This window comes from Macaca thibetana, chromosome 12 (assembly GCF_024542745.1).
Source record: "Macaca thibetana thibetana isolate TM-01 chromosome 12, ASM2454274v1, whole genome shotgun sequence".
NCBI classification, from domain to species: Eukaryota; Metazoa; Chordata; class Mammalia; order Primates; family Cercopithecidae; genus Macaca; species Macaca thibetana.
Window position 1 is genome coordinate 66,271,444 of NC_065589.1, and position 72,089 is coordinate 66,343,532.

Sequence of the window (72,089 nt, forward strand, 5' to 3'; positions counted from 1 at the left end):
TCCTGGGAGCCTCCCTGCGCTCACAGCTTTACATCCTGGGGTTTTGTATTTTGGCCTTGCTAATCACTGTGTTTATCCTAGGTTCTGAAAATTGAGGAATAAATGCAGGTTAGCTGCTGACGTTCAAGCGGAGACACCATTTTATTCATAACCTCCTTTCAGCAACCACTCATGACTTTCATGGAACAGAATGTTTGATCTTAGTCTAAAAAGGGTAAATATATTTTTTAAAGATTTCATTTATATCAAGGCAGTTGGTTTGAAAGATACATAAAAAAGGAAAAGCACACATTCTTTCCATCGAATAATCAAAAAGTACTCAGACCTTTTCAAAACAGATACACTATCATTCAAAACCTGTTACAGCAATAAACTCTAACTTGGCAAGTTCACAGATGCAGAAGGAAAGGCAAGGCAAATTGGAAGAAAATGGTTCAAAGGTCCTTAAAAGTTTTGGTGGCTTAGAATTATGTCTGCTGCAATATGGATTGAGCATTTATTTCCTCCATGTTCTTCCTAGAAAGTCTAACCTTAGTTTCAAGGTATATAGTGCTACATTTTTATTTTTGTGGGATTGAACTCCGCAGTTGATGTTGCTTTGTAACATTTTCTCTTGTTTTTATCAAATATTCATCAAGACACAAATTCCTCATCTGTTAAAAAAATCAATCAGACTTCCCACAGTGAAGAGCTCAAAACTGTAAGTATATCCTTTATTCAAAAAACCCATAAATATAAGTTAAAGGTATGATTACTTGTCTCTTTCAATAAGAAAACTCAAAGACTTAAGGTGAGTTGAGTGCCCAGAGTTAAATATATGAGAGGGCTGGTAAACCCCAGAACTCTTTTCCAGCAAAGCCACCAAAGCCTGGTACTGCCCGGGGTTCCCTGAGCAGCAAGTTGAGGTTTGGAGTCTGCTACTGCTGTATTTAGGCAGTGATCTTGGTCTCTGCAGACTTGTGAGTTCTTTGGAGGTATCCCTCAGTTCCTCCCCCCATTTCCCTCCCCCTGTCCCACCAATACAGCCACAAAGTCATGAGTCCAAGATTAATTCTAACTGTTTTGGCCATAGTAGACCCTCTATAAACCTAAGAATGACTTCTGCCTTCTCAGGGATAGTATAGGATTTACCAGGTAGCACCAGTGACTTCTAACTTTTCAGCATCTACTTTTGAAATTTATCCATGGATGGAGTTTTTAATAGGGGGTGTTGCACATTCCTTAGAATAACTCACAGGCTCCTTAGCTTCCTATTTTGGGGTTCTGTACATATTTGTTTTCAGGGGTACAAAATGAATCACATGGCTACAGCAGGGCACTCCTGAATGACTCTTGTTTATTCATTAAAGAAACTTGTACATGAATCAAGGCTTTCCTTATGGTCTCAGGCTGTTCTTCATTCCCTGAAATGGTCAGAACACCCATCAAGCATCTTGGAAGAATGCATATCTTTAAAGGCCATAAAGAAAGAACGTTTGGTTAAAATGAAAAACTGCTCTGCCACCCACTCGTCTGAGTTCTCCTTTCTTTATCTTTAATCAATATGTAAATCTGTTCACTTGATGTTTTAATACAAGTTGAGGTAAATTCAGCTTCATCATGTTTTTCCACAGAGGGGAAAAACTAACCCTGACTCTTCCTCTGGCCCTTTTCAAATATCTACATGCAGTGGTGGAATGAGCTGAGGACATGAAAGGCCCTGGGAGGCAGGCCTGTGTCTTACCCTGCTGGGCCTAGTATTCCAACCACCACACAAGACTAATTCAAGAATAACAGGCCTGGGTCCCAACCTTAATCATTTCCATTTTCATTATGGTTTACACATTAATTGTAAATGACCAGATTGATTAGGGACTCTTTAAAAAAGCCAAACAGATTGGGAGGCAGTGCAGGATAGCATTAACTGTATAGGTTTGATATTTCCATAGACCTGGACTAAACATCCAGACCTGTCATTTACTAGCTGTGTGACCTTGGGAAAGTCACTAGGCTTCTCTGGGCCTCAAATTTTCCTTAACTATAAAATAGGGATTGTAACTACCTGTATGAAAATCAGTGTGAGAATAAAATGAAACAATGTATGCAAAAGATTTTGCATAGTGCCTGTAACTACCGTTTATTGAATAAAAGACTGTAATACAAACTGCTTTGATATGTGTGGCATACTAACTGTCTTACCAATTGTCTATTACTTATGTACAAAGCACTGCGGTGAGTGCTATAGAGACCCCTCAAAATTTTGGATGCTCTCTTTTCTTAAAAGCTTTATAACCTGATTACTAATCAAGGAGACAACACAGAAATCCATAGAAAAAGTAAAATTGCAGTTGGATAAAACTTCTCTTGGAGTGCTGCCCACTCTCAGTAGTCAAGTTCACACCTGAGGCTGACAGTGCTTCAGTTATTGTTTCATGGGTCACACCTGAACCAACTAGGGCAGTCAGTGAAATAACATTCAACATTCATCCAACAAATATTGATTGACCTACTGTGTGCCAGGCACTGTGCCAGGTGATGGAGATGTCAGTCTTCCTGGAGTTTAAGAAGCACTTAGGGTCTGTTTTAAGCATTTCATATGAATTAACTCTTTTAACTTTTCAACAAAACTAAGAGGGGGCTACTAGCATCAGTCTCATTCCACAGATGAAAAAACTAATCACAGAGAGGTTACATAACTTGTCCAGGGCCACACAGTAATAGACAGCAGAATTGGATTGGAAACAAGCAAAGTGGTTCTAGGGTCTGCCCTGGTATCACCAATACCTTACTGCTTTGTAACAGCACCTTTTCTTATGAGGAGACCATTGCATGCCTCTGGGGTGGTTCCTTTACTCCTGCTTTTGAAGATGGATTCTCTAGATGAAAAGACTGAGGGTTCACTCTTTTCTTTCCTTCCGTCACTGAAGACCTGAGAAGGGACTGTAAAGTCCCCGTGGACACTAGTTAGCCCTCCATTAAGCAAGCTGTGCGTCATCAGTTATCATATTTAAACCAATCTCTTGCTGTTTTGAGTAAGAGTTAAAAACACACTTTGATGCATTAAATAGACCTACCTTAGGGGAGGTTTACTTCATAATTGAACACAATAGATTTCTAACTTGAAAGCTACTGCAGGCTTTCAAGTATTATTTAAATTGTCCTAGACACAAATTACTCATAAAATTGAACTGTCACTTCATAGCAGAATGAAAATTAATATGCTCCTCTTGATTCCTGAACTTGAGCATAAATTCCCTTATGCAAAACACTCTGGAATTTGGAGAGCTAAGATCAGAACCTTTTTCTCTGCTCCATGTCATGTCTTGTGTCTCGTGTGGTAAAAGGCAAAGAAAACAAGCTATCAGTAGTAAGCAGAACGAAGAAACAATGTTTAGTCAGGCCGTAACATCACTTTCTTTCCTAGTTCTTTAACTGTCAGAGAAATAATTTGAAAAAGACAAAAAAAGAAAAAACGGACTCATATTTGCAAACAGAAAATACCAGAAAAGGAGATAAATGGCTGCCCAAACGGCCTCAGGACATAATTGTTTTTAAGGGAGGGCTGCAGTCCTCCATAAGCTCTTTTCAGAATCTAGACCATCACAGACACATAGGAGACTATTAGACTAGGCGCTAAATTTTGTCCATGGTTAGCAAACGACATACAAAAAACTAAACTGCTCCCTTGAAGTTGAAATCAAAGAGTGTCATGAGCAGCCTTATGTATTTCTGAATGGGAGAGAACACACATATGTGCTGGAGGCAATCCAGAGAGAGGCGCACTTCCCAGAGGCTGTTTTAAACAGTGACAGATTACAAAATCCTAATGTGATATGTTGGAACATGAAATACACACACACACACACACACACGCACACTTGCTTGTGAAAAATCCTGCTGAAATCTTTAAAAAGCCGAAGTTTAGAAGAACACGTGCTATGGATGCACCAACAGTAATTTCAAAATCACTCTGCTTGAGTCCACTCCTCACCTCTTTTATCACTTTGACACACTCTTTAGGAAATAACAGAGAAAGAGAAATATGAAACTGAAGACAGAAAATTTAATTATAAAACAAAGCCACCCACCTTGCTTTCAGGGTCAGGAGATACAATAGCCTTCTTTTGCAGCAAGAATGAACTTAACACCCGTGTGTTAAATGATCACTTATCTATTTAAAAGAAAAGGAAATTTTTTTTTAAAAGAAAGCTATCTCTCAGTCCTTCTCACTGCAAGTCTTACCAAAAAATAAAATAAAAGCAGTGTACTGTGGCTCTCTGGCACAAGGCACAAGGCAGAAAGCCGAGTCCTTAAGTCACTATTCCCCTGTTTCGCAAAACAAAATAAAACCAAAAGCCAACAGCAAAAGGTGTTTGGCAGGTGGGAAAGGGTCTTAAAACACCTTGTGCCCTCCTGGGTCCCTCCCAATGCCTTCAGTGTGGGCTGTGGAAGCAACACCGCTCAACACCAATGTCACCATCGGCTGTTTAAATGCCACAAAAGTACACTTAGAAATGAGAGGAAAGTGGGGCCAGGCGCGGTGACTGACATGGATATGTACAGCCAGCCTCACTGCCACTAGAACAGCCTTAAATGCCCACACAAGGAGAATAAAAAGAAAAGCACATTTTGCAATAGAATGAATACTTTTTTTTCTTTCTTTTTTTTTTTTTTTTATTGAGACCGCGGAAAGTCACATGACCCTGCATGTAGCCTTTTAGGAAAGCAACCGAAATGGTAAAGCCAGGAGCGGGGGCTGCCTGCTTCCTCCTGCAGCCTTTCAGCCCGTCCTGTCGCGCGTCCACATTCTTCTGGGCGCATCTGTGGAGCTATTAAGTGGGATAATCCCTCTGGCCTTTGATACATTTCTGGACATGATTATTTCATTACTCGCAGTATATCAGTAGGATCATAATAAAAAGGACTTCTGACAACCTGCCAAGAGTTTTGTGGCCTTGTAAACACAAAAGTGCTCTAATAAAATTTTATTAAGTGTTAAAAAGTCATAAAAAGTGAAATAACATAAACTACAAAATTTACTGTCCTCAGCAAATGCTGAAAATATCTTCCACAGTAAAATTAAATTAGCATGTAATAGACAGAGAAGCAGTGTGGAGTGGATTTAAAAGAGGATCCAGGGAAAATGACACTGTAACCCAATCAGGGTCACGGGGATTTAATTCGGATTTTCCCCCCTAAATGTGGATAAATGTGCTGATTACAGACGAGAGCTTGGGGGTTACTGGAGTCTCACACATTGTCAATACTTCGGAAGGAATAATATATTGCAGATTGTAACCAGCACGGGGAGCCGGCGAAAGGCAGGGTGTCCACTAGAGCGCGCTGAGAGACCGGGAATCCCCGCAAGGGCGCCCGCGCCCGCGCCCGCGCCCGCGCCGCCCGCCGCCCGCTACCGCGCGCACGCCGCGCCCTCGCCCCGCTCCAAATCATATTTACAGTTAAGTTTTTTTTTTTTCCCGCTCTCGCCCGTGACATTTTCTCCAAATCGGAAGAAAATGAAGTATAAGTGGAGCTTTGCCGCAGGCAGCCCTCGGTCTCCGCTTTCAGATTCGGGGTCCGGGAGCAGAGCTCCCTGCCCGCCGCGGTGCTAAACTCGGGGTACAGTGTGTGGCCCTCAGCGAGCGCCCTGGGACTCATCGCCCCGCCGAAGGATGCCGAGGAGCCGGCAAGGCCGGCGTCCGGCTCTGCGTGGGGCGCGGGTGCGATCCAAAGGCCGCGGGCCACCGGCCTCGCCGCGGGTTCAAGTGCGTCCGGGTTTGGACGCCGCGGCTCCAGGAGTGTGCTCTCTCTCCTGCCCATCCCCTCCCCGAAGTTCAGCGTATCCGCGGCTCCGGGGACCCCTCTTCCCGGCCCTCCCAGCCGCGCTGGGCCGCCCGCCTCGGGCCCGACCCAACGCGCCTGTCTCCGGTTCCTGGCCAAGGCGCGAGGACGCGGGCGGGCACCGAGTTCCCGCTTCTCCCAGGCCACGATCCCGGCCCACGCACGAGGCTCCCGCGCCCATCGTGGAGGCTCCGCCTGGAAAAGAAGTTCGACTTCCTCTCCAAGCTGCTCCGAGGGGAATCGGAAATCGGCAGGAAATGACCAGAACTGCCAGCCTGCGCCTTTGCAGCCGGCCCTCGCTTTTCTGAAGACGAGCAGCTCCCACCAAAGTCTTGCCTCCCCCTACCCCGAAAGCCCCGCTCAGGTTTGTAAAGAGGGGTGCGAGATCTGAAAAGTATTTGTCTTCTAGGGAGAGAGATGTTGGTAAGGGGCCCAGTGAAAGACGGGTCCTTTTTAGCTCATCAACCCACCATGTCTTGCTTTGCAGCTCCAAAATGATGCCAGCGCAGCTGTCCTGAGGGTCAATATGAATGCGTTAAGTGGAATGGGAAATAAATGGACAGTGGCACATTTCGTGGCATCATTTTTATAAGGGGGATGTCCAAAGTTTTAAGCTGCATTTAAGAATTAGCCACATCTTGCCAGAAAGTTAATATTTTTTGATAAACTCGTTAATAAAGCCTAGAAGAGGTAAGTTAAAGTTAGTTACCACGTAGATCCTCCAGTCACTTGTAGAAACTTGCACAGGTTACTAAGATGAGGACGACTTGTATTTTTAATTTTCTAGACTAAGTGCAAAGGCATTGAGTTTTGAGGTGGCAAGGTTAATGTTCAAGGACAAATGGAACAGCCAAGGATCTCTTGAAAAGCATTCACTTGCTATTAATACGTAAGCCTGAAATAAATAGAATTGATTTACAGTGGGAATTATATGCCCATGTTTTAGACTTTTTTGTTATATTAGCTATATGAAAAGGGATGCTCTTTAGTGATTTAAAAAAAAAAAAAACCACCTGTTTGTTGTCATTTGCAATTTGAAATAGCCGACAGCAGTAAGGCTAGCTAAAAAAGCTAACAAGTCAACTTCAGTGTAGTTTGACATTTACTATCAAAGCTTTGAACGCTAAGAAAAACAGAATTTAAAAGAATGCATATAAATAATAAAATTTCATTGTGACTCAATGTCCCTGCTCCTGGAGAAGGGACAGATGACACTCAGTGACTGACTTGGAACCATTCCCCCTGCAGATGCATTTGTGGATACGGTGGGTCAGGGCTGCCTCTGAGTATGTACAGCAAGTGCTTATGAACTTACAGAAACAAATGTTTTACTATCTAGGATTTTCTCAATAGTTTACTCTTAAAAGTTTTGCATGTAGAAATGTAGGATAAATATTTCTTCGAAAGGAAAAGTTTTGAAAGGAAACTTTATACTTGTATTATTTTTTTCTGTGTTCACATTTCAAAGTTCATCTGTCTTTCAAAAAACATTTTCATAAATATGAAAACACTGCAACTATTATTTTTAATTCTTTTGAGCACCACGTTTGCTGTAAGTAGTTTTTAAAGTAAGATTAATATAATCCTGTTTAAGGAGTTTAATAGAGAGAACAGGATTTCCAAGCCTGTAAATGCAGTCTATATAAAATAGTGAGATCAAAGCTTTTTGTTAAGAAACTTGAGAATGTATACATTTTAAATGAAGACAGAAACACGTTTTAAAAGTATTTTTTCCACACCATTTCCCTCCCCGCCAAAAGAATTCAGAGACTATATTCCATAGTCTAAAAATGGCATAATCAGATGTAAAAATTATTACCATAATATATAGTTCTCTCAAGATGGTGGATACTTTTTAATATATTATGAAGAAAGAGTTATATTCTCAGCCTACTATAGGTTTGAGGGAATGGAAAAGACGTTTCCAAACACATTTTACTCCTGAAATCTATGAGACTATTAAGCTGTGCAGGTAATTGTATTCTAAGTGGTAAAAGTATTTTTCCAACTGCTTTTTAAACTTTGAAAATTTTATATGTATTTTAATTAGCACTTTTATTTTAAATGTTCCAAATATTTAGCTATATCAGCTATGTGATAAAAATTATTGGAATTTGTTCCCTACTACTTTCTGCATAAACAATTGAAAATATTTTATACTAATCTTTTTATATACATGGGATAAATTTGAACATCTGTCTTGTTGGTGTAAAAAACAATCCAAATTCATTTCTTTCTTGAAAACTTGGCATCGATCTTCATCTTATTTTTTTTATGCACACAATTTGGACATGCCAGTTTGTAGGCAAGTTTTAAGACAGTGCAAAGTTTTATGTGGAAGAATGTATATTAAGGTATGAAATAGCTAATAGCCAAAATTAAATCAGGAGCTGTGGCATTCACTCCTTTGGATGATGATTTTAAAGGTAGTTTTGCACTCAGGAAGGATTTTCTTATGCTCTGTATTTATGAATATCTAAATTATCCTGCCTTGCAACTTCAAAACTCAATAACCAAATACCAAATTTATGTATTTTCAATGTGACTAAGGCTAGGAATATGAGAAGCAGATTGGTTTTATGAAAGAAAGCAAGCATTTACAATTATATTTTAAAATATAATCCTAATTTCAGTTTCTGACAGAAATCTTGTGGTCAGCTCATCAGTTTTTCAGATCAGTTTCTAAATAGCATGTAAAAACTACCTTTTCCACATCAGAAGTTCATATTTAGGTTTCCTTAACTGCAAAATCACTTTAAAAGAGAGTGTTTTATGTGAAGGACCATTTCATGTGTTGGTTCCATCGATTACATATGAATGTATAAAAATCTTGTTTAAAGACCAGTAAAAGTGAGGAAATTCCAAGTCAGGCTAGCTAATTCCATTCATAATTCATCCCGAGTACCTGACTGAGGAAACTTGCAAACAGTTTATAGCTATACATACAAAATAAGTTGACTTGCTTTGTAAGCTGGAAGCAGAGTTAAGTTTGATCTCCCTGCTTGGAAAGTCGTAAATTAATAAAATTATGGAATATGGTTAAGCTTTTCTGTTTCCCAGGAATTTTCCAATATCAATGCTTTTTGGATTTTTGCATTTTGAAAATGTAAGCATGGAAAGGCAACTTTTTTGTGCTGAGATGAAGTTAACTTTCACCCATCCATTTCCTTCCCACTTACACATTTGTTCAGTAATTCTTCAAGTGCTGGGGGACAGAGGCCCTGCCTTGAGAAAATAGCATATGCCATTTCTCTGCTCCCTTCAGCCATCCCCACCCCCAGCCCTCCCTTTATTCCAAGCCAGTTGGACAAGTATTTAGTATTGACACATGTTTCAAACTGCTACATCCACAGCCCTAGGTAGTTTTGGGGATTGGCAGGAAATCCATCTAGACTTTGCCTTCTGAGCTGGGAAAAGCTACTGGAAACTCCTATGCCTTGATACTGGGGCACTTCTAGGCTGTCTTTCCAATTTTAAGCAATCCATCAGTTGTTTTCTAAGACTGCACTGTATACTGATGCCTTCTCTTAGTTTTGATGTTCAGAAGCTTTTTTAAACATGTGCATAGATTTCTTAAACATTCTGAGTAACTGTAATTTTAAACTAGACTAATTTTAAGGTTGAAAACTGTCCCAGAGAGAGTACTTACATAGTAACTTCAATCTGATGTGAACTTGAATGACTTTTAAAAAATAAGATGTTGAAAATGTGGGTTTCCGGTGGAAAAGGCTGCCATCTACTTAGAGTAGGATCCTTAGGACCAGTTAATATCCAGCAGACACGCTTCAATAAACTGGAACAAGCCTGATGTGGAATTACTGACTCCCTGTTTTCCTGAATGTAGGTCATTTTGTGTCCTTACAATTTAACGTTTAAAGGGATTTCCTGTCTTTGAAGTACAACAGTTTGTCACCTGCTTGGCTAGCTGCCTTAACAGTTGGGGCTCCTTTCCTACTTTGAAAGACTTAGTGACTCCATGTTCCCTAACTAGAGTTTCCCAGCTCACTGAATGCATGCTGCCTGCAGGTCTGGCACTCTCCTCTACAAGTTAGTGCCTGCAGATCCCCTGTACCAAGCTTCATTTCTCTAGGTCAAAGAGCCTAAAAGAAAAGCCCGGAGCCATACACTCCTCTGGTTGAAGCCATAAAGAGGTAAGCTTTCATAATGTAGAGCCATATATCAAAATTCATAGCTTTTTAGAACCAGAGTAACTAGTGCTCAGGCATTAGAGTCTCGGGCTAGAGCAAAACACAGCAACTGGTGCCAAATGTACGCTAGTGGCTGAAACCCGTTTAAGTAATAAACAAACAAATGTTCTTTTAAGAATGTGGTGTTATTTTTACTTAAGAATGCATATGACTTTATCACCCCTTATAATATGTGATATTGATCCTGCAGTTCAATATTTCCAGTGAAAATTTGCCTGTTCAAAAAGAAAACATTCACAAATGAGCAGTGTGTTAGAAGACAACTGAACTGCTTCTAGGAATGGTGGGTATGCTAATATTTACCAAATGATACAACATGTGCATGCCAAAGCTCTTTGTAAACTATAACACACCTCCAAATGAAAGCTATTTGCATATATTTCAATCAACTTGTCTGCCTTTACCACATCCACCAACTAATCCTTATGCTCCCACTGCAAAGACTCTCCTCTTTTTGGAGAAGAACACCAATTGTTTGAAACCCTGGACTTGCCAACAATCTTAAGGCATCTTCATAGTATCCTTCCTTAAGAGTGCTTTCATCTTAATATTAAGTAAACATTTAGAAGTTTATGAACTTTGGGGACTTTCTTTTCAGATAACTGAACACGTGTATATAAAATTACAATATTCTGATAAGTGTGGGGAAGAAAATAAAAATAGGTTTCAATACAGTTATGGCTTAAGATCTTGATGAAATCGAGAGCAAAGTAGAAATCAAGTGCATCAAATGAAGAAGGGTCAGACTGAATTCTGTTTGTAATTTTTTCATATGAACTGAAATGCAGTTTTTCTGACTATATGTTTTATTTTATAAATATTAATCACTTTGATTCATTTAATTTCTCTGGAAGAAACTGTAGCTTTTGTAACAGAGTCTGCTCTACTGGGTTGTGTATGGGCACCTACCAGTTTGCTTTCTAGTCAGTATCATGTGAATCGTCTACAGAAAATGCCCTTAGCAAACACCTTCAAAAAGCACCCATTCCAAGAGCACACCTCTTGTGTCTCTCACGAAGCAAGTGGTACTATGTCTAGCCAAGGAGGCAGACTCCAATTCATGCGTTTATCTCAGGTTTTTTGGTGACCTTCTTCCTAGGTCCTGCTCTTGGCAACTGTAAGCCAAGTGTACATAAGTATCCGAATGGATTCTCTAGGTACCAAGTGAAAATTCTATCTCTAGTCACATGCTCCTGCACCCTTCATGTGGGAAAAACATTCCAGTCTTTCCTTGATTACATCACAGATGATACGAGAACAGGACACAGGGGACAGGGAACTGCTGAACAGCTGGGTATCTCTGGAAACTTGGAGCACTTAAAAACACTTTGAGGCCATGCAGCTGCTCTTTTTTTTTAATTGTCTTCAGTGAAACTCCAAAACCCCAATAATATCTACCTTAAAAGCATCAGGAGTATTTTAATTGGGCAATAACCATCCATATTTTCCTTCTGATAAATTAAAAGGAATTAAGAATGAAATTTTATGATGATTATAAAGTGTATTACTGACCCAAGGGACAAGAACAATTGTGAAAAATATGTCCTACATATTTGGCATGAATATGAATTCAGACTTTAAACCATTCAACTTAAATGCTCAAGCATCTTATTAAAGCTTATAAAATAATATTCACATAATGATAACAGAGTAACTTATAATCATGATTGATATTATAGCATCAATATTGCAGCAGGCTTTGTGCCAAATACTGAAATTGACTTGGTCTTTGCCTGTTGGACTTAGAATAAAAATAAATACATTATTAAAAAGATGAAACATGGTAAAAGATTTTGTGCATTTGAGATTTTTTTTTCTTTCTCCGATTAAAATTACTAACAATGAAAAGGAAAAGTGATTTTTGAAAAATCTGGAAAACCTAATGAGTTGGAATTGTACTACTAAATGTTGGAAGAAGATCTGATCAAAATTAAACTTTAATAGCCAGCAGCCGTTTGAGGACAAGTTCACCTTACATGAATCCGGGTCATCATTTGAGGGTAACCCACCAAGCTTAGCCTAGCGGTGGCCAGGCCCTAAAATAGGAGTCGTCTTGGAGAGCAAGAACATTTCTGTATTTGAGTTAATGCTACCCACCAGCAATCAAGATCAATTAACTCTTGTAGTAAACTTTTTTAATGAATTGGAGATGACTACAGAAATTGCCAAAGACAATATGGGCAAAAATGGATGGGCTAAGTGAAGGGGCTGCCTATATCAGCATTTACTTAGGCCTGGCCCCACAAAGCCCTAGCAGTTGCCATTCAGACACTTGCATGTTAACAACATTAAGACCTTTAGAGTGTATATTTAACTGTATTTTCTTCCACATAGGTATTGGCACTTTTTAGCATGACCTACCTTTTGTATGTCATGCTAAAAAGTGTATATAACTAATAGAACACACACATTTAACTTATTATGGGCTTGGGTTTCCTGGGTTTCAGCTTCAGTGTATGTCCCCTGGCAGGTTTCTTAACTGGTCTGAGCGTAAGTTTCCTCATTTATAAAACAAAGGCAGTAAGTGGTGCCTTTCTGCAATATTAAAATTAGTATTAAATGGAATAATGTTCACAAAATATCTGGAACAGTTTGCCGTCAGTAAATGTCTATTACTATAGTTGCAAGGGAAAACAAGATTGAATCTTTGTTCTCAGTTTCTATAATATAAAATTTTAGAGATTTTTTTTTTTTTTTTTTTTTTTTTTTTTTTTTTTTTGAGACGGAGTCTCGCTCTGTCGCCCAGGCTGGAGTGCAGTGGTGCGATTTCGGCTCACTGCAAGCTCCGCCTCCCGGATTCACACCATTCTCCTGCCTCAGACTCCCAAGTAGCTGGGACTACAGGCGCCGCCACCAAGCCCGGCTAGTTTTTTGTATTTTTTAGTAGAGACGGGGTTTCACTGTGTTAGCCAGGATGGTCTTGATCTCCTGACCTCGTGATCCACCCGTCTCGGCCTCCCAAAGTGCTGGGATTACAGGGTTGAGCCACCGCGCCGGGCCTTAGAGATTGTTTAAAGAGAGGGAGCATCTAAATGAACAGTTTCAATAGCATCTTGTTCATATTCAGAAATACAGCCCTGAACTCAAACTTGAAACTTTAGTGTTAGCCAACCTCCCCTCCTCCCATCACCACCTGAAGGAAAATATCTTTGTGTAGCACAAAAGAACTTAATTCTAATTCCTTTTTTTTTTTATTTTAAGACAGGGTCTCACTGTGCCATCACCCAGGCTGGAGTGTGGTGGCACCATCATGGTTCACTACAGCCTTGAATTCCTGAGCTCAAGTGATCCTCCCACCTCAACCTCCCGAGTAGCTGGAACTGCAGGTGTGAGCCACCATGCCTGGCTGATTTATCTTTTTAAATTTTTTTATAAAGACTGGGTCTCAACTATATTGCCCAGCCTGGAAAAGAACTTCTTTCCCTCCAGGTGATACCTTTTCCAGACAAGTCAGCTTAAAAACTGACCCAAGGGCCCTGAAGTACACAATTTCCTTGGAGAAAGAAAGAAATAAGGGAAAAGGACTTGCGGACTTGCTGATTCATTTTGGGGCCTGTGGGTAACATCAGAATGGCAAAGCACTTGGGGCTTTTTTCTAATTTGTATTTTTTTAATCTTCTGAGAAGTGACTTTCATATGCCAAGATTCATTCCATGATTAGTTTTTGTGACCAAGTTATGAACTCTTTTGAATATGGGGACCTAGAATAGAAATGCTAACCTACCTGTAAGGAGAACTTTGTGATTGGCATCCCCATCATGCTGTAACTGACACAAAATAAACTTAGGGTTATTGCTGCATAGTGTGACTTTAATGCATAAGCATATTGTAACATCTGACAAACTGCTTGATCTAGATCAGCAATGTGTAACCCATTCATTGTTGTCACTCTCAACAAGGCCTTATAGTCAAACATCATCACTCTCACTAAAGAGATAGTTTACTGAAACACACTGAGATTTTGAAACTGGAGTCAAGAGGTAGCACACTGTTTTATGTTGATCCATTTAATGGTCCTTGACAGCCAATAAAAAGACACTGTAAGAATACATGAATGCAGTAATTAATAGGTCTATTGATAATATTTTCAACACCAGGTAGGGAGGGAGAGAGGGAAGAGGAGGGAAGGAGGAAAGGGAGGAAGTGAGGAAGTGAGGAAGGGAGGGAGGGGGAGAGGGAAGGAGGGAGGGGGAGAGGGAAGGAGGGAGGGGGGAGAGGGAAGAAGGGAGGGGAAGAGGGAGGAAGGGAGGAAGGGAATTCTCTGACATCTTACTCCAGAAATAGAGCTGTTTTTATATATTTTACTCCATTATTTTGGATCTCAATACTGACCATACTGAGGTTTTTGGTCATTTACACAGTTGGCCAAATTTCACTGAAGTTTGTTTTTCAGATTCTACTAGGTGTTTTCATGGGGCAGTTGCCTAATATTTTACTATATTTAAGATTTGTCCTTACCTTTTGGATGTTCTTCCTTTGTTCTTCACAAATGCTCAACTGTCTTAGAGGGTCTTCTGATTTTTTTTGGCATGGGGTCACTCAACTAAATTATAGCTAGATAATAACTCTAAAGCCTAGTTCTCCTGGCTTTTCCTGCTGAACTACTTATGTCCAGATGTTCTCATTTATAAAGTGTGAGTCTTTGAAGAGTCAGTCTAAGATTGCAAACTGCAAGGTTATATTCAGTACTCTGGACCTAAATTATTTGGTACATTTGGAAGAACCTGGTAAGTAGGGAGGAGGTGGGTGGGGTGTGGAGTCTTTGTTAGTAAGGAAAGAACATTCTGCTTGAGGTACTAAGGTATCAGATTATTCAGTAAGAGCTAAATTGTGTGGTGTGCACCTTAGTGCTTTAGGAGATCAAAGGAAAGAAATACCAATGAGGACAGAAAGAATTCTCCAGAGGAAGTAGACTGCAACTGTATTTGTGAAGGATGAGTGGGTGTGGATGGATGAAAAGAATGTTTTCGGTAAGGGGACATGGTGGGTGAAATGCTGAGGCAGGGATGGGCTCAGTGTTCCCAGAGCTATAAGCACCCCAGGAAAATTTCACTTGTACTCTATGTGCTTACTATTTTTGTCTGTCCAGAGTGAATCAGTTCTCCCAGGGACAGATTTGACAGTCTGCACACATTGAAATCTATTTCATTTTAACTTTTCTTCTTGCTTCTCTCAAATCTGGCTAAACTACTATTCTGGTCATGTCATGTTCCTGCTTCAGACCCCTCTATGGCTCCCTGTTGCTCAGTCTCCTGAAGATTTCATGCCAGACCTTTGCGCCTACCCCCCACCCCCTGCCACCTTGAGCTTTATTTAACATCTGGACCCTTCTCATTTCTTGCATCCCAGCTCCAGCCACCTGGAACTGGCACCCGCCATATTCTCTCTTGCCTCTGGCCCCTCACATAAAGCTCAGGTGTTGGTTTAAACATCACTTCCACAGGAAGACCGGACTAAGCTCCCCTGCTATTCCCTCTCACCCCTGCAGTGAGCCTATATATATATATATATCTTATTTTTTTTTTTTGTATAGACACTGCCATTTTCAAGTTCAAACTCATAATCTTGGAGACACTTCGATACTTAGATTTTCTCACAAATTATTTGCACATTTTTAATAGACTATTTTTTAGGTAATTTTACATTCACAGCAAGGTTGAGGGGAAGGTACAGAGATCTCACATATGCCCCTGCCACTCCCCCTGTTATCAATATTCCCCACTACCAACATCCCCTTCCAGAGTGGTACATTTTAAACAATTCATGAACCTGCATGAACATATCATTATCACTCAAAATCCATAGTTTACATCAGGATTCATTCATAGTCTATGGGTTTGGACAAATGTATAATGACATATATCTACCATTATTGTATCATAAAGAGTAGTTCCGCTGCTTAAAAAAAAATCCTCTATGCTCCATCTATTTATCACTCGCTCTCCCTAAGCACTGGAAACCACTGGTCTTTTTACTGTCTTCATGGTTTTGGCTTTTCCAGAATGTCATATAGTGGAATTATTATAGTATATAGCCTTTTTAGATTGGCTTCTTTCACTTAGTAAAATGCATTTAACTTTCTTCCACATCTTTTCATGGCTTGATAGCTATTTATTTTTAGTACTGAGTAAATATTTCATTGTCTGGATGTACTCAAGCTTATTTATCCATTCACATGCTGAAACTTGGTTGCTTCCAAATTTGGGAAATTGTGGATAAAGCTGCCATAAACATTTGTGTGTAGGTTTATGTGTGGACACATTTTATTTTAATTACTTAAATATCTGCCGTCCTCATGAGACATAAACTCCTTGCAATGAGAAACCATATTTGACTTGATCAGTTGTGTCCAGCAGAGAACCTGGCCCCTGTTCATTCGTTCATTCATTCATTCATTCATTCAAAAATTTATATTAAATACTCATCATGTGCCCTAATGCAACAGAGAGCCAAACAAACAAAAATTCTGTCCTCAATTCTGCTTGGGGAGATCAACACTAAAATGGGCCAAAACTAAAAAATAGAGTATGTGTATATTTATAGTGTAGCAATAAATACGTGGGAGAAATAGCAAGAAAGGAGAACAGAAAGTGCCCAGTGCAAGGAGAACTTTAGACAGAGTGGCCAGGGGAGGCCTCACTAAGAGGATGACATTTGAACAAAGACCTGGAGGAAGCAAGGACGAGTCATGCAGATAGCTGGAGAGGAGCCATCAGACTGAAGAAACAGCAAGTGCAAAGCCCCTGCCCTGCCGTCTGCCCTGGCACGTTAAGCAGGTCACTTGGGCTGGGGCAGAAAGAGCAAGAAGAGGGGAGGTAGGAATTGAAGTCAGAATCAGGGGCAGGCTCCATCCTGGCCTCACTGTTCACCTTCCAGCAGATGTGGCTCAGCAGGCCGGAACATGAGTCCGGCCCCTCCACTGTCCACTGCAGATGCCTCTAAGCAGACTGTTAGTTGCATTACACCCTTTCTTGCCAAAACCTGTCTATGCACAAAAAACAAGATAAGAGTGGCAAGGCTTTTGTTTTGTTTGTTTTTGGATTCACTCAGGATTTTAAAAACTAGACTGATAAAGGTGACAGCACTCAGTTGGAGTGAGCATCCCCCAAAGTTCTACAATGTGTCTCTAAGGACTTTGATTGTACATTAATCTTCTTTAATAGTCATTCCAAATATCGTGAGATGCATTGTTACAGGAAGACCCTTGCCATCCCAAAAACTACCCCACTTCTCTCTAAGGAGAATGGCCCAGTCCTCTCCAGAGTCCCACACAGGGTAGGTGATAGCATTGCTTTCATGTAAATAAGGTAACACAATTTTTTTTAATCTTCAGTTTAATACTTTTTTGTTTTATTTTGAATGATCAGCCATCATGGCTCCCCTTTTTTGTCTCCCAACTTGCAACGTATGAATACTTTTGGTCTCCCTGAGAGTGGGTGGAGGTGTGGAGGCAACCAGGGCTTATCTGTACACTGACTTGAGACCAATTGAATAAAAGTGCACACCTTAAAAAAAGAAAAAAAGAATCAGGGGGAAAGGACAGTGATCATCACTTAACCAGGTGGTTGGAGAAAGATTGTTGTTTGCTGCTATGTAATATGTGTGCTTCAGACTGGAAGATCCAAATAGATGGACAGACTAGGCTGTGTCCTTTTCTGCTTTAAAGACTGTTTTAAATGACAGTTTTAATGATTTAAAACAATAATAGTATCTCAACATGGAACAAAGCTCAGCTATCAAAAGTTCATTAAGTAAAAGGATATCAATACAATCAAGTCCTACCCAGGAATCTTATGCAAGATGCAGATCATATGCACATCTTCTATTATTATTATACTTTAAGTTATAGGATACATGTGCAGAATGTACAGGTTTGTCAAATAGGTGTACACGTGCCATGATGGTTTGCTGCACCCATCAACCCATCATCTACATCAGGTATTTCTCCTAATGCTATCCCTCCCCTAGCTCCCCACTCCCCAACAGGCCCCAATGTGTGATGTTCCCTTCCCTGTGTCCATGTGTTCTCATTGTTCAACTCCCACTTATGAGTGAGAACATGCGGTGTTTGGTTTTCTGTTCTTGTGTTAGTTTACTGAGAATGATGGTTTCCAGCTTTATCCATGTCCCTGCAAAGGACATGCACTCATTCTTTTTTATGGCTGCATAGTATTCCATGGTGTATATGTGCCACATTTTCTTTATCCATGGGCATTTGGATTGGTTCCAAGTCTTTGCTGTTGTGAACAGTGCTGCAGTAAACATACACATGCATGTGTCTTTATAATAGAATGATTTATAATCCTTTGGGTATATACCCAGTAATGGGATTGTTGGGTCAAATGGTATTTCTGGATCTAGATCCTTGAGGAATTGCCACACTGTCTTCCACAATGGTTGAACTAATTTACACTCCCACCAACAGTGTAAAAATGTTCCTATTTCTCCACATCCTCTCCATCATCTGTTGTATCCTGACTTTTTAATGATCACCATTCTAACTGGCATGAGATGGTGTCTCATTGTGGTTTGGATTTTCATTTCTCTAATGACTAGTGATGATGAGCTTTTTTCCATATGTTTTTTGGCCGCATAAATGTCTTCTTTTGAGGAGTGTCTGTTCATATCCTTTGCCCACTTTTTGATGGGGTTGTTTGTTTTTTCTTGTAAATTTGTTTAAGTTTTTTGTATATTCTGGATATTAGCCCTTTGTCAGATGGATAGATTGCAAAAATTTTCCCCCATTTTGTAGGTTACCTGTTCATTCTGACGATCGTTTCTTTCACTGTGCAGCAGCTCTTTAGTTTAATTAGATCCCATTTGTCAATTTTGGCTTTTGTTCCCATTGCTTTTGGTGTTTTAGTCATGAAGTCTTTCCCCATGCCTGTGTCCTGAATAGTATTGCCTAGGTTTTCTTCTAGGGTTTTTATGGTTTTAGGTCTTACATTTAAGTCTTTAATCCATCTTGAGTTAATTTTTCTATAAGGTGTAGGAAGAGGTCCAGTTTCAGTTTGCTGCATATGGCTAGCCAGTTTTCACACAATAAAATGTGATAAAGGGGATATCACCACTGATCCCACAGAAATACAAAGTACCATCAGCGAATACTATAAACACCTCTATGCGAATAAACTAGAAAATCTAAAAGAAATGGATAAATTCCTGGGCACATACACCCTCCCAAGACTAAACCAGGAAGAAGCCAAATCCCTGAATAGACCAGTAACAAGTTCTGAAATTGAGGCAGTAATTAATAGCCTGCCAACCAAAAAAGCCCAGGACCAGATGAATTCACAGCTGAATTCTACCAGAGATACAAAGAGGAGCTGGTACCATTCCTTCTGAAACTATTCCAAACAATAGAAAAGGAGGGATTCCTCCCTAACTCATTTTATGAGGCCAGCATCATCCCGATACCAAAACCTGACAGAGACAGAACAAAAAAAAAAAAAAAAAAAAAAAAGAAAAGAAAATTTCAGGCCAGTAACCCTGATGAACATTAATGCAAAAATCCTCAATAGAATACTGGCAAACCGAATACAGCACACAGCAGCACATCAAAAAGCTTATCCACTATGATCAAGTCAACTTCATCCCTGGGATGCAAGGCTGGCTCAACATAGGCAAATCAATTAACATAATCCATCACATAAACAGAACCAATGACCAAAACCACATGATTATCTCAATAGATGCAGGAAAGGCCTTCCATAAAATTCAACACCCCTTCATGCTAAAAACTCTCAATAAACTAGGTATTGATGGAATGTTTCTCAAAATAATAAGAGCTATTTATGACAAACCCATAGCCAATAGCATACTAAATGGGCAAAAGCTGGAAGCATTCCCTTTGAAAACCGGCACAAGACAAGCATGCCCTTTCTCACTACTCCTATTCAACATGGTACTGGAAGTTCTGGCCAGGGCAGTCAGGCAAGAGAAAGAAATAAAGGGTATTCAAATAGGAAGAGAGGAAGTCAGATTGTCTCTATTTGCAGAGGACATGATTGTGTATTTAGAAAACCCCATCGTCTCAGCCCAAAATCTCCTTAAACTGATAAGCAATTTCAGCAAAGTCTCAAGATACAAAATCAATGTGCAAAAATCACAAGCATTCCTATACACCAATAATAGACAGCCAAATCATGAGTGAACTCTCATTCACAATTGCTACAAAGAGAATAAAATACCTAGGAATCCAACTTACAAGGGATGTGAAGGACCTCTGCAAGGAGAACTACAAACCACTGCTCAAGGAAATAAGAGAGAAATGGAAAAACATTCCATACTTATGGATAGGAAGAATCAATGTCATGAAAATGGCCATACTGCCCAAAGTAATTTATAGATTCAATGCTATCCCCATTAATCTACCATTGACTTTCTTCACAGAATTAGGAAAAACTACTTTAAATTTCATATGGAACCAAAAAAGAGCCCATATAGCCAAGACAATCCTAAGCAAAAAGAACAAAGCTGGAGGCATCACACTACCTGACTTCAGATTATACTGCAAGGCTACAGCAACCTAAACAGCATGGAACTGGTACCAAAACAGATATATAGACCTATGGAACAGAACAGAGGCCTCAGAAATAATGCCACACATCTGCAACTATCTGATCCTTGACAAATCTGACAAAAACAAGCAATGGGGAAAGGATTCCCTGTTTAACATATGCACATCTTATGCAAAATGCAGATGTTATGCACATCTTATGGAAAATTCTTATGCACATTACCATAGTAAGCAAGAGATTCATGCACGGAAGTGAAAGAACAAGAAAGGAAGTAACTTCAGCTACCAAAGAAATTTTAGAATCCTCCTTTACCCTAAATGATTATCCAGTTATGACGACATAGAAAATTGTGGTTTTCTTACTGTTGTTTTCATCTAGTCATTCAGAGGCCTTATTCTTGTCCACTACTAGTATAACTAGCAATTAAAGTAACGATTTCTTTTTATTTTATTTTATTTTTTTGAAAGAGTCTCACTCTGTGGCCCAGGCTGGAGTACAGTGGTGCCATCTTGGCTCACTACAACCTCTGCTTCCCAGATTCAAGTGGTTCCTATCTCAGCCTCCCAAGTAGCTGGGATTGTGGGCATGCGCCACCACGCACAGCTAATTTTTGTATTCTTAGCAGAAACAGGATTTCACCATGTTGGCCAGGCTGGTCTCGAACTCCTGACCTCAAGTGATCTGCCCACCTTGGCCTTCGGAAGTGCTGGGATTACAGGTATGAGCCACCGCGCCCGGCCTAAAGTAACTGTTTCATCAGGTGATACTTAGCACCATACAAAATTCTTCCATCCACAGGGAAAGTATTAGACGCACCAGAAAGAGGATGCATGCAGAAAGAATTTCTTTCTTGAAATACCTCTTCATAGCTACAGACTCCAGAGTTCATAACTTGTGTGGGTACCACAAAGCCCTCTGTACAGGACGTCTGCTGAGGCTGTGTGGAATGTCACTCAGCACGGCTGACGGGCTCCCCCCGCCACCCTTGCTTCATCAGCACACATCACGCACACCAGCTTTCCTTCTCTCAACACTTGGCTCCCAGCCCTTCACAGAACCCGTGAACAGAGCCTTCTAAGGAAAAAGATATACAAGAATTTATGGCTAGACAAATACCACATCTATTTCCAAAACCAGTGAACTTATCATGAGAACAGCTTTCCAGTGTAGGGCTTAGTTTGAATTCCATCATAACAAAGAAAAACAAATCTTCATTATGTTTGTCCAGAATCTAAGCCGTATCAAAATTCTCTGATTATCGTAGCATATCACATGGCATAGAGAGCATAAATGCACTAGAGAAATAAATATTAACATACAAAACACAAGAGGGCAATGTGAAAAGATAGTATCTGTGAGGGAGGTGTTGATGCCTCTGTTATTAACTGCAGCTCAAAGCATTGTTCCTGAGGCACTGACTGCCTCTCAACACAGTGTTATCTCCTTGGCATATGCTTGAAGTTTTGGGTCTTCCTTGCTTTCCTCTAATCTCCACCTTCTGTTGTTGTTAGTGAGCCTCAGTTTGGACTGAAATCCTGTGTCACTTAGAGCTACATGATCAAAGCCCTGTGTAGGCATTTGGGTCAGTGCCAGCGAAGTTCAGGTTGTACTTCAAACGAGTCCTCAGAGTGCCTCACAGCCAAGGGCAAGGGTTCACTGGGTTTGATCTTGAGCTGCCCACATTTAGGGAGTCTTCAGCCCCTTCAGTTGATAAGCCCTGCTTGGCAGAGCTCTGCATTCATCAACGTGGCCCTTGGGTCGATTCGATTTCCTATGTGTCAGCACCTGACTGGATGTAACCTTATCTTTGCACGTCATACTCATGATGGATCTGAAACAGTACAGGTGAAGTTTGTCTTTGACCTGACAGCTGGATTACATCCCAGTTTCACAACCACAGAAGAAAAGTCTGAAATCTCAACTCATCATTGACATTTTATGGAGCAGCCACAATGGGTGAGATGCTAATATGATTGGACATGGCGATTCCAGTAAAACGGTGATTATTTAAAAGTGTATTTCTCTACTAAGTGTAAGTGTTAGAGGCAATAGAAATAAATAAGTGATAGATGGTTCTTGGGGGTGACATGGAGGCATCTCTCCGAAGCTTGGAAGTTAGGGCAAGTAGTTGTTCTCTAAGCATTAAGTTACTTAAATACATGCATAATTGAAGGAGACAGAATGTTTCTTTACCTTTTGCAAAATGTGATTTCAGAAGAGATAGTACAGCCCAGTGTCCTAAGGAGCATGAGTCCTACAGTGCTTCTCAAATCTGTTTGGGACAATCTTCCATAGTCACAATGCCGATTTCACTTTGTTTACATTTGCATTTCTTAAACGTGTTTTAAACCATAGAACTCTATCACACGACCTCTTGCTTTTTAAAAAAAGTCATACTCATTAGTGTACTAAGGAGCTAATTTACAAAGCATACTTACTCTGGGAATATGCCTGTCCCAAGCTAAGGAAAAAAGCTCACCTTGGATGATCTGCACTGGAACACAAAATAAGTAATCATAGAGGCAGAGTTTTGTGACTTGTGTAGAATTGTCCTAGAGAGATGGCGATGGAGGTGAAAGGGGGAATCACTCCACTCACCAGAGATCCTGTCCGTGTACACGTGTGTGTTTGTGTGTGTGTACATGTGTGTGTATGGCTTGAAGTGTCATCTCATCTGTCCTTACCATAGTCTGTATGGAACATCCTCTGATACTATTCGCTCACCCTTTGCAGATTTCTGAATAAAAATGTGATACGAGGAAGGTGTTCTATGGATAGGAGCAAGGTATTCTGGACCCCAGAAAGGGATATCCTCCACTATGGATAGTCAAAATTTTTACTTATTAGTTTCTTGTGAATTAACCAGATGCAGTACGACCATCTCTGAATACCCTGAAAAATACCTGGGTCCAAATAGTGGCTTTGCTACTCACTAGATGTATACTCTCAGGCTGGGCTCCATTTCTTCATTTGTGTTTTGGGTATACTATGAGCTTGTGGGATTTCCATAAGTATTAAACAAAATATGATTAGTGCCTTTCACATCATAAGCATTCCACAAATCTATTTCATAGTCTTGTTGTTTCTATTATGAAACCTTATTTTAAAGATCAACAGACATTAGCACAATTTATAATGTGTTAGAGTCCTTCAAACATTTTCCTCAACAGGCCATTGTTAACAAAATGTGCATTGCTGTCTTTGATTCACCATTGCTAAGGCAAAATAAGTGATGATATATGTGAAAAATGAAAGAAAAGGTCTATAGATAGGCAAGATGCCTTTTTCCTTTGACTTTCAGCTTCTGGAAGACAGGGGCCTTGTATCTCTACACCCAGAGTGCCTAGTAGTGGGCAGGTATTTCTGCTGAATAAATGGATATGCTAATTATCAACTAGATGGTTCTGAAAAAGAGAGTTGTCATTGGAGCTGCTGTGTAGATCCAATAATGGAAACCAGCTCCTGGAAGGGAACGCCAGCTTGGCAGAGCTTGCAAGTGAGAAGCAAGTCTTTAATAAGCTATTGCTGTTGATAGCTCGAGAGAAAGGGGAATTTAGACTGGGAGACGGAATGGCTTCAAGGATTCCTGATCAGGTTTTTATTCTGATGAAAACTTGCCGGAAAAGGTCCCTGCTCTCTGATATTGTGAATGCCTGTCTGCGAGAGGCGCAGGAAAGTCAGGCGAAATCGGTTAGGGTGTTCTGCTCAGTGCGGCTGAATGTGATGGATGGCTCGGTATGTTGTTTATCTACTGCAGGTTGGTATTTCACCTCTGTTTTCATTAGACTGATGGTAAGGTAATAATTCTTTCCTCTGGCTGAAAAATCTGTCTTCAGCCATTTGTTGATCTTCTTGAATGGGCACTTCAGGTGCACAGAAGTCACCCTAAAGGAGATTTTGAATGAAAACTTAAATAATGCTGGTCGGCATCCATGGAGCTCTCGGGCAGCATGGGCCTCCGCTAGACTGGCTGTGATTATTAGGTGTGCAGCATCACATTTGCCCAAGGACAGCAAGCCTACGGAATGGTACAGGGTAACCACCGCTGTAGAAAACAAAGCATGAACATCACATTTGATTTCTTTGGAAAAACTCAAGCTTATATTGTAAATTAAATTAAGGCAATGCAGTCTTCTTGAGGTGTTTCCATATAGCACTGTGTTACGATGGAAAATGCCTCAGCCTGGGCCTCGGAAGTCTCCACCACAATACTCTCTCTGGGCAAATCTCTTAATGTCTCTGAGCCTCCATTTCTTCATCTCTCAAGAGATAATAATAATGTGTGCACTGGTTTTAATAGAAAGCTCTTATCAGGATGATATAGTTTTGAGTTTTTCCCCAAGGCAAGGAGGAACAAACAGAACAATGACAGAGGCTAGTGGCCTTAGTAAGCTGTAGCTCTATAGCTCCTCCCTCTTTCCAGCCTCTCTGATGGAGGGCACAGAAAGGAAGATGGCAGAGTTGGCTCATTAAGCACTGATCAAGGAAGGACTCTCCCCACACCTGACAGAACAGATCCATCCCAGCAGTTTTCTGAGTTTGTGAGCTGATGGGCAAAGTGATAGAACTTCCATTCACAGGGCTCATCAGTTGCTCCATCCGGAAGGGGACTGCTGAAAGGTTTCATCCACCCGAGACAGAGTGGCCAGTAGAGAAGATAGAATCTTGTAACTGCTGGTTCTAACTCGTGGGACTCCCATTAAGAATGAACATCCCTTTCTTCCTATCAACCTGTGAGGACAGCCCATCCATTACTTCTATACTATGGGTTACTTGCCTAAGAAACGGTTCTCATTTAATAGAACGAGGGTGCCCATATGTCCTGATTTGTTCCTGACAGTCCCATTTATGCTTTTTGTCCCTGAATAAATATTATAGCACTGCCATTAACTCTCAAAGTGTCTGGGTTTGGTCAGTAAATTATATGACACCTCAAACGCATTAATTTTATAATAGGCACCTTCTCAATTCCCAGAAAATGCTTCATATGTATCACCAGTAACCTCTCTACCATCAGTTTAGTTTATTTGTGATATACAAATACAAATACATTTTTACTTTATAATTTTCACATAGCAATTTGTAGTCATCAATATCATTTTCACAGCATTCCTGAGTTGAGGGAGCGTAATTACAAAGAATTGTGGTTTAATAAAATGATGAAGGATTTTCTTTCAAATACATTTTGAAATGTTGCAGAGGCTGGCCAGTAAGTTTCCATTTAATTGACACTATACAAAAGTTACGTTAGTTGATTCTCATAAATGTATTTTGGGAGGCCAGGTGAGAAGATCACTTGAGAATAGGAGTTCAAGACCAACCTGGGCAACATGATGAAACACTATCTCTACAAAAAATAAAAAAAAACAAAAAATTAGCTGGTTGTGGTGGCACACGCCTGCTAGTCCCAGCTACCTGGGAGGCTGAGGTGGGACGATCAACTAAGCCCTGGAGGTCGAGGCTGCAGTGAGCCGTGAGCATTCCACTGCACTGCAGCCCAGATGACAGAGTGAGACCCTGTCTCAAAAAAAAAAAAAAAGGAAACTACTGTAATTTATAATTCTGAAATAACAATGTCAACTAAAGCAATATTATTATTATTTTTAGAGACAGAGGCTTGCTCTGTCAACCAGGCTGGAGTGCAGTGGCATGATCATAGCTCACTACAGCCTCAAACTCCTAGGCTCAAGCCATCCTTCTGCCTCAGCTTCCAGAGTAACTGGGACTACAGGCATGCATCACTATACCCAGCTATTTCTTTTAGCTTTTATTTGTTTGTTTTTTGTAGAGATGGGCTCTCGCTATGTTGCACAGGCTGGTCTTGAACTTCTGGTCTTAAGTGATCCTTTCACCTTGGCCTCCCAAATTGCTGGGATTATAGGCATAAGTCATCATGCCCAGCCAATAATTATTTTTATTTATTTGTTCTTCAGTTAAGCAGTCATTCAACAAATGATTGTTTGTGAAATGTTTCCAGGTACTGTGCTACATAAGGGAAATATAAAAATGAAAGACAGAGACTCTTACCATAGGAATTTATAGGAAATGAGTTTAAGAGACAAGTAGATTATAATGAAACCAGATTATAATACGGCTAGAGTAGCACAGAACCCACCTAACCCAGCCAGCTTCATGGCACCAGACGGCCAGGAACAGAGGGATGTGGTAATGAGGGATGGCTTCCAAGTGGCAGTGATGTGGAGCTGTCTTGAAGGACATGTAGGAGTTAGTCGAGGGAGAAATAAAAGAAAAATACTTTACAGTGTATTTTCCAATATTAGAAAATAAAATAATTAAGACAGGTTTTAAAGCCAGGAAGCATTCTCTTCTCTGAATATTCTCTTCCTATGGGATACAGTTTGGATGTTTGTTCCCTCCAAATCTCATGTTGATATTGATTCCCAGTGTTGGGGGTGACTGGACCATGGAGGTGGATCACTCATGAATGGTTTTGCGTCATCCCCTTGAGGAGAAGTGAGTTCCCACCCAGTTAGTTCGTGAGACATCTGGTTGTTTAAAAGTCTAAGACCTCCCCGTCTCCTTCTTGCTCTAGCTCTCACCATGTGACGTGCCTGCTCCCACTTCTCCTTCTACCATGATTGGAAGCTTCCTGAGGCCCTCACCGAAGCCTAGCAGATGCTGGTGCCATGCTTGTACAGCCTGCAGAAACATGAGCCAATTAAAGCCCTTTTGTTTATAAATTACCCAGCCTCAGGTATTTTTTCATAGCAATGCAAACGGCCTAATACACTGTGCATTTGGCAGGAAGCTGTTGCTGGTGGTCTGGCGGACTGAATGATTGAGTAAGCTTTCAATTTAGGAAGCTCTTGAAAGGAGACAATTCTCTAATAGCACTTTCCAGTAGAAATATGTGATTCACGAATAGAATTTTAAATGTTCTATTAGCTACATAATCACGTTACACAATTACACAAAAAAAGGTGAAATTCATTTTAATAATCTATTATGTTTCACCCAGTATTTCCAAAATATTATCATTTCAATGTGGAATCAATATAAAAGTAATGAGCTATTTTGCAATTTTGTTTTTATATGAAGTCTTCAAAATCTGGTGTGTATTTTACATGTTTATGTTTCAGTTTGTACCATCATATTGCAGTGGTCAATAGTCAGATGTGTCTAGTGGCTCTTATATTGAGGGGTCCAGTTTTATAACATCAATATTAAATCCCACCATGGTCACAAATGAAAATGAACCCAGAGTGTTCTGGCTGGATTTATTCACGATAACTAATCCCTCACTTACATAAACAGCATATGCTTCAAGAAGGAATAACAAAGATGCTATAAAGATCTGTGTCCTAGGCATTTGTCTTATATTTGACAGCCAATAGTGTTTATGACAGGCCCTGTACTTCACAAGCAAGCTATAATACAGTATTGTAAATACAAATGTTTTAACTGTGGGTATAGTAAAAGCATTTTGGGCTTCCCAGATTGGCTACAGATTCCACCATCACTGGGGCCAGTTTGTGATTATGCATCTATGATGCAACTCAGAACCATTTATTCCGTCATAAAAGATGCGGTCAAGGCAAACTCTCACACATAATGTCACCTGTGATAATTTTTTTCTGACTGAAATAGCTGCAGTGCTGTTGTATACAAGCGTATTTCTTTTAGTGAGATAAGACAAAACGATAGCATTGAGATGAGAGACTTGTAATGATTTCCCACTGGGAGCAATGATCTCTGGTTCTTAATTTCTCTACCTGTGAAATGGCAGTAATAATTTCGGCCCTGAGGTCTGAGTACCATTAGGATATGAACAAATACTTTTCATTTTTCTGATTCTCAGTTTAGCACAGGACTTACAATTGCGAAAGTATTTCTTCAATCTGCAGAAGTGTTTGTGAGAGATAGGGCCATCCAGTGAGTTCCTTTTTCTTTATTTTCTTTAATGGGTCACTCACAGTTTGTGACAAGAGCATTACTAATTGCATAGCTGGTGCCAGGGGCACTGTGGAGTCATTGAGGAAATCACTGTTAGCTATAACCCGCATAAAAGCCAATTACTCTCTAGAGAGGCAACATGCCATCCTGAGAGAATACAGGGCTGGTGCCTCAAAGTTTTTCCACAGACGAGGTACGCAGCCTGGGGCAAACTATTTTAACTGCAGCTTTCTCAACTGTGAAAAATGAGAATGGCAATCCTTACTGCTTTGGAAGAGAGTTGTGTTTATTAATTAGTTTGTATTTCAAAGTGCTTCACAACTGGAAAGTTTCACTATTGGATTAAGGTTTTCATATTATCCCCCTCCACCTTAGGATGAAAAGAAACTGTGCTCACTGAGGCTGGGAGAAACATGGAGGGGATTCAGGCAAAAAAGCTAACAAACCTGACTTCCATGGTAGTGGCTCATTTCCCCGGCTGTAAGATGGCACACATTAAAGGCAGCTTTGTAAATTAGGCATCTTAAAGGGCAACCAAACCTGCCATCTGAAGAATTGCATTCGTTTTAGACTTAATTTTTATGATTGCTTCAAGAGAAAAAGGGAAAGAAAATGAGCCAAATCACACTGTGATAGGGGATTTGAAAATGAGAAGTAGCATAAATAATATCATGTTTTCTTGCTTGAAAAATAGGAGGTTGGATCTGCTTATATCCCAGCCTTTAGACTCTCAAATCTCCTTGTTCTGTTTCTAGCTTAACTCGGTAGGTCCACCAGTATTTTCCTACCAAGTGTTCTACTGTCATTAATTGTTTAAAAAATAGAGAAGAGAGATAATTCATTTCTATTCTTCTTGTGGCTGTCCCCTAGTTTTTCATTTCTCCTTCCATACTGCAGAATGCAGCTGCCTGGCCAGGGACTGCACTTCCCAACTTCCTTTGCATCTATCTGGGTCATGTGACAAGTTCTCACCAATGGAAAATGAGCAGAAGTAGAGTTTCTAAGTGGCTGTGCCTTTTCCAGTATCTCTGGGGACTGGAAATGATTCTGAAGCCATAGGGAAAGGCCAAGGCTCAAGAGAGAAGGCTGAATCCTTTATCACCACATGGAGGAAAATCTCCCACAGAAATGGAACATCTGCTATGGATTGTTATCTGAGTGAGAGAGAAACTTCTGTTGTGTGAAGTTGCTGGTATTTTGAAGTTTATTGTTGTAGCAGCTAATGTTACCCTAACACATATACTGCCAAAGCTGACACTCTGCCCCAAAGTTTCCATTATAGTTGTCTTTTCCATGTCAGAACTTGAAATTCCTTTAGGACTTTCATGACATTCAGTATAGTTCAGGACATGTAAGGTATTTAATAAATGCATATGGAATTGAGGAAGGAAGGTATAAAGGAAGGGAGGGAAGAGGGAGGGAGGAAGGAGTGGTTGAATTAATGTGTATGCATTTAATATGACTCACTTATTTTCTTTTATGCTTTTAAAGTCAACATGTCCATTTCCACCCTCCACCCTCATTCTCACATTAAGCTATGGAGACGGGGAATATTTGTACTTTTTTCATGGTCTTCTAAAGAATGGACATACTGCCATGAGAGAAATTGCTGGTCAGCGAGAAACAATTCCTTAGAGAAAGCAACCCACATATCATCACCCAAGAGAGCTGGACCATCGCCAACATCTCCATCAGGAACTTGGAAGAGTTGTCTGTCTTCCCAACACAATAAAACTGGAGACACGAGCATGCAGATCTCCAGCCAGCACAATTACATAAAGCCAAAGCACATTATCGCTTGCAGGCTGCAGGATTTATGACCAACTATGATGGAAAATACAGAGATACTTTACTTGTCTGAATTCATCACTCACAGAAGACAATATGTATATTAATAATAGAGAAAAGTTGTCTATATTGTACTTTTTCTAATGAAAACCTTAGTAAACAGAGCAGAAACAGATGCCAGCATCTTAGAGAAAAAAGAAAAATGGAAAAGATTGCCAGTTTGCTCCTCTTCAGAAAATATGCAATTGCTGTTCTTGTTGAAAAATTCCTTTCAAATGCATTGAGGCAGCATTTCTATTTTGGCAGTTTTCTTTGTTTGAGTTGCTGCTTCTAACTTGAGTGGAACAGAGAAGAAGTAAGTTTGTATTCTCTATGGGTGTGTGCTGTTCCAAGTATGAAGCAGTGAAGCTAAAATCACTTTACTTCTAGAAACCTGTGATTTCCATTTGCCATGAGGTTGACACTTCCTCTGGCAGTGCCTTTGCCCCAAACTGTCACAGAACCATGCTCTTTAGCTAGCATAGCATTCTTCATCTTTATCATAGCTGCTTACCACTTGTTTCTGCTCTGGAATGCTCACCCTGTACGTGCAGGGTGTGTGGTGTCCTGGGCCAGTGCTGGCACATGGTGAGCACTCAAAAAAATATTGAAGAGCTCTCTTCAGGTTGTAATTTTATGTTACCAGTGTTTTTACACAATTGGTTTGCATTCTCAGTCCCCTTGTACACAATGAGAAGGTAAACCAGTGTGCTCTTTGTCTATCATTTTCAAATTTTGAATTATTTAAATACATGTTAGTGAAATCACTGTTTATCAGAACCAAAATTGCAATCTTAAAACGTCTGCAAGACAGAAAATATTGTTTAACAAAGGAAGGAAAATGTTACAAAGCCAGATTCCCCTCTTAATCAGTGCTTGGACTTGGCCCCCAAACCCTAAAAGTGAATTTGTTTCCAGAACACCTGAAACAGAGACCACATTTTTATGTTTGCCTTTTCACAGTGAAGTTTACATTAGGGAGCTATATTTTCCTTATATTTATTTTTAAGTCATTTGGGCTTTCCAATAAAATGGCATTCCCATTTTCTTCCCTCTTCCCAGATTAATGCATTTATTATGTTAATGCATGAAGGGGTCCACGTGGGGCTGGGGTTGGTGGCTGGGATGCTCTGCAGTGGTGCACTTGGAAAACAATGTGTTATTTGCATTTAAGAAAATACTTTGTTGGCTAAGTGTCTAGCCAGTAAAACAATAACAGTTCACCAAAAGACAGTTATCCCAAATACCCTTCCAAGAGTGGCAATCAGTTTTCCTAAAGAGTCAAAGAAAAGAGTGAGAATTGTGGGAAGTGGGAGACTAGAAGGACAGACTCATTTGGAAACAGGAAGTGGTTCAAGGAATTTAGGATTTGGAATATAGGAAAAGAAATGGGGAAACATACCCATGCCATCTCTTCTCTGTAGACATCTGATTTGAACCTACTTCAGGTTAGTAGGAAGTACAATCATTATCTGATGTTCTGTGACCACATGGAAAATACATTGGTAGTCACAACCAGACTAGAGTCAACATTGAGAAACCACCAGAACAACTAACTTGGGCTGGTGAGGCACAGCTACTGGTCAAAACCTGCCCAGGAGGCCCAGTACCACTCACAGTCAGGATCGGGGTCATGGTAAGGGTAGGTCAGCTAGCTTACTGCAGCCCACCTCTGATGGGGAGGTGAGGGCTTCCAGCCCTGGGCTGCTCATTCACCTCCCCTCTGGAGCAGTAAACAGAGAAGTAGCAAGAAGCTAAGCTCCTTTTGTTAGGCATTATTAATTCCTCTAAAGTGACCATTGATGTATTTTTTATTCAGTAACTTAGCATATATATGTGTGTACAATTAATAGTTATGTATAATAAAAGTGTATTAAAATTTTTAAACATAAATTGTGATCGTTGCACAATTCTGTGAGTACACTACAAACCATTAAAATGTATACTTTAAATGGGTGTGTTTTATGTTATTTATGTGATTATATCTCACTAAAGATGTTTTTAAACCATAAATGTTTTTATTCATTTTTTCCCTAAAACATCATATACTGGGTTTTGTTATTATTATTGACTTCCTTCCTGCTATGTTTTTATATTGACTTCTTCAAGTCTTGGTGATCCCAGGATATACTCCAGAACTGATAAATGTTGGCTAATGAATTATAGCTTTATTCCAGTTTTAGCACTGCCAGGCCAGGCTATATTGTCTGTGTTATGGGGTCAGTACGAAAAATTTTACTGAAAAATGAAACTGACCCAGAGAGAGGCTCTTCATGAGCTCCTCCACTTCCTCCTACTCACCTCACCTCCCAGGGTGCTCCTTGCCTTCTCTGGGTGTTGATGCTTATTGTGATCTTGTGTACTATAATTTGAAAGGTATTCTCTGATACCTTCCTCTATTACACTCTATGATTACAGAAGAGACTGGTGGACATTGTTATGAATGTAAAAATGGGTGGTTATTTTTTAACCTGTCTTCAAAGCTAATTCATAAACAATAATTCAGCCTTACAATGTTTTGTGTGAGATAACTGTAGTTATTTTATAGATAATAAAATCTTATAAGGGTTATATTTGGTTCATGAGAGTTACTCATTTCCTTTTCTGGGGATGGGTTGGTGAATCAAGTGAATAGCACAGAGAAGAGTTTCTCAAACTATCTCTTGTGGAAGGTTAGTTTTTTAAAAAAATTTTCCAAGAGGTTGGCAACTTTTGTAAATCCAATAAAAATAAACTACTGTTTTTCAAAAGAAGACATACAAATGGTCAGGGTATGAAAAAAATGTTCAACATCACTAATCATCAGGGAAATGCAAATCCAAAGCACGATGAGATTCCACCTTGCTCCAATTAGAAGGCTGTTACCGAAAAGACAAAGGAAAAGTGTCTTTTCTTAAATACTGTTGGTAGGAATGTAAATTGGTACAGCCATTATGGAAAACAGTACAGTGGTATCCCAGAAAATCAAAACAAGTACTACCATATGATCCAGGAACCCCACTAATGGGTATATATCCGAAAATAAAAATCAGTATATTAAAGAGATTTCTGCACTCCCATGCTTATTGCAGCACTACTCACACTAGCTAAGTGTCCAACAGTGGATAAATGAATAAAGAAAACGTGATATATATACACAATAGAATACTATTCCACCATAAAAAAAGAATGAAATCCTGTCATTTGCCAGAACATGCTGAACCTGGAAAACCTTATGTTAAGTGAACTAAGTCAGACACACAAAATACCACATGATCTCACTCATATGTGGAAACTTAAAAAAAAAAAAAAGTTGGGGCTGGGCACGGTGGCTCACCCCTGTAATCCCAGCACTTTGGGAGGCCAAGGCGGGTGGATCACGAGGTCAGGAGATCGAGACCATCCTGGCTAACACAGTGAAACCCTGTCTCTACTAAAAATACAAAAAATTAGCTGGGCGTGGTGGTGGGCGCCTGTAGTTCCAGCTACTTGGGAGGCTGAGGCAGGAGAATGGCGTGAACCCAGGAGACACAGCTTGCAGTGAGCCAAGATTGTGCCACTGCACTCCAGCCTGGGTGACAGAGTGAGACTCCGTCTCAAAAAAAAAAAAAAAAAATTGGTATCACAGAAGCAGAGCAGCACAGTGGTTACTAGAGACTGCAGAAGGGGATGAATGAGGGAAAAACAAGGAGAGGTTTGTCAATGGGTACAAAGTTACAATTAGGAGGAATAAAATTCTGGTGTCCTGTAGCATAGTAGGGTGACTATGGTTAACAGCAAGGTATTGTGTATTATAAAATAGCTGGAAGAGAGGTTTTTGAATGTCCTAAACACAAATAAATGATAAAAGCCTGAAGTGATGGATATGCTAACTAAGCTGATTTGATCATTATATAACAGGTACATGTATCAAAACATCACATTTTACCCCATAAATATATATAATCACAATGTGTCAATTTAAAAAAATGCTAAAGAATGCAAAATGCTTGCCTCCTTTTAATAGATTAGATTCAGTAGACATAAAATTACATTTCAACTAATATTACCAAACATAACATAAGAAAAAAAGTGAATTTTTAAAAATTGTACACATTGTTCACTGACAACATCTGGAGAGGCAAATAGAGAAAATTACTATTACATTCATAATTTTTGTAATTCTTCAATCATAACATGAAGTTATGAATGGAATAAATTCTGCATATTAAACACCTATGTACACACTTTAATGAACAATTTGTATATTAATGTGTAATTTTCGTGTGATGAATGAGCTTGCTTCTTGATGTTAACTTACCTAATCTAGGTTAGACTGATGACAGTGCTACTCACAGGGGATAATGTATATCAAAACTCTCTCTATGTTTTGATAACAAAATAGACAAACCAGTCTTACATAAATATATTCATGGCAAAGAAAACAGGATATTCATTTTTAACATTTTTTCCCAAAATGTAGCAAGTGATGCTCTATGTGCAAAATTTTTAAATTCTTTATCAGTACCTACAATTTATTCTGTAAAATTGTGGTTAAATTTAACTTAACTTTTGAACAGACAGGGACTTTTGTATTTATATACACTACAATTTATTCTGTAAAATTGTGGTTAAATTTAACTTTTGAACAGACAGGGACTTTTGTATTTATAAACACTACAATTTATTCTGTAAAATTGTGGTTAAATTTAACTTTTGAACAGACAGGGACTTTTGTATTTATATACATTTGAGTTACAGTTGACAACCAAACCTTAAAATATTACACACTTTAGCATATTCTTACTACTTACCATCTCTAGCTTACCTTATGATTTCAACACTCCCTGATCTGGTCTATATACTGTTCAACGAAGAGAGTCCACTGACCATGCATTTCAATGTTAAGGCAATGTCCAATTCCTATAAAATTTTGTGCCCAATTACTCTCAATTTCTGTATATCTCATTTCAGACTAGTAATAGTTGATGGACCACACTTTGAGTACCACAGTTATGTACATAAAGGATTCCTTTAGTTCACCAAAGCAATTGAGATCATCTGTTGTGGTGAACTCAAGCAAGAGATTGGTGGTTAGACTGAAAACAGATTTTATGAGATCCCATAGATTGATAATAACCTAAAGGAAAGGCTCAGAAAAATTGCCATTGGGTTCTTCATTTGAACATTTCCTGTTCAATCCTTTTACCAAGGACTTAGATGAGGTTATAAACTTATCAGACTTAAAAATATAGTTTATATTTATTAAGCATCTATTTTATATAATTCATATACTGAGCTAATTGTTCAAGGATTATTTCATTTAATCTTTAGAACAAAAATTGTATTATGTACATACCGTAATGCACAGTTCACAATAGGGTTATAAATCGCCAATTTATAAATGAGAGAAGTTAAGTAACTTCCCTGAAGTCACACTGCTAGTTGATGGACCTGGGATTTGAGTCCAAGCCAGCAGACTCCACATCCAAAGGCAAACCACCTAGTAGACAGGCAAAACTGGCCAAGATTGGCACAACTGTAAGTGAAGGAAACAGAATAATTGAAATATTCTCTAGGCTAAATTGCTAGGCAAAAATCAATAAGGTGAAAATAAGAGGAATAACTCTCAATTCCTCTATTAGATTAACATAAGTCAATTGCACAAAAGCAGGCTGAGGAAGATCTCACACATCAGAATCTCTTGGGCATCACCTTGTGTCTTGCTAGCCTTTTTTTTTTTTTTTTTTTTTTTGTCTTGAGACAGGGTCTTGTTCTGTCGCTCAGGCTGGAGTGCAGTGGTGCCATCTCAGCTTACTGCAACCGCCACCTCCCAGGCTCAAGTGATTCTCCTGCTTCAACCTGCCAAGTAGTTGGGATTACAGGCATTCACCACCAAGCCCAGCTAATTTTTGTATTTTTTGTAGAGACAGGGTTTCACCATGTTGGCCAGTCTAGTCTCGAACTCCTGGCCTCAACTGACCCACCAGCCTCGACCTCCCAGAGTGCTGGGATTATAAGCATGAGCCACTGTGCCCAGCCTAGCCTCACTTCTAATTCTAGCTGCTGCTGCGGCACATATCCTTTAAAAGAGGGGTCCCACCACCTGAGACACAGACAGGTTTCGGTCCATGGCCTGTTAGGACCCAGGCCACACAGCAGGAGGTGAGCCGCAGGCTAGCGAGAACTACCAGCTGAGTCCCACCTCCTGTGAGATCAGTGGCAACATTCAATTCTCATAGGAGCTCAAACCCTACTGTGAACTGTGCATGCGAGGGATGGAGGTTGCATACTCCTTATTAAAATCTAATGCCTGATGAAACGACCACCACCCTATCAGTGGCAAAATTGTCTTCCACAAAACAGGTTTTAGTGCCAAAAAGGTTGGGGACCGCTGTGCTAAAAGCTCTGCAGGACACTTCTCCTAACAGAACCTCATTTAAAGAGTTCACATTTCTGCCCTGAGATGATTCTTCTTCTTCTCCTCCTTCTTTTCCTTCTCCTCCTTCTCCTTCTGTTTCTCCTTCTCCTTCTCTTTCTCTTCCTTCCACCTCCTCCTCCTTCTCCTCCTCTTCCTTCTCCTTCTTCTAGCTTTATTAAGTATAATTGATGTGCAAAAATCTGCACATATTTAATGTCTATAATTTGATGAGTTTGGATATATGCATACACACATGGAACCATTACCATAAGCAAGGTAATAAACATATCCATCATATGTATCCATCATTAATCTCTCCAAAAGTTTCCTTGTGACTCTGTATTTTTTGTTTGGTTTTTTGTTTGTATGTTTATTTGTTTTGTGGTAAGCACACCTAGTATGAGATCTACTCCCCTAAAATGTTTAAGTGCCCAGTATAGCATTGTTAACTGTAAGTACTGCGTTGTATGGCAGTTCTCTAGAACTTATTCATGTTGCATAAATGAAACTTTATACCCTTTGAACAACTCTCCATTTCTTTCTCCCCCAGTCCCTGGTGACCACACTTCTACTCTCCACTTTTATGAGCTTGTGTAGTAATAAACACCTACATTTAAAAGGAAGAAAGATCACAAATAAACAACCTAACATTACACTTAAAGGACCTAGAAAAAGGACAAACTAAGCCAAATTAGCAGAAGAAAGGAAATAGTAAATATCAGAGCAGAAATAAATGAAATAGAAAAATTTTTTTAAATCACAAAACAGTTGTTTTCTTGCAAAGAACCCTTTTGTGAACTGTGCACGCAAAAGATCTATGCTGTGCACTCCTTAGAAGAATCTAATGCCTGATGAAACCATCCCCCTGACCACCACCCCATCCATGGAAAAATTGTCTTTTTCCCCTGAGAAGGATGGTGAAAACTGACAAAATTTAGCTCAACTAAGAAAAATAAGATTCAAATAAATAGAATCAGAAATGAAAGAGGATACATTATAACTGATGCCAAAGAATATAAAAGACCACAAGAGTCTACTGTGAACAATTATATACCAACAAATTGGATAACCTTGAAGAAACAGATAAAGCCCTGGGATTCTTAGGAGCCACACCTAGAGAAGCCTGCTCAGGTCACATGCAACAGTAGCTGGGACAACTCCTAGCCAACAAGCATGAGAGTTTATGGATAAATATGTTTTGTTTTCAGTGGTTTTCATTGTGAGCAATTCTGAGAAGCAGTCTATATCCTCAGATGGTCCTAACAAGATAGTCCAGTTGAGTACAAGAGGAACCAACCCATAAGGCACTGATGGGCTTCTCGTCTTTCCCTGGTTCTCACTCCTGATCCCTAGGATCATCTCCAAAGACACCTGCTGCACACAGGTCCTGGTCTTCAGACTCTACTTACTCTACTTTGGTAGGAACCCAGGTGAAGACTCCGACCTAGCAGCAAATCATGTGAAAAATAGATCTTAATAGATGACAAGTTCAGCCCAAGACAGGAGTGTGATATGATAGAGAGAGGGGGGAAGGTGGGAGAGACAGAGAGAGAGAAAGGAAGAAAGGAATGAGGTAGGGAAGGGAACATAATAATACCTGGAGCGCTATCACCTAGAAGTTTGTGCATAAATTATACATCACCTATAATCATGATCTCCAAGAGAATAAAAGGAGACAAAGCGAGGGAAATATGTTTTTGCTAGTTGGAGAATTCAAGGTACAAGGTGAGAAAAAAACTGAAAGGTAGCTTCTAGCAGAGACAGACTCCTTAGCCTGACTGTAATGACATAGGTTTCAAGAAAGTTCATAACTCTTAACATTTGGGTATGAGTGTGAGTGAAATATTCTGAGAAGGGCCCATACCTTTCAACATATTCTCAAAAGGCCCCTCATACAAATAAAACTAAGAGAATCAAGTCCCACACTAGGTTGTATAGTAATGTGTACAAAGAACTTTTGAACTTCACAGAAGAAATGCTCCCAAAATTACTGCAATACTTCTCTAACTAGCTGTCATTCTCTGCTTATTTATCTGGTATCTACACCCAAGTACAGCCCCTCTGAGATAAGAGATGTAGGCTAGGAGGAAGACCTCAGTATTGGTCTGCCCTCTGTAACCACAAGACCCTGTCCAACTCATCTAAGTCTTGGTTTTCTCATTGGTAAAATGGGCCAAGGAAGTAGGTTGGGGGAATGTAAAGTAAGGATTAGGAAAAATCAGATGAGAAGACATATGAAAGTGCTTTGTGAACTCTATGGCTCATACCAGATGTAAAAGGTATTGTGTGACTGAATGGACTCATTTTCCAGGTAGGGAGCTAGGATAGAGCTCCCTAGTTGGTCTACGGACCCATCATCTGGGATCTGGTTAGAAATTCAGAAACCCACCACCCGACCTTCTGAATCAGAATCTGCTTTTTTTTTAAGACAGAGTCTATGTTGCCCAGGCTGGAGTGCAGTGCCCTGATCTTGGCTCACTGCAGCCTCCGCCTCCTGAGTTCAAGCAATTCTCATGCCTCAGCCACCCGAGTAGCTTAGTTTACAGGTGTGCACCACCATGCCCAGCTAATTTTTGTATTTTTAGTAGAGATGGGGTTTTGCCATGTTGCCCAGGCTGGTCTTGAACTCCTGGCTTCAAGTGATCCACCCACCTCAGCCTCCCAAAGTGCTGGGATTACAGGTGTGAGCCACCACTCCTGGCCCAGAATCTGCATTTTAACAAGACCTCTGGGTGATTCTTGTCCACATTAAAATTTGAAAAACCAGAGTAGACGACAATTGGGATTCTTTTTAACTTGGAATTTCTGATCTAATGACTACAATTTTTAAAGTTCTTCTCTCCCATCTCTCCAAGTTGCTATTGTAGCCTCCTTTTTTCTAGTCATTATGGCCCAATTCAACATTGCTTCCACACAGTGTTCCACAAACATTGACTTAACACTGCTGAGAATGAGCTGAGCGTAACCATATATCATCCTTATCATCCTTTTTAAAACAACTGACTTCCTAAAAATTACAAATGCCCATATTGTCCACATTCTCCTCTCAAAGGAAATCTGCTACTAAAATTAAAATATTTAATTTTAATTGTGCTTTTCTAGTTAGTCACTAGGTGCCTGGAAAACAAAGTATTAAAAAAGAATCCTGGGCAGATGCAAACATTCAAATGATACTGATAATAAATACGCCTCTTAACATTTGCTAACTGCTCTAATCCCTGTTATTTTGACATTGGTGTAAAGGAATTACCACCTGAAGACATGGGGCAGGTCAGTTGGCATCTACAGAGACTCAGTTCTTCTCAAGTTAGGGCCCTTTGCATCACTTATGGCCACCAAGAGGGATTAATCAACATCTCCCCACCCCCAAAAAACACACACACACACAAGTTTGTGAGCCAAGTGATTTGGTCCCATTACAGTGTTGCTCTTAAGCTCTGTGCTCAGCTTGCCTACGGCCTTCAAAAGGGCAGAGCTCCCACACACATGAAAGGATGATTTTCCAGGCACTCCTGGATGGCCTCAAGATATTTGTTGTTTGCCATGTTGGCCTTGTTTTTGTTTGTTTTTTTTAGACTTTTTACAACTGGGTACTATATTGCAGCATCCTTGAAGAAAAAAGCCTGCTAGAACAGGTAATGGTAATAATGCTAATAATACGTTGGGTGTATACAGTACCTTTCTTTCTAAATGCTTGATATGTCTTTCTTTACATTGATGATCTCTTTTATATTCATGACACCCCTTAGAATTGGGCCGAGGCAGATAACACGTGGGCTAAGATCTGGCCTCTTGAGCTTCTAGTACCATGTCTAAAGTAGAAAGCTTAAGAGTCATTGGCTGAGTTATAGCCACTTGCAAAATCTTGCATCTTCTGGACTAAGAGATCATTTGTCTAATTGTTTTTACTGCTTTTGAGTTCTAAAGTTAATTACCAACCTTAATTAGTTCTGGTTATGAGATCTCCAAGACTATATTTTTTGTAAACATATGCTACTTTATTAGTTAAGTCTAAATATTTATGAAATCTTTCAATCTAGTAGTTTGGCTTCTCTGATAATGGTTGTCTTTATCTCTTTATAAAATGAGATACTGAAAGAGACACATTCAGCCTTGGTGCCTAGACCTGGCAGAAAGCAGAAAATAGTCTATTTTCCCTTATTTTTCTTCATTTTATTTTTAATCTGAGTCCTTTTTGGCAGAGGAGGTTGGAACAGAATAAAACAGGCAAATGACTAAGTGAATAGAAGGTAGGTGTATCAAGGATGAAGAAGGGGCCAAATTTGTAAGCATAAGTAAGGACCACATAACATTCTTCAACACTGATGGCTTTGTTGTATCCAAAAAATTTTTATACTGTTTTCAAGGTAGCCCCAAATGACCTGTGCCTACCCATGTATCTCCAGAGTGCCTTGGCTGTGCCTACAGACTACCTCACTCAACTACGAATCTGAGTGGTTTGTCTGAACCTGAAACTATTGCCTCACAGATGGGTACAGAAGACCCACGGGTATGTTCACATCAGTAAAAAAAAAAACAGGTCCATAGCTTAACTGCTGTGCTTCTTAGCTAAGGTCTTTGGATAAACTCCAAAGCAATAAATCATCACATATGCCAGGAGAGAATTTTTTTGGAGTTGGAGTTATTATATGGCCCTTATACTACCACTTAAGAATAGCAATAATAATAATGGATACCCTACAACTTTTACACTTACAATACACATGTCAGTAGTGATGTCTTGGATTGACCTATTATGTCTTATGGGACAGCAATGTTCTTTCTCAGAAATGTAAATGGACATAAAGAGATCAAATGAGGGTTAGCAGTGAGAGGACATACAATTGTAGCAGAGCACATTATTAGATGGGTGGACAGCATGTGAAGTCATAGAAAGTTAAGAAGTAGCAAAAACTATGAATAAGAAGAAGTAAGTAGAGAAAATATATAAAGTGGTTTTAAACTCGAATGCCTTCATCTGAAAAAAGTAAATGTACAAATTTGCAACTATGTGGCAAAAATTAATACACGCCTTGCCAAAAACATTCAAATTCAAAATTTGATCTAGATATTAAGCTGGCCAAATAAAGCACTTCAGGCTGTATTTGGCTTCTTGGTCACCATGTTCTAAATCCTGGAAGAGATGGAAGGAAGAAGCTGATCAGTGTGGAGACAGCAGTGGCCACAGCAAGAGGACAGCGAGGTCACAGAGAATAGACACAATGGGAGCAAGAACATGTCACCTGAAAGGGAGAGAGAGAGGTGGCCAGAGGAGACCTAGATTGTCCTCTATCCTCTGGGACTTTGCTTTCTTCTTCCAATTCCACTCCACATGTGATCTTGCAATAAAGGTGTTTCTTTTAAAGGAGTCTGGGTAAGAGTCACTTTTTCAGAATCGTCACCTACATGCCTTCGCTGATTTTCATAAAAACCCTACAGAGTAGAGGGCTGGAAATTGGGGTCCTGCGGTCTTGTCTAGTGCTGCTTTCAACACAATATGTAAGAATTACCTTCAGTGTAGCGTGACTGAGAAGCACACATAAATGTTTCCTCCTAATGCATTACATATCAAACCTATTTGATTCACAACGGCCATGCGGTCATTTCTTTTAAAATCCTTGGAGAAAAGTTGCTCCACAAAGAGGAATTAACGGTGGTCTTACTAGTGCTGGGAGAGTTATCTTCTCAAACTCATCCAAACAGAGGACCTGAATACCTAATATGTCATCACGTGAAGAATATGAAGTAAATATGTAAAATAATACAGCCATACATTAGCCTAAATAGTGCTAATAAATTGTTAGGCTTAGCAGGAAATGGAAAATCACTAATGGAATAATGAAGAGTTTGTTTAGTCCCTGAGCAGACGGCCATCATTCGTCATGCTCCCAGTTCCCCTGCTAAGAGCAGTATCTAACAGGCTTGCTTGAGGTGATGAAGCAAGCCCAGGAAACCACTGCTTTCTAATAGCTAAAGGAAGTGCAGTTGTCACTCTAGTACTGAGAGAATTAACAGGGAGAATAATCCACATCAAGGGGGCTTTGTAATGTGAACCATTGATGAGGTAGGACTGGGTAGAGATAAGAGACATTGCATTTGGAGGCAGTCAGATTTGCATCCTTGAATGGATTTTTGGAGCAGGAGTGGACACCTGACCCAAAGGAAATCGATCCATAGGCTAGCAATCAACCTCTTTTTTGTTCTTGTAGTGTTTGATCGTTATCTAGTTTTGCTAAATCCTACTTTTCTCTTTGTAAAATGGGAAAATAACAATATGTAACTCAAAGGGCTATTGCAAACACTGAATGAGATACAGCAAATGATGTGCCAGGCATGGTACCTATGACATGGGACATAGCAATGGTTAATTATTGCTATTGTTTAGCTAAAGCAGTAGTCAAATAGCCCAGAAACCAAGGTTCTATGTTTTTAAGGCCAAACTAGGAGGGTAAACTTTTGTGAACTTCTATTCACTATCAGAGTCAAAGAGAAGTACAGGTGGGTGGATCACAGTACCAGCTACAATTCACTTATTCATTCATTCGGAAACAAAATTTACTCTTGAATTAAAGTAGAGAAAAAAAACTGATTGCTGCCAGAAATGATCAACACCTGCTTTGTAGGATATTACTTTACTTTGTAACAAAAATTAGAGAAATTAAATAATTTTTCTCTTTTGTTATGAAGAAGAAATATCAAAGTTACATGTTGGTGATATAAGGCAAGGTACATACCACACCCCAGTCATCTTTCATTGGCATGTAAATCAGTACACATAAGTGATGGTAATGCTGTCAGTGTAGCAATATACAGCGTGGTAGACCCTGTGATGAAGCCCATCGTGAACGACATGCACCTGTTCTCCACTTTCTCATCCTCCCTTGCAGCAGTGTGGCATTGAAAGGGATTATAGGCTGAGAGACTAGGTAGAGGGTGTATTAGTCTGTTCATGCATTGCTATAAAGAACTGCCTGAGACAGGGTAATTTACAAAGAAAAGAGATTTAATTGACTTACAGCTCCACAGGCTGTACAGGAAACATGGCTGTGGAGGCCACAGGAAACTTACAATCACAGCAAAGGGAAAGCAGGCCAGAGCAGGAGGGAGAGGGCAAAAAAGGAGCTGCTACACACTTCTAAACAACCAGATGTTGGGAGAACTTACTCACTATCACAAGAACAGCAAGGGGGAAGTCACCTCATGATCTAATCAACTCCCACCAGGCCCCTCCTCCAACACTGGAGATCACAATTCAACATGAGATTTGGGTGGGGACACAAATCCAAACCAGATCAGAGGGCTTTGTGTTTTTTGGTTTTTTTGGTCATGATTTTCAATTTTAAGGTTCTTGAAGGCAGGAATTGTGTCTTGTTCATGATCTCTTGGGCATATTCATAGGCCTCAACTACCAAATTAAAGAAATCTTAGAAATAAAAAAATGGGCAGTTATTAATTGCAACAACATTCATATGCAGGAGTCATTTTCTTTCTTTGAAGTGCTTTGTGAACTTGAGCAAAGGCCAGTTTGAGGAGTAGGTTTCTTCAGCTTGCTCATGGTAAGTGATTGCAAGTTAGGCAGAGAAAGCGGCCTAGGCATGTGGCATTCCTCCATTTTGGCCAACTTATCTCTTGAAGTCAAACTCATCATGTGCTGTGCAATAATGGAGACAGGCGAATCAGAGAGGCTCTGACTGAGAGCACTGGAGGTGACTTCCTTTCTGCCAGCCTGTTTGTCTTCAGATTCCTTAGAGCAATTGCTCCAACTCTCATCTCATGAGCGGCTGGTTATCCTTGACACCGGAGGACTAAAGTCATCTTCTCCCTTCTCAGGGACACAAACAAAAATGACACTACCTTGAGATAATACCTAACACAGATTATTCCACCACATCATATCTTGGGGCTCAGATACTATATTCTTTCCTAGCCTAACACATGCAGCGAGAACACACGGCAACTATAATAAATGCTTCTAATTAACAAATAAAAATATATCTGCACCAAGTGACAGATATAGCTTCTTAAGAATGCTCCTTGGCTGCTGGGGTTGCCCATGATGGATCAAACCTTTTAAACACATTATAATGACAAAAGGGATGGGATTCTCAGACCCTTTCATCTACAGAATGGCTTTTGGGCTTACTCTGCAGAAAGATTTTTTTCCCTACTTGTAAGAAATGAGTTTAAACCAGAATCAAATTTTGATACTTAAAAAAAAAAAAAACTTCAGCCACTACAATTGATAGCACCAGTTAAAGGAATGAAACACTTCTGCATGGAAACAATGATTCATGAACTGCTCTTCCCTACAGGAGATGAAACCATTTGGGCTTTCCTCAGCAATGCTTATATTACTGGCAACATTTAAAAAAACTTCATTACATAGAGAAAATTCCAGCCTTCAATTTTTCTTCTTGAGAGGGTTCAGTGGTTGCTTTGGTATATGTGTGTCTCTCGGTGAGTGTGTGTGTGCGCACGGGCGCACACACGAGTGTGTTTCATAAAATTAGATTCCAGCAAAGGGAAAGTGCATTTATGCAAAAGCAATTCATCAACCACTTCTGTGGTCAGAATTCACCGAGGTAATTTAGATACTTTAATGGCAAGGTAGTTTAGGTAGGTAGGAGGCAATATCCCCTCCCCCATCTAACAGCTATGGTAATAGAAAATGTGTCCTCTAAATGAATCTTTTCAGGAAAGTAATTCTCATTTTAATTATTTATCCACTACCAAATATAAAATATAATTACATAGCCAATGTCCATGGGAACAAAATCCACAGCGCCGGATAGAGTATGAGAGCTTTCTGCTTTTAGAAATTTTCCATTAAAAAAAATAAGATTAGCCAAATGCAGCTTTTATAATCTGATTTTCATAATATTAGTGTTTAGCAAAAGTCCACCACTTGCTCAAACAATGGCTCCAGAATTTGCAGTGTTTCCACCATAGCCTTGACCTTTATGATGTCAGACATATATTACCTCTCTGCTATAATTTACTATTGACATCATGGATTAAATTTGTTGTTTCAGCTAATGTAACTGAGCAAGCAAGGTAGATTGTGAAACCAAAGCCAGCTACTGAAATACGAGGGTTGTCAAGTATAAATTTACAAAAGATATTCAGACTGGGTGTGGAAGACAAAAATAAATGGACAAAGAAGCTGTTTTTGACAGACTGCAAGGGGCTAGAGACTTCAACTTGAACACTGTAAATCCAAATGTCACGAAACACTGCTGCAGAGTGCGAGACACGTCTATTCCTCAGCAATATAAATGGTGATGGGAAACCAAACTTCCAAGATGCTGTGCATTTTTGAAAAGTATATCCCTGACGCCCGATAACAAACTCTTTTGAAAAGTATATCCCTGACGCCCGATAACAAACTCACTCATCTCTTCTTCCTCTCCTCCAACCCAAGTTTGAAAAATCACTGCAAGTCACTAGCTCAAAACCAGTTATGACCGCAAAGCCAGTGTTTCCTAGGGCATCATTTGGAGAAGAGACCAAGGAATGTCAAAAAATATGTAAAGATGTATTTTTAAAAGAAAAATAAATTAGTGTGGCAACAGTATTGCCCAAACGTGAGCCATGATCAGTTTTTACTTCTGACACAAATTCTGTTTTTAATACCAAAGTATAAGCCACTAAGAGGGGATATTGTAACTACTGAAGCCTATAAAGGTGCTCCCATCGCTCAGCAGGGAACCCCTTGGTGGTAATTGAGCCACTTCCACAACTGGTCTCTTAGAGTAACAGTCTGGCCTGCAGGGTTGTAGCTACATGAGACTGCTGGTTCATGGTCAGGCTTTCTTTGCTTTCAAATGCTTTATTTTCCCAGATACCCTGCAAGCTAAAAGAATTTGAGAATAACTGAAACTAGAAAACAATAAAAGTGTGCTACATGGATAGAGTAGTGGGTGGATAATGCAAGAAGAACCAGAAGCCTCAGAAGTGAAAGTACTTTTTCAATGTCACAGCTTGTTGTTATGGACAAGGCCCAGGTGGATTTCTTAGTTTAGTCTGGGGGTAGACTACTCATGGTGGGTATTCAGTGGTCATGCTTTTGGGAAACTTTTAGAGGGATGGAGAGCCTGATATTCCTCTTACCCCTATGTGCCTGCTTAGTGACCTATTATCAAGCCTTTTCTATGGAAGCTGTAAGAACTTCTGTGTCCACGACTCAAATACACAATGAATAGCTAGGGAATAATACATAGCACTGTATGCTGTACTGGGGCTTGGAATTACATAGTAACCACTACAAATAGACTTTGCCTTCAAATTTATAGTCTAATGTCTATGTGTGTCTATATATAAGAAAGAAAATGTAAATTCTAAGAGCAGTTCTAATGTGAGAAAATGAGGGCATGAATATGTCCTTTGCTCCTTGACCCAAATAGTGCCTTTGAATAACTGTCAAAGGACTTGAGTTGGGCCAGACAATGTTTTCAGGCAGTCATGAAAAGAAATGACACAGAAAGTTCTTATTTACACCTCCTTTGGCTAGCCATGGAGATCCCTAGATTGAAAATAGGGTGACCTTTAGAGGCTCATCACCATCTTGGGTGTGAGTAGCCTGGAAGGAAGATGTGCTGTGAGTCTGATCTATAAAAGGGACCAAGAATCCCTTGAGCTGACTCTGGATGCAACCACAGATGGACTCATAACCTGCCAAGGAGGCTTAAACTTGCCTAGACCTCTTGACAATCTCTTTAAGTGAATTTTCAGGTCACTGACAGCAGCTTGATTGAACACCCTCTCAGGGTTCCTTCTCCTGGTATAATTCAAATGTCCCTGGTTCCAGGTCTCCTTGATTCTCGGGCCCACATGGATAGGAAATTTTATTGTAAAAGCTGATGGCTTAATTCCTCCTAGAGAAAGTGCTACTGTAGCTTTGCTTAGAAAAATATCACTTTTGTTTAGGAAAATCCACAACTCTTACTTTTCCTGGCTCTGACACATAGTTGATCCCATCTCATATTTTCATAAGCTGTTTATATTGGATTGCAGCCACTGTGTATTAACTTATCGCTCTGTCTCTCTCCAGGCCAGTGAATTAGCTCATATGTTCAGCTGCATTTAACAAAAATCCAAACACAGTGATTTAACGAACATTTTCTTATCTGCCATGAAGTTCAGAAGTAACATGCATGGAGTTGGTGCCATGGCTTTTAAACCATCAAGGACCAGGCTTCTTCCATCTTCTTACTCTGCCATCTTAATATGTGGCTTTCATTTCCATGGTTTCACAAGGCAAAGAGAAAATGACAAGAATGTAGAAAAAGTGGGGCTTTTGTGAGAAAAGTAAAAATTTTCCAGAAAACCTCAGCAAAATTCTAATTGGTCAAAACTAGATTGCTCTTAACTGCAAAGGAGACTGGAAAATACAATGCTATCTGGAACAAAATGAGGAGTCTGTGGGCAGGAGAAAGGAAAAATATGGAGACTAGTTAGACAATAAGGTGTGTCTGCCACACCCACATACCTTGTGTCTACAAAGTATAGACTGATCTCAGTGTTTCTAACATACACACACACACAGTAAAAATATACTCTGCAATATAATATTTTTTCTGAAGACTGGGATGATTATAAACTTTCTAGATGCTCCTGTACAAACAGTAATTAAAATCCCTTAAATACTTCCTTATTTGTAAAATGACAAGAACACTTAAAACTTGAGGGTGAAAACCTGGTTCTGGAACCAATGCTGCCACCAACCATCTGAATGATCTTGAACAAGTTACTTTCTCTTTCTGGGCTTCAGCTGCCTGAGTGGTCCCACTGCCAACACTCTTAATGTCTCGAAACGTCCCTTCACCTCCCAGCAGATACATATCTCTCCTCTGCTCAGAACACTTCCAGGGCTTGGGTTGAAATTCAGTCCTCAGAATCTGGGTTGTGTCTAAGTTTCCAATGTCACCTTGTATACCACTGTCCCCTTTGCTTATTTTGCTTTGCCACACTGGTCCCCACCTTCCTTAGCCATGCCAGGCTCACTGTTGGCCTGAGTCCTTGCTGTTCTCTCTGCCTTAAATGCTCTGCCCCAAGGTCTTCAATGACTAGCTCCTTCTTACTGTTCAAGTCTCAGTTCAAATGTCACCTCCTAACAGTGATATCTAAAGTACAATTTCAACCCAAATCCTCTCTATCGTAGAATCTGTATGTTCCCTTCAGAGCATATACCACAATTTAATTATCTTGATAATATATTTGTGTATTTGTTTGCAGCTGGCCTCCCAATAAGAATGTCAGTCCCTTGAGAACAGGCACCTTCTATCTTGTTCATCATGGGTAATCCTGGCACAGTTTCTGTCAAGTGTGTATATAATGAATATTTGTTGAATGAATGAATGAGGAAAGATGGTCTTCAATGTCATCTCACAGGTCCCTTCCAACTCTCAAGTCCTGCAGTTCCCTCTCAGAGGGCTACTGTGAGGATGAGAGGTAACAACATATGCCACTGTACCTTCTAAACTGGTAAAAGCAGCACAGGAAATGTGAAGGCTGTTAACAAACAATAGTGTGATTTGGGGTAATTTGTAAGCTGTTAAAAAGGAACTTGGCTCTTTGAACATTGTTTACAAAACAAAGCCTGAATTAATAGAAATTAGATGCAAAGTAAATGAGCCATTTTGAAATAGTGTTTTCTGAAGGGGTGACATTCTGGAAAACAATATCAACTGAGCAATTTTTCCTTCAATCAGCTCTGTAGAAAGTGATACTCTTCTCCTCTCCTGTATTATTTGCAGAAGTTCTATTTGCAAGTCATTTCTAAAGGGCAGCAATTTGTTTTGTATTAGAGTTTCTGTGAACTGATGATTCCACTCAGTGAGATCATACATCTATGGAGCACCTACTTGACAGGAAATTTCATTAATGTGAGTTAATGATTATGGAAGATATACCCATTTGACAACTTTCATTGGCCCAATTGGAGTCCCGAACACTGTATTGAAACCAGAGTTTGCCTTGATGTTCCTTAGTTGTATGCCAGACTTGGCTGTAGCCAGTCAATACTGGTTTTAAATCATAGATTAAGTCTGCATTCCCAAGGGGTAATTTGAAGCAGTCACCTCATATCACTTAGACATTCATGTCATCCTCAGCTTAAAGAAGTTTTGTTGGGAATACCAGGCCTTATGTCACTCTGCTGTCTCTAAATAGTCAGTGGCTCCTCACTCTCCCCTATAGTAAGTCCGATCTTGCTGCATTCAAGACCCCTGCAATGTGGCCCACCCTAATTCCTAAGCACATAATCTCCCCAAAAAGGCAAACCTGTATCCAGGCCAAACTGAGCTACAAGGAGTTTTGCAAACATTATTGGTACTTTCTTACCTGCTTGGCTTTGCCATGCTGTCCCCCAACCCTTGAGATGGGGGACAATCCCCATCATCCCCACCTGTAGAAAAATTTTCCCCTTCTTAAGTCCTGGAATCCCCCAACTGGTAACCATCTTTCCATCCTCTTTGTATTTAATCATAATAACTACATTCATGCTTACTGAGACCACGCACCAGACACTGTTCTAAGTACTTTACATGGAACCTTCAAATGAACTTATGAAAAAGCACCACTAACATCCCACTTTTCAGATGGTGCTAAAGGATAAAGGAGTTACAAAGCTGGGATGACACTAGTACATGCCAGAGTTAAGACTCAAGACCAGATAGGTTATCACCAGAGCCAGTTCATACCAGCATTAGAGAGTCTATTATTAGGATCTCTTTCTAACTCTCCATTCAGTGATGTCAAGTTGGTAGCTTGAAATAAACTATAGTGAAAGTATTTACACCATGGAGATAGGCATGAACTACACACCAGCATACCCTCCCCCCACCATTCTCTTTCAGATCAACAATTGTTATTGTTAAATATTTAGCAATGTCTGGGGCCCACCTTCTCAACCACTGTGTTACATTGCCACATCTATTTGTGTGTTTAAATATTAGCCTCACCACATTGTGAGTCCCTCAAGGTAAGGGGTCATGTCATAACCATTGATATCTCTTGCTGTCTTGGCCTACAGCCTTCCATGTACACAATAAATATATAATTCATAGTTATTGGAATGATTTATAATTCATTCTCAAGGTGGCTAATATCAATATTCTCTTGTGAGATGGAAAAAGTGGCAGCTACTCTTCTAGTTGAATCAAAACATTTCTAGCTCCCTTAAATATTATCTACTTGGAGATGACCTTGCCAGCATGAACAAGCCTTGAGAAGAGAGTCCTGGAATCTGAGCCCAGAAGGAATCTTAAATACTATCCAGCGCAATCCTATGTTTGACCAAAACTGAGTTCCAGCATCCAGTGTTTGTTCTTCTTGAGAGCAGGAATTGACTGATTGCCATCTGGGGTTGCAGTGGAGTAAAACCTTTTCAAAGTAGAATCTCCACTCATCAGTGCTGATGTCTGCCCCACCACACCACTGCACCTCCTCCCTTATTGAGGACCATGGACACACTGAATCTCAGTTACTGACAGGGGGTTGGAGTCAAGAAGGGATACATAAGCAGCGAATTCCTCTGGCAATTAAGAACAGGTCAAGATCATCTCCAGAAAGAGAAAATTATGCAATTATTCTAAAAAACAGTGCCAATTTTATGGCACAGTTTCCCCAGCTTCTCAGCCTGAATTCTTCTAAGTAAATCTCCCCCTCACCGTGTGCTTTCCCACCCCCATATCTTTGCTCTCTTCTTTTTGTCCACAGGGATTGTGTTCCTTCCCAGCTCTGTCTGCTGAAGTCACAAGAGTACTAACATCTTACCAGGCCTATCTTATTGCCACTCTCTCTGTGATTACCACCAAGACGAAGAAATCTCTGCTTTAAAACATAAGCCCCTGGCTTTGGGAAGCTTATACTGTTCTTATTTGGAAATCTATCATGAATCCTATTGGGGAACACATTGCTTCTCCTTGATGGGATCTAAAAGGCCATGACCTGTGCTGTGCCTTCTTTAAGAAGATCTAGGCCCAGCCCCACCACGGTGGGGGCCAATAAGAACCAGGTCTCCTTCACATCTGGGGAGCTTCTCCAGCTGGCACAGGACCTGGAACTGGCTGGCAGGTCCAGCCTCACTAGGAATCAGGGTGAACGGAGATTCAGGTACTTCCTGATGCCTATAAGGTGCAGCCTCTTCACTCAATTCCCATCTTGTGTGTTTGGTTCTCTGATGGGTCTTCTGTCTTAATATTTGGTTTCTCCTCAAGGTCTTTGCAAAGATTACAGTGCAGGGTTGATTACGGATTAGACAGGACCCTCAGGACAGGACCCACAGGACTGTGGGAGGAACCTTCCTATTTCCTCCCACAGTCTTCCCCAGGGCTGGTTTAAACAGTCAGTCACAGCATAGGCACCAAGCAGGCTGAAGCAGGAGCGATTCTGGGGAGACATCAGCCTTTGCCGACCTCAGCAGACCTCTGTGATTTCCACTGAAGCATCTTACCTGACTCCTGGACTGCTCCATCCCCACCTGAGGTCCCACCGCTTTTCGCCCAGAACCCTTGGATAGTGACCCTGCCCAGGTCATAGCTGAGTTTGCCGAGCCTCTGGCACTGGCAGATTAAACTACTGACTTTTCCCATGAAAGGGCCAGCCTTGAGGCCTCCGTGGTACCCTCAAGTCCCTACTCCCCACACCCTACATGCTTATACTTGTTCTCCCTTCCCTGTTGGAAACTCCCAGCATGCCACAGGACAGAGACAGTGTTTTCTACGTTGTTTTGCTTGTTGATCACTCTTAAGCCCCCTGAGGACAAAGACTGTGCTATTCATATGTTCTTGTCCTGTAGCACTTAGCACAGTACTGGCCCCAAAGCGAGCATTATTTATGAATGAAAGAAATTATAACATATTAGAAGGTAGACAGTGTCCAGACAAAGACATTCAAGTTGGTGACAGCCTCTGTGGGGCATCTAAAAGAAGTGAGGGATGGATGAGACTCCACTGGATGAAATATTTACCTGGAACAGTAGAAAACGACATGATCCAGAGGATTTGCACTTTATATAACAAACATTCGTAATATTTACTACGTGCCAGGCATGGTTCTAAGTACCTGTGAAGCACTAGCTCATTTAATCTTGAGACACAGGGACATTAAGTAACTTATCAGGCAGCTATGTTGCATAGCCAAGCAGCCTGGTAGCAGAGCTTTGTCTTAACCAAGACGTGATGCTGCTTTTGTGAACCAGGCAGTTATGGGGGAAGCCTGTGGTCAAACCAGTGTGGCAGAATACAGTCTGAGGGTTTACTGTAAGGGCTAGGGCCAGGGCAGCAGAGTGTTAGGGAAACTCGTGAGGCAGCTGTGAGTGGGGCAAAAATACTAGAGCTGTTCTCAACAGGCATGGACCTGGCTGGGGCCAGCAGTGGGCAGAGCTCAGGGAAACAGCTTCTCAATGCCCATTCCATTCTGTCTAAAGAGTAGAAAGGCAGTCACAAACAGCATGGTGGCTGGAGGGGGCGCTGGAGGAGGGGTTCTGGGAGCAGACAGCCCTGGCTCTGCATCCCACTTCCACTCCTGAAGAGCTGTTCACTGTGGATGAGCTCCCCAGCCTGCAGAGACTTGGTTACCACACGGAGGACATAATAGTTCCTCCCTCATGGAGCTGTTATAGGACCAAATGAGTTCACGCATGTAGAAGGCCATGAGCACGGTAAACACTTACTAAATATTGGTGAATATCATGACCATTAATACTGTTATTAATTTCAAACCCCCCTTGGTCTTCTCTGTGCTGATAAAGCAAATTTAGGATTTGTAATTTGCTCCTAAATTATAATATCTGGTCCTGGTCTCGAGCCAAGTATTATCTTCCATTATGAGGAATTTATTCATCCTTAAATGTTTTCGCATGTCCACTGTGTGTATGCACCAAGGGCTACCTTAGGTGCTGAAGAGACAAAGATGAATAAAGCACTTTGGGCTTTAGGGTAAATAAAAATATAAAAGTAAACAAACAAAAACTCCTTAGAGGTCATTGTAATAAATGGTATCCTCATGGTATAAATAAGGTCCTGTGGGAGAATGGAGTAAAGAGTGCCTGAATGCTTGGGTTGAGGGCTGGAGTCTTCCCATTTGAGGCAAGTCTTGAGGGGTAAGGAGTAAGGAGGAACCCTCAGGGAGGGAGTAGTATTGTCACAGAAGGGGCAGAATTTGGTTGTGAGTAGGATTGAGGACAGAGATAGGTTTGGAAGAGGAGGCAGGTGTCAGATCCTGTAGACATTGGAACACTGCTGAGCAATTTCATGTAGAGGCAATGATGGGATTTAATTCATACTTTAGAATGATTATCCTGGCAGTTTTACAAATTAATAGTGTTGTCAAACTTTAGTAAATACTTTGGTAATTTGTATATGCCAATCACGATGTTTTGTCCTATTCTGTACTCTGTGCTCTGTACATGAGTACCTATTCTGTACTCTGAATTCCTTAATAATGTTCTCCAAATAGACTGCCTCTTTCCCTAACATTATTTTAAAATAAACTTTATATAATGAACATCATAGGGAAGTCAGTGTCATTTGCCTTAAAAACGAACACTGTGGTGTGCACCTGTAATACCAGCTATTCAGGAGCTGAGGTGGGAGGATCCCTTGAGACCAGGTTTGTGGCTGCAGCAAGCTGTGATTGCACCACTGCACTCCAGACTGGGTGACAGAGTAAGAAAGCCTATCTCAAAAAAAAAAAAAAAAAAAAAAAAAAAAAAAAAAAAAGTACTACATTTGATATAGGGAGGTGGCATTTATAAACCCATTTCTTGTGAGTTAGTTTGCTGTGGATCAAGCTTGTCAGAAATTGGCCAGCTCTGGGATGACTTTTGAAAGGAAAGCACTACTGCCTAGAAAACGGGCTTCTGGCATCAGCCTTTCAAAGCCACACATTCAGTAAGCATCAAGTTTGACTGTGTTGTTTTTTCCACATTGGAAAACATTCTATGCAAGTTTCATTCACATTATACTCTTCAAGAATCTTCAACCATGAACACATTTGAGTTTTTAAGTCTATACAGTAATTGTTGTCTTGGAGGATAGCTTGTTTTGTAACCCTCTGGTAGCCAAATGAGTGTGACAGTGATGGAATTAAAATCATAATTACATTGTGCTCAAATTGTTTGTTTGAGTGAGACTTGATGACAGGATTCCCTTCAGCAAATGCAAAATATGAAAATGTTTCAATTTTATAAGGCAAGGGAAAAATACATTTTCCTGAATGGTTCTGGAAAGGCCACCTCTATTTTCACAAGTGCGACTGTAAAATAAACAAGCTTCATCTTTAATTTACCTTTGCTACCGCACCAAGATGCCTAGGTGTTAAGACTGTACAGCGATGCATTTGCCAGACAAAAAGCTTTCCCTGTTATTAATGACTGGTGGCGCCCCAGTGTAATCAAAGGGCACAGCTGCAGTGATATACGGCAGTGACAAGCCTTGGGATCTTTCCTCCTCAATGCTACGAGCCTAACAGCTAGCAGCAGAGAACTTCCAGCGCTGTATATCTACAAGATAAATAGCACAAGATATGAATATACGTATGGCTTACAGTCCTGAAAAGTATTGTTATATCCTCCCACACACAATCATTCTAAATATGACGCAAGTGCATTTTTCACCATTTCAGTACAATCTTTGTTGTTTGTAAATGGCAATAGTTTTCTCGTAGAGATTTAAAACCCTCCAACTGCTCCAGTTACTGCAGTCTGATTTGAAAACTGGTGCCTATGCTGCCGACAGTACAGCAGGTTTCCAGAGATTCATAACCCTTTTTACGGTGACAGGCAGCATCAAAAGAAGGAATCACCTCAAGAATATACTAGAAATCATTTTTATTTTTGCTCCTCGATGATGCCAAGATGATCTAAAGGGAAAACTGCGAGTCACTCATGATATGAATTTGACATGAAGGAATCCATAAGAAAAATTCACTGATGTTTTTATTTCCGGCTATTAAGCCATTTTTTTCTCTCTCCTGCTTTGAACTTGTGACCAGTAAGTGCCATATTGTGCTTTGTTAAGGGTTCAAGAAATGCATTTAATTGGGAGTTATGACGAAGGTTAAATAATCAGCATGAAATGAGGTTAGCTTTCTTCACTTACTCAGGCGTGAATTCCACTAGAAACATTTTATAATTACTGATTAGGTTTCCATTAAAAACAAAATGAACAAAACCACAGAATGGTCTTTTCCCAGATCAATAGCAAAGACACATCCATGCACACACAGAGGAAGTCAGCACAGCTCCATGACCTTTTCATGAACTTTCTGGGAGACGGAAAGATCATTCAAAGGGCAGAGGTCAGCATTCATGCTGGTCACAAACAAAAATCAGATTTTGCGTTGCAATGAAGGCTCTTACCTACGAGTGCAAATTAAATACTATTATTGCACATTTTCTTCCATTATCAATGAGAGAATAACCTGCTTTTGTATTTGCAGCACGTGTTAATATTTACCAACTCATACTATTTTGTTTTCTTTATCAAGCATCACAAAATGAAAGATGAGAATTAAAAACTGGAAAACTTCAGTCAAGATAGGAATCTTCAGCTCATCCTAAGGACGTTGCCATGCTAAAGATGCCCCTCTCTGGGTCATTGCTCACCTTACCGACCCCAAAATGCATAGTACAGAGGGAAGAAGGATGCCAGAATGACAAGATAACAGTGAATTAAGGATGGAGCTTTGCTAGAAATAAATTACACAGGTCATGAATTAGGAACATGGGTGCTGCTCCTCTGTGGACGCAGGTTCACCTCACACAGAAACAATGCAGCTCTCCAGTTTTGCCCCACAGGATGTTGAGGACTGAAGAGACAAAGGTAGGAATAACTGGGAATCTGAAGCATTTTAAAAAAGACCCTCATTTCCAGCAGTGCTGACTGAAATCGGCATCACTGTGAAATCTGAAAACTCAACACGGTTTCTGGATGGAAGGTGTCCACATAGAGGTGACAATTGGGAACTCCTAATGTCAGTGTTCTTAGACAAAGGGGAAGCCAGATAGACTGAAGCCGTGTGTTTGCTAGAATCAATTAGAAAGTCAAAAGGCACCTTTAGGAGCTTTAAGAAATCAGGCAAGTATCAAAATACAGAGATCCTACTCTTCTGGAAATCCAATATCCTAACTTGATTAAGAAGAAAAAACATTTTCAAAGATCTGGATGCAAGCACTACAAGTCACAGATCGCTTTGTAGCACTCTTCAGACAACGCAAAGCTTAGAGAGTTCTGAAGCCTTTTATAGAAATAAATTCACATTTGACATACAGTGATATCTGGGCCCTAATTCTTTTGTGTTCAAATGTGTGTCCTAAAGACACACATTATTCCTGTCTTTTCATGTTCTATTTTCCTGGCTACAGCATTTGATTTTCATAAACATTTGATGTATGACATAAGTGAATTGAAAAATAACCCAAGGCTATTCCTAACAGTAATAGCTTCATCCAACTTTAATTCTTAATACTGTGTGCTAAATCGGAAGTTAGCTTTTATTAAAACAAGTTTATCTACGTGGGCATATGGGATGTAGGGTAGTGCCGGGAGGCTGGAACTTGAAAATTAGAAAGAGACTTGGGAGGGCATTCCTTTACCCTCTTTTGCTTTTTAGAAAAGGAAACCAAGACTTGGTGAGTGTGAGAATGTGTGTGCATGTGTGTGTGTACGTAGCTCTGATCAAATAGAGGGTAGGCCTTATCCAATCAAAGTGGATTGTGGGTCTTGGAGAGGGAATCCAGGAAGTCTTCTGAAGGTATCAGTTCAATCCTTTGGCTACTGAATTGTGGGAAGTGGAGGATATCCTGGAAAATGAACAGTTAGCTCAGGTAATAGATAACATAAAGTTTCCTCCTCGTCCTGGGAGAAAGATGGTGTGTTCATTGAAAGCTCATCTGCCTGAGTTAAGATGCTGACTCCACCACTTACAAGATGAATGACTTTGGACAAGTTGTTTAACTTCTCTAGGCCTCAGTTTATTCATTCGTATAATGGAGCTGGTAATGGTAACCTCACAGGATCACACAGCAAAGCATATGGATGCTGTGCTAAGTGTTTTAAGGTCACTCTTCATCTATCCTCAATAACTCTCTCAGGTGAACATTTTTTATTACCTGAATTTTACAGATGAGGAAACAGAAGCTCTGGCAGTGTGATTAACTTGGCTCCATCTCACATCTGGTAAGAGGAAGAGAAGGGACTCAATCCAGGAGCCCTGCATCAACACAATGTATCACCCTAGAATCTGTATTCAATATTGATCCTAAAGGCTCCGTTTAGATGGCCTCCCACTGATAGCATTATTTATTGAAAATAAATAAGATGCTTATAAAAGGACTTAATGTAACGAATTCTGCCTACCTTTTTTTAAAGAGATGTTGATTTGTCCAAGTTTACACAACCAATTCATGAAAAAAATCAGGTTAAGGGCCCATCTTCTGGTCTTTGGTCCAGTGTCCTATCCACCCTACACACTGCCTTAAATAGAGCTTTCAAAACAAATGGTAAGATCACTCTGAGAAGCATGGCAAAGTGGATAAAAATGTGAACGATCCAACCAGACAACCTTAGTTCGAATCATGCCTTTACTGAATTGTCTTGTGATCTTACAAAAGTCTCATGATTTATCTGTGCCTTAGCTTTATCATCTGGAAAATAAGGTTGATAATAAGAATATGACCTATCTCCTCCAGATTATTGTGATGATTACATGAGAAATGCACATAAAGCACTTAGAATAATTCCTGGACAGACGTGTAACTCAAGCAATGTTAGTTATTATAATATTATTTTTTTCACTCAGTCATATAGACTCTATGTAATACTGTTAACAACTAAATTTCAGAAATGTTGCCTTGTACTTTTCAGAAATATGATGAGTCAGAAGGACTGGTGTGGATATATGGTGGAATAAAGTACTAAATTAAAAGGATATAAGAGTTATTTTAAGTTTCCTGAAAAGGACATGGTTAAAGTCTTAGTTCTGAAATCAGATAATATTTCAAAGGATTTTAGTAACATTAGAGAGAAGGAGGTCTGAGAAAATATTCTAGCTGAAAAAGGAAAAATTTGGAGGGGAATTCATGAAAGCATACCACATCCCAGTGACATTAAATTTTGCTAAGGGAAGGTTTGGGCTTGCAAGAATCATAATATTACTCAAATCAGAAAGGGCGATTAAACTCAACTCAGCTAAATGTAATTTGTATTAAACATTTTATTTAAAATGTCTATTTTTAAAGAAAATATAGGATTTAATGTATATTGGAATGAATGGAGAATTAGAATTAGCCCAAAATACACATTAAATCCAATTTTTTGGAGAGAGCATAAAGATTTTTAAAAATCTCTCCTTCCTTCAACTCTCACCAAAATTTAATTCTTCACAGAGCACAGTGAGTAGATTTCTGCTTCTTCACCCTTTTAATGCGTTCAACTTGGTTTTAAGCACGCATCAGAAAGCAGCTCATGATGAAAGCCTTTTGTTGTCTGCAGACAGAAATGTCAGAAACTTAGCCCTGGTCAGTGCAAGGTATAAAAGAATCCCCCCCTAATGCCATCTGTCCTTCAAGATCAAGTTCTGCACAGCTGCATACCCAGGATGGCCTGGGATCACCTGGGTAACCTCTGGGTGATGTTCATATTTGAGATGTGACCTAAGATGGGGAAGAAAGGGGAGAAATAGCAACATGATACTTAACAGATTCTGGCCCAAGCAATCACACATTTGGCTTCCTGCAACTCATAAATCCATTATCTTCAAACTGGCCTGCTCACATTGCAGACATTCCTCTTTAACAGCTGCAAATGATAAGCTTTACTCTATATAACTTTTTAAAAGTACTTTAGAGAGATGATTAACCATATAGCCATATATATATGATATATGTGATATATATCATATATATATATATTATGATAGTCCCTTTTTTTCTGTTTGTCTATAAAAGATCTAGAGACATCAGTGGCCCATCATTTTTTATTGACCCTATGAATGGGTCCTTCAAAGCTTCCCCATTCTACAGAGACTCTGATTTCAGTCATGAGACCATATCTTAAAAAATAGACCTTTTAAAATTATAAAGCTGGATCACCCACTACAATTTACCATTCTACTATTACTCCACCTGAAAAAAAGAAGGAAATCCTGCCATTTGCAACAACATGGATGAACTTTGAGGACATTATGCTAAGTGAAATAAGCCAGGCACAGAAAGACAAATACCAGATGATTTCACTTATATGTGGAATCTAAAAAAAAAAGTCAAACTTATAGTAACAGAAAGTAGAATGTTCACTACCAGGGGCTGAGGGGTGGAGGAACTGGGAAGATATTGGTCAAAGGGTACAAACCTTCAGCTATAAGATGAGTTAAGTATTGGAAACTTAATGTATAGCTTGACTATAGTTAATAATAATATATTACATGCTTGAAATTTGCTGAGAGTAGATTTCAAGTTTTCTCATCACACACAAACACACACACACAAGGTAATGATGGGAGATGATGTATGTGTTAATTAGCTTGATTGTGGTAATTATTTCACAATGTATACATATATCAAAACATCACATTACATCCTCTAAATACATACAATTTTTATTTATCAATCATACCTCAATAAATCTGGGAAAAAATAATAATTTACTATTCTATTTTTCCCCATGGAGAGAATTTTTTTACCTAGAACATTCTGTTACAACCAACAATTTTTAGAAAAAGAAATGTGCGAGAACTAGTCTCTTGCAGTGCTTGGGTAAGATCAGCACATATTGATATCCAAGGACAATATTTAAATACAATTGTTTTCATAACTTTTAGGTAAAAAAAATAAAGAAACCAACAGAGCTCTCCTTTTCCAATCTGTTAAATAATCATAGAATCATAATCACTTAAGTTGGTGGGGAGTCTGCAGTAACATACTCAAGCCAACTCATAACTAACGGGCAAGGGCCAATGTGTGCATGTCTTCCCAATGCCTTATTCAGCAATAGAAGGTTGGTAGTTTCAAATCTGCTATGATGTGGGTTTTTACACCTTGAACACTGGCAAATGCTTCCTCTCCCTATCCCCACGCCCAGGAACTGGCTGTGAAATATTTACCAGCACACCACAACTTTAGCAGAACTCTGTCCAGCCTTGGACTCCAATGCTGCTGAAAGTTATTTCCGGGAATTCCAATCATCAAGAAGCATTAGATTCTTAAGAGTGACTATTGTGCTCAGCCATAAATAGACATGGATGAGTAACATAGAGCAGGGGAAAAATGCAAACGTTTATGCTTGTTAAACCAGTGTTAATAAAACCGCCTTCTCACTCAATATAACTACTACTAAACAGGATAAATTCAACCTCCCGCAACAGTGACTGCCAGCAAGGGCCTCTTAGAAGTGTGGAAAAATTGAGAGTAAAGAATCCTCTGAAAATAGCCTTTCTTAATAAAAATAAAAATATCGCTACTATGTGTATTTGTTCTTTTCTTTCCTCTGAAGAAAAAATTCCCTCACACATTAATTTAAAAAATGCAAACAAAAACACCAAGAATCTTTCCATATGTTTTACATTAATAGAAAAACTTTCAGAAAAAGGCCGTTAACTAAAGTGGGTTTACGTTTTACTCATCATCATTCATTCTGCCTACTTTCCCGTTTTGCCATTCTTGACTTTCAGTGTTACACATCCTTCCAGGAAAGTTTAGTAGTAAAACCATGAAGGGAGTTTAGCTTTTATTGATTCTGAAAGAACAATATAACAAGATACTGACAATAATAAACAGATACAAAGTTGTTTCAGCCTGGAAACAATTGCAGCCATATAACCCTTGGTGGCCTGTTTTTTATGAACTTTTATTTTTCTCTCCACAATGACTAGCACGGGAACTATCATCCGTCCAATCTAGCAGCTTCTAGTTGCTCAGGAAATGGTTAGGCTACTGCAGGTCAGCCCAGCACCCCCACCCTCCTCAGCCCCGGTAATGCTTTGATTTGTTTCTTGCACAAAACAAATTTGAGTCATTTATTTTACTAACAACTCCCAACAGAATCAAGCCACTGGACGAGTCTCTTTTTAAGAGAAATTTACCCTCACACTTGACTTTGTGAAGAGAAGGTTTCTTTTTTTTTTTTTTTTTTTTTTTTTTTTTTTTTTTTTTTTTTTTGAGACTGAGAAGAATATAGATTTCATGGATTTTCATTAAGTATCTGTAGAGCCTTTACTTAATATTAAGGAATTGAACAATTTAGCAATTTTTTAAAGCAACCACACAATCCCAGTCTGGCTTAAATTAACGCTGTTTCTGACACATAAAAGTTTGACTCAAAAAATCTCTGGGGTAAGCAATCCATATGCAATAATTACTCCAAATGCTTCTAACCACAGAACAGGAGAATGTGCCTCCCTGAGTCTTGAATTCAGTCAGTCAACAAATATGTGATGGGTTCCTTTACACAGGTGATCTTGTAATAGGTGCTATATAAGTTACTCTTATTTGAAGGTTGCAAATATTTTGTCTTCCACAACAGAGTCTCCAAGGAAAAAAATCAAACAGTTAACAATATACTTCTCCGATAACAGCTCTTGTTTCAAAATGGGTGATTCATAGTTGAGTCAGTGTCTGCTTGCTGGAGGGTCACTGTAGGAGCAGTCAGGAGGGAGGGTGACTTCTCTGGTGATGCTACTGTCCCTCCAGAGTTATCTTGAAGCTAACTAGCTTCAAACCACTTACATCTGAGTGAGCAAGATTTTTGGTGATGGTTGAAGAAGAGAAAGGAGGAGGAAAAGAGGAAGGGGACCAAGAAATTTCTGGACTTTGAGATTAAAATTATGATCTTTATTTTGTATTCCAATTTTAAAGTGAACTAAGTTTGCCACAAGCCACCCTCAAACAGTAAGCACACCAGCCTGCATCAAGTCATTAACCTTTTAGAACCCACTCAATGCAATGTAGTGTGACTTTATTAATGAATACTTTAATGTGGTCTATAAAAGCTAACAAACACAGACACTTGCTATGATTCATCAAATTTAATATTCCATCAAACCTTTCAGTTTAAAGACCAGTGATGTTTTTAAAGAATACCAGAACCCCAAAATGGAAGTCCTGTGCTCCAATTAAACTTAATGCATGAAAAAATAAAATCCATAAGAATTTATTGCTAGGTCAAAATTTTGAATAAACAAACAATAAAATAAATAACTGCTATGCAATATGAATTATGACTCCAGAAAATATTATTGAAACTGTAGACAACCAAGAGATGCAGCCCTTGAAAATAGCCTTGCTATTTAAGGCACACACTGTCTTTGTGTTGCTAGGAGGCAAAAGACCCTATTGTAAAACAGCTGGGTATCTTGTTCCAGGCAAAGGCAAATTCCACAATCAAAACCAAATTAGAAACTTCTAAAATTTTTACACTGTTTTATTCAATGACATTCATACTTTGGAAATCCATTCTTATATGCCTGACTTTTCTATAAGATTCCTTTTTGTAGAACTACAATATATACATTTTCCCATGGACACTTTATAAGTTGTCTTACAAAAAGACACCTTGCCATGTTGACTTTTGGTGCCCATTTGCAAGGATTCCTGGACAAAGTTTTCAAATGTATTTTTGATTTAGAGATGCCTTTTTTCATGTTTTTCTCTTTTAAATATGTATGTGCTGTAGTATAAGAGGAAAAAATGACGCAGGAGAATTTTAGTGGTCTAATCTGGCCTCATTTGATCTTCTGCTCAAAATCTAGGTCATGGTCAGGGCCTGACACATGCCAAAAATTAGTACAGTTCCAAGGAAACATAGTCACAGAGCCTAAGGTCCTTTTGTGGACAGAGAAAGAGGCCTATAAATTATGTCACCAGGCCAATCTGCCATGTCATCAAAGAATAATCCAAGTGGATTATTATCTTTTTCTCTTCAATTCATTCTGTAGATGTCTTAAGTGCTTTGCAAACTTTATTCCTCTTTATCTGGCTGTCACATAGGTTATCTCTCATTTTACGAATGAAAGATCAGACACAGTGAAGTTAACTGATGAGCTGAGGCTCCGATTAAACCAAATCAAGAGGCGACTGACATTAGGATCTTCCTATCAGTCAGAATGACATTTCTGAGCTCCTGGAATAGAGAATACCAGGTTATGTGAAATTTACTTGGTTCAGTTCTTTCTCACAAACACATCGTTCATGGTGCCAAGTTCTCAAACATATTCCAAAACAGAGAATATGGGCACGTTCCTAGGTTTTTTAAAAATATGGAACATAGAATATAGGAGATATTTTAACTGACATGGGAAATGAAAAACTACTATGTTACCACTGTGAAATGTGAATAATTCACTTATATCATCTGAGATTTGTGCTGCAAATTGACCCATGAATCATAGGATAACCATAACAAAATAATGTCCATATGACAAAAAGTGGATCAATTTAAAAAATTTAGCTATATGTCAATCTCTCTTAGAAAGAAAAAAGAAGGCTACATTTCTGGTGAAAGATAGACTTATGTATAGAGAAAGTATCTGATATGATTAAAAAATCATAGAATTTATGCTTAGCCAGGACTTTCAAAGACATATATTCCAAACCATTCATCTTAGTATTGAAGTTGCTAAATTCTGAGAGTTTAGACAACTTAATTAACTTCTACCACCCTATTCAAGGCCACAGTTGACATAATGAAGCTCAACCCTTTCATTTCAATGGTAAATGGGCCTCAGTGAGGGGAAAGGGTTGGGCTAGCCACATTCTAAGCTCCCTTGCGGCTCTAACATCTGACTAGTTATTATCTCTTCTCAGGGAATACCCACTTTCCCTATTCCCATTAGGTGCTCGATCCATCCTTATCTCATTCCTTAAACATTGGGAAACAGATGCATATCAATGTGTAGGGTACATTGCAAGTCATGTTTTTGTGAACACTGGGGATTGTCGGTGGGGATTTTTGTTAGAAGGGACCAAGAAAACCCCAGAAACCTAGAGCATGACTCTTGTATCTTTAAAGGAAACCAGAAGACCATGGGAACAGCCACTGGGCTCTGTGAAGCCTGGTGACAGAGTGGGGTGAGAGCCCTGAATCTGCATGGCAGCCATGGTGACAAGGGGCCACAACCTCCCACGTGTTCCTGGGTGAGCCTCAATACTTGGGCTCCATTCACACCCATAGGCCTTACTCCCACAGATGCAGCCAAGAACTTGACATTTTGGCCAAAGATGGAAGGGTGGGGCAGCCACTTGAAGCCAGGAATATGGAGGTGGAGAGGAATGAGAGTTGTAGAAGATTCTGTTTTAGGAACTGACTGAGCATGCTCTCATACACAGCCGTGAGTCCTCACAAAATGCATTTTAACATGCTGGCCTAGGAATGAGAAACCCATAGGGCTTGTGCTTCCTTCATGTAACCATTATTTAACGCAGCACTGTGCTCAAGACTGCAGATGCAACAGTGAGCAAAACCCAACAAGGTCACTACAGGCTTGTCACTTGCCTTTACTGGGCAAAGCTGCCTGTACAGTAAACTCACTCAACACAGCAGCAGACTCAGGAGTGTTTTGTCCTGGGCTCATCTTTGCCCAGAAACTCAGCACCACTTTTGCCTCTACACTCCAGAAATACTGAACTAGAATGGTTCTCCAAACTCTTCAGTCTTCTCTTTGCTTACTTTTCTTTCTCACCACTACTATCTTCCTACTCCCTCTTTCCTGGTGAATTCCTTTGGATCCCTTCTTAGATACTCTGGAATCTCTTTTCCTTCAACCTTCACCCGGATGGAGCCCGGTGCCCTCATGGGTGCTCCTAGGCACCCCAGGCCTCTCTTATCGGAGCCTTCACTTGCCTCCTGCTCAGCGGGCTCCTCCACTGGGTCCTAAGCTGCATTGAGGACAATGTTCCTCCTGTAATTCCTGCTATTTTATAGCCTGGCATCAGCACAGGATCTGGCCACAGGATCTGGCCTCAGGATCCAACGGTAAACTGTATTTCAATGTAATTAACTTTCTTGTAATCCTGTGTATTTTATTGAATGCTTTAAAAAACATTCTGAGTAGGCATCCTTAGGTTTCATCTGGCCGCCGAAGGGGTTTAAAGTACAAACAAACTTCAGAACATTTATTAGATGCTCAGTAAATATACTACAAATGAGTAATCAGAAAAATGAATGAAAGAACAAATGAAATGAAAGAAACTCCTCATTGCCCAGCAAAGAGGAAGCTTGACTCCAGGTCTGACATAGTGAGAACCTATCCACATGAACATGATTTTAATCCACAAGGGGGTGGCATGAAATTGCAGAAAAGGTCCACAGTTTCTTGAATACCCAATACATTTGTGTCCTATGGAAAACTCTGTTGGTTGCCTACTCTACCACAAGTCCCCTCCCTTTTCTCCCATACTAACAAGCCTGCTTCCTGTATAGCACTAAAACAGCCAATACCCTTTGTGGCGTGTTATGGCCATGGGACCCAGTTCTGGTCCATATGATGTAAGCAGAAGCCCCAGAGGTTTCTGGGATATATGTCCTTCTCTGACAAGCAAAGAATGACCTTGGAAAGAAGACTTCTTTACCACCCTGCCTTTGAACACAACTTTGTGACTGTGTGAAGTCTAGGACTATGGTATCCGTCTTATGTCCAAGACGTAGTAAGTGTGAGGATGAAAAGAAAACATGCTGAGCATGGCAAAGTAGAAATGGAGAAAGATCCTGGGTCCCCAATAATCCGATTAAATCACAAAATCATCTATGAAACTCCCATCCCAAACATCTTTATATAGGAGATTCTTAAATTACTTACTGTCTTCCCATCTTACACAGCAATACAACCCAATGACAAATTTTTCTACCATGGGATTCAGGGCAATGATACTGAATCAGTTAAGGATACCACTTCCTGTTTTCAGTTATCAGTTAACACTTCCCTCAGAAAAGTTCAGATTCACTCAACAACTATTTTATCCCTAGAATACACCAGGCAGAAAAAAGGAGTGTTGGCTGTGTAGTGCGGAAATTATTTTATGATGTGATAGTCACTATCACCAGCAGACCATTCGAAAGAACTTCTCTGTGTCTAACCCTCCTGAGCAGTAAAGTGACAGGCCACGCCTGGATTTAAAGCGGTGTGCACAAAAGGTGAAGATCCCATCTGAAACGGGAGTGGGGAGGCTGCTGAGACTCACATGCAGCCTCCACGCATCGTTCTCCCCAACTCTAGCCTAGTTCCTAACATAACCTCCTGACGTTTTTTACTTTCTTATTTCTCAGTTCTCTCTGGGTATTGACGTATCTCCCCATGGACTATAAGATCCTTTGAAGTCAGGGACAGTATTCCAGGAATCACTGTTATCTTCCTGTAATATCAGGGGGAGGAAGGGGTCAATAAACATGTGTTCAAAAATACTTTTTAAAAGGCTTAGGACTATTTGTAAGAGAGTTGAGAGTATATTACAAAGCCTCTGCAGAGAAAGCACATGTATGAAAAAGATCATTATAATTTCAAGTAGCACTGCAACAGCTGCATGAAGGAGAAAGTCAAAGTCACGCAAGTCTGAGTTGGAAAAGGAAGGATTTATAGAAGGTCTGTACTTCTAACTAGTTCTGGAAGTGAAGACTAAGACAAGAGGAGGAATAGAAGGGCATATGAGGAAGGACACATGGTGTGACAAGACAAGGGACCATTTCAGGAAAGCAAAGGATCAGTCTAGGGAAATTAGGAGATTAAATGGGAAAGGGTATTTCATATTAGATGGTAGAAATAGGTCCTTGTTGCCCAGCTAAGAAGTTTGAACTTTATCTTATAGGAAATGCGGAATCCATTGAAAGTTTTAGGAGAGAGTTACAAACATATACCTTGCAAATACTATTTGCTACACTCTTTGCTGTGAAATCTGTGTCACTCATTGATAATGCCAGAGGCTCTGTTATCAGTCAGATTACTAGACAGTAGAATTATCTGGACTAAAGTTTCCACCTTCCTGGCAAATAGGTTATACAGGACAGACTCAAAAGCCTTCTTATCCATGAAATTATTGTTTCCTGCTCACAATCGTATTTGAAGGAAAATTTTTCCATTACTTTCCCAGAGACAGGAATTAAGATTACAGTCACACTTTTATCCTTCATTTTTGACCTCAAGGGCAGAGGTCTATAATAATCCCACACCTCTTTGTATAGCATATCATCACATAACTCCACAAAAGATCCTTCTCATATTTCATTACTTTTTTCCTCCTCACTCAGATCCTCATCCCCATTCTTCTCACCCTCATAATAGTCAATATTTTGATGTGTGCATATATTTTCATGTATCTACTGTTTTTTACTCAACACATTTTTACATTTGTTTTTAAAATTTAGACAAACGGAATTTTACTTTAAATATCATTCTTTCTGTATCACTCACAATTTTGCTTTAAAAATTTACCCACATTGCTATATTTACATAAAAATATTGCCTCCATCTGCTGCACAGACTGTGACAACCCAGTGTACTGATCCATTCCCCTGGTAGAAGGCATCAAGTTTGATTCTCCATTATCACAAATGAAGCTAAAAATACATTTGCATACATGATCCCTTTGTGAAAATTTCTCTGGGATATGTGTTCAGAAGTGGGATTGCAGTTGTAGGGTGACTATATAATTTATTTTCCCAAGAACATCCTGGGAAATGAAAAGGGCACTATTAATAATGATGTCAGAACCTCAGACTTTCCCTGCTACCCTGAGTAAGAAAGGGCCGCTTATCACCTTAGTCTTAGGACATACTCATACTTAATTTCATCAAGACTGTCAGGTTGCTTTCGGAAATAATCATACTCATTTCCTCTTCCCTCAATAACGAAAGAGTTTTCACAGCCCCACATCCTTGCAAAAACTTGGCATTACTCAGTTTTCTCAGCTCTGACATTCTCATGTGTTTGGAGTAGCCAACTGTTCTGATTATCAATGAATTTGAACACCACTTCCAACATCAGTTCATCATTTGAGCTTCATACTGTTTGCATATATTTCTATGGTGTTTCCTGTTGCATATATTTCTGGTCAATTTGCAGGAGCTTTTTATAGATTCTAGATATGAATTGTGTCAGGTTTTGTTTGTCAGAGTCAGTTTTAAGCATTGCAAACATCTTCTCCCAATCTATCATCTGTCCACTAATGCGATGAAGCTTATGGGTTACTGTTGCCAGGGTCATCATTTTCTCTTCAAATAAATAGATAATGTAAATTTAAATAATAGATTAACAATTCTCTTTAAATCTATAGGAAGATATTATCTTCTTCCCCAGTGTCTGGCTGACTCTCTAGCTCTTTGCACATTCTTTTGAAACCAATGATAAAGTCTGTAGTGACTTTAGGCAAGTCACTGCCATCCCTCATGACAGTGGTTCTTAAATTGAACGCCACCTGAACCACATGGGGTGGGGCCAGACTCCGCATCTTTAACCAGCCACCCAGGGAATCAGGGAATGCTGATGCTGAAATCCAACAGCCACACGTAAAGAAACATGGCCCAGGATACAAAACAATGGGGCCAGCAACGTGGGATAACAGTGCTGAAGGAGAACTTCGAGATCCCCTAGTTCAACCACGCACACACATTCCAAGTCTTAAGAGGACAAGCACCTTGACCAAGAGGCCAAAGCTTCAGGCCTCCTGCCTAATGCCAGGCCGGGGCTCTTGTCATCACAACAGGAAGGATATGAAATACCTCTCTTACTCCAGTGCTTCCTTATTGACATATCCTAATCGGGAAGAATCGTTCCATTTCATATACTGTATAGTGAGCCCTGTTTTCGTTTCACTGTTGAATTTTTATCCAAGGTGGCAAAAAGATAAAATGCTTTCATCTTAGGATGTCATTATTATCAGCACGATCTAGTTAGGAGAGCAACATGCTTATTTCTTGCATTTTCAACATTTTTAAAGTAAAGCAAAAGATTCTCCTCCCTTGTCATGAATAGCATCTCTGAAAATAGTCCACTAAACCTCCAGAGTCCAGTGCAAACAAAACTTGGCTCCATGGCCTCCCTCTGTTTCGTATTCACACGATGCAAAACACATGGGCCAAATTTATGTCACCGCAATTTGCCTTGCAGCCAGCATTTAAATCACCAAGGTTTGCAGCTCCACGTTTTAGGGTGTCGTTTGCAATCCTGTAGCCAAGAGCTCTGAAGGAACAAGCTCACATGAAGGGTCGTTAGCCAGCCGGATGTGATGGGGCTGTTTTAGCAGAGAACTAATTAGTATGCTGCAAGGTATCTGCATATCTCTCAAATAGACATTGTTTGTGTCTTTCCTCAGTGACAGGGGGAGATTGTTCAGTAGAACACCTTACCTTTTAATATGCGGGGTTTGTTAGAAGAACAGCTCAATTCATATTTCTCCTGGTTTGATGGTAAGTGAACAGCAGTGGCAATATTAATCTGTAGTAACCTGTCAGTGAACTCTACAGCTAATATGATGTAGTTATGATTTTACCATCAATCAGGACTGAACAGGCTCTGGGCAATCCTTACAGCACAGCCTCAAAAAATCTAATTGTGCAAAAGCTTCATTGGTTTCCAACATTTCTTTTTATCTGTCACAGGCTTTAGGCCTAATACACAACCTTTTATTATTGGCCTTATTGCATTAGCTTGTCGGACAAAGAAGAAAAGGCTAAAGCAGAGAGTTCCCCTGCATTCCATCATTTGTTTGCATGTAGGATTTTATTTGACAGTCCCGTATTGTTTTAGATGTAGATAAAAATTATTCAGACATATGGCATCATATGAACTTTTGAACTGTCAATTGCCAATGTGTCCTAAAGGACTGGAGGCATTTACAAATTCTGCTCTACCTACAAAGATAGAGATGCTATATGGATGAGCAAATAAGGTCTCCTGGGGGAACTGTATTTTAGAATCAACATAATCTTGCATGTTCTCCTTGACCAATTTTTATGCAGGGGAGGAGTAAAATCATCGAGAAATGGAACATTAGCAACTGAGATAATTTTTAGCCAAAATGAAGTTGAATATTTGAGAAATTATAATGGAAAAACAGTTCACTTTCTCTGAGAACCCGCATGCACAGCATGAAGTGGTATGGAGCCACATGGTGTCCCTTCATCCCTTCGTGTGCAGAACATTTTTCTGGGTGTCTGAGATGCAGTCAGATTCTGTTCCAATGAGAACATGTGCATAAAACACAAATCCACTCAAAGTAGCTCCAGCCTTGAGACTACAGGGTTGGAAGGAACTGTAAGACTTAAAACATATAAAAGCATTTAGGAAGATGAACTATTAACTTTATCTATTTAGGCATTTTAATCTTTTGCATCTTAAATGCAATTGGGCTTTTGGAACTGGGAAATGGCTAATCAGCACGTTGGGTAAATGTTTCTATTTTAAAATGTGCACATTTAGAAATAACAGCTGGCCATAAAGTACATATTTATGTTTGTGATTTAATGTATCACAAACTTTATACTTTATTTCATTTAGTTTCACAAAGAGACCACACTATTTTTTGCAAGCATTATATAACTTTTGCAGCAGCTTTATGACTCAAGAAACACATACAGCAATAAATCAGATATGCATACAATTCCTAAGTTTTTCAAATTTGAAATGTCTATTAATGAAAAAATTTAAGGATTATATCCATCTCTTACACTGTCCTAACTCATTTAAAGATTCAACTGAAAATTCCTATCCATTAGTCAGGAAAAATCTGCATAGGATTATAGTGATTGTCTTTTGAAACACTGCACCCTTGCTTCAAAGGAAACATATTGTGACTAAGGGCACATCAATAGCACAACTGAGTGTTAACCCTTCACAAACCAGTGCGCACATTGTCCACAACCTAATAAAAATAGCTACACAAAATGCGGAAATGGCTATGGCATCCTGCAATAAGTGTGTAGGAACGCGCCTTGGGACTACTGAGGTGGCTACTGGAGGAGAAAGACGAAAACAGGATGTTAAATGGTTGCAGTCTTGGTGGCAGCTTTGAGAGTTCTCTGGCCCCACCTTCATCATTGTTAGATGAGCTTTTTCTTAAAAAGGTTGTCTCTAGAGGGTTCTTTTCAAATATTTAAATCTAAATGATCTTGAGGAAGACCACCTGAAAACATCTCAGCTTCGTCAGATCTCTTAGAAATTTATAGCTTCTAAGGTTAGCCTTCCTGACAATGTGGCCAGCACGCCACTCACTAGTGAAGGCCTTTGTCAGTGCAGGAAAATGTTTGCATTTGTCAGAATCAGTTTAATTCCAAGGTATTATAGCTAAAAGGAGTATTGGATTCTCTTGTGCTGTCCTTGGCAAGTAAAACATGACAGAGAATGTCCATATGAGCAAGTTCACAATTTAAAAACTAGAAAAGATTGTGAAACTAAACAACTTAAAAAATGGGAAATTTAGGGTGGGGCATGGTGGCT

The 72,089-nt window shown here is 39.7% G+C and overlaps 1 pseudogene across 1 annotated transcript; it reads left to right on the forward strand.

The window, feature by feature from the left end:
- Positions 1–5,499: 5,499 nt before the first annotated feature.
- On the forward strand, positions 5,500–14,077 carry LOC126932273 (uncharacterized; annotated as a pseudogene). The gene is made up of 3 exons (XR_007718158.1): positions 5,500–6,184; positions 9,911–10,311; positions 13,230–14,077. The product of XR_007718158.1 is annotated as an uncharacterized LOC126932273 (transcript).
- Positions 14,078–72,089: the final 58,012 nt, after the last annotated feature.